The sequence below is a fragment of the Schistocerca cancellata genome, chromosome 9, assembly GCF_023864275.1.
Source record: "Schistocerca cancellata isolate TAMUIC-IGC-003103 chromosome 9, iqSchCanc2.1, whole genome shotgun sequence".
NCBI lineage: Eukaryota > Metazoa > Arthropoda > Insecta > Orthoptera > Acrididae > Schistocerca > Schistocerca cancellata.
Window position 1 is genome coordinate 254,542,039 of NC_064634.1, and position 60,948 is coordinate 254,602,986.

Sequence of the window (60,948 nt, forward strand, 5' to 3'; positions counted from 1 at the left end):
GTGGAGGGGCCCCATCTCTTATTAAAGGCCACAAACGGTAAAACTTACCTCAAACAAATGGTTAGCCTGTGCCTTGTATCAATTGGCTTTCTCCAGTTCGTTGTGCACTTCTCGGTGCTGCCTTTTTTATCAGACGATACATTTCCTCGAAACATTCTCCCGACATACGAAAATATTTGAAGAACCTATCTTCGTCAGACTCTAGATCAATAAACAGACGATGGTTTTCTCCTAAGCTTTCTCTTTTGCTACTAATGTCGTGCACCCAACATCTCCTCTTCTTGGTGCCATTTCGTATCGCTAGTGCGAGCTACTTATTTCGGCAATTTAAAAAAAATAAAAAAAAATGAACTCGCACAAAGATAACGCGTCCCGCGTGAGGATACCATATCGTCTAACGCCAAGACAATCGCGCTACGCATGCAAGCTTAATAATGGGGTTCGGCCTCTTCCACAGTGTAACACAGCTGACGCCTGTGTGGCGTCCCTAGCCGCTGACGGGTCCGGCCCACCGCTGCGCCGTCCGTCGCAGCGGCAGGCCGCATTCTGTCTGGCCAGGCCTTTAACGTATTTCAGCCAAAACCATCATCAGATTTTGTCAGGTAAACAGAACAAATGACAAGTAATATTTCTACAAAAGTTACAGTAATAGACTGTATGAAACAGAATGAAGACCTACCGCATTTAAGAAACTTGATACCCCGTATTTAGTCAGTTCTATATTCAATTTTACTACGACCAGCGTTTTTCGGTAAGGCAGCTTGTCTTCAATTACAGTTCGTGACCGTTAAACGGCCAAGTAAAAAAAAAAAACAAAAAAAAAACAATAGGTCCTGTAACTATCAACTACAAATAATGCATGCAGTCATTTTATAAAAGAAAATAACAGATACCATCTTAGTAAATATACAGTTAAGACTCACCGGCCACTTGACCATCTTCTTCTTCTGTGTGAATGCACAAACAGTGGCCGAACTCTTACGGGAATTGGCAACGCGCCGGGAGTAGTGAGTATAATGGACGGGGGCACTACGAATGTGGTGCGGGACAATACGTTGAGAATGTGGGTTTCGCGTGAGGCTTGCCAAAGGTAAATCCCTACAGTCGCGTTTTCCTTTGGGTCCTCGGTGGCTCAGATGGATAGAGTGTCTGCATGTGAGCAGTAGAGATGGGGGATCCGCTCCTGAACTAATTCATAGAGTTGAATCTTTCAAAGGAGTGAACAATCAGCGATTCAGAAAAAAAGAACGGTAGCTCCAAACGTTTCCCACAGCAAAGAGAGAGAGAGAGAGAGAGAGAGAGAGAGAGAGAGAGACACGGAGCATATCAGCGGAGCCTCCGCTGGTCAGAGCACACTGCACGCCACACAACACAGCCAGTGCCGGCCTCTGCCCTGCTTCTGCCTTGGCTGCCTGCATTGTGCAGTGCCCCATTGGATTTTGTGTTTCACATATGCCGTGCCGTCTCTGTGCTTACTCTGTCACGTACAGTGTCTGGCCACCTTAACTTAGCATCGCACTCCTTCGGCGATCGTTTCAGTCGCACGTCCTGCCCTCTGGGCAGTTGATGCGAGCAACAGGACGGAGAGCCTCCTAACGGAGAACATAAGAACTACTTGCAACAACCTGCTCGCAAGAGAACAGACGATTTGTCTCAGAGCGGGTGACTGGTGGCCGTTCACAGCTCCCCCCACCCTCAGAACTCATCCGCTCAACGCTCACCCCACCGTTCTCTATTCTAGCCAGAGCGTTGAGCAAAGCAACTCAGGTGTCACTCTGGTCTCTGCGATCTTAGCTCACGTAGTAATACAGCTCGCGCTCGACCTGCTTGACTCAGCGCCTCTGCATTGGAGTTCGTCTCTACTGGATATTGCTCTTCGTAGTAATACCGCTATGTATATTACATAATTATGTTATGTATACATCATTGGTTTTTATTTTATTTTTATTTGTTTAAACTGATCAGATTAGGTTCCTGACGACTCCTCTTACTATAGAATTTTTTATTATAGACACTCGAATTTACGCTTTAATTACGAGCGAACTGATAAACATATCGCAAAATGTGATACACCAATATTTTCCTTGTTTTATTCTGCGTAAGGCTATATGCAGCACTTTGGTCTTACAGTCAAATTTATATATTTTTTTCTTATTTTAGTACGGATTTTGCGATTTTAGGCGTCTTCGGATCGAAACGTTCACTTTAAAAATATATGGCTTGCGATGTATTTGTACGAGGTTAATGAAACTTTAATACATTATAGCCAAATATATTTTTAATGTAAATCTCAAGTTACAACATTTTCTGATCACCAAAAAAACCACGATAGTGCAAAATAAATCAATAATCAAAAACTTTATCATATCGTGGAAATTTCAATAAACAATACAAAATTCTTACTCATTATCTGTGTTACTTCAAAGTGGGATCAAATAAGATCAAAATACAGGTATAGTACTGGAATAAACCAAGTTTAAAGGGCAATGTGCCTTCCATTTATTTTCTATTGTGAATGAGTGGTGAGTCATGAAAAAGAGCTAGTTCATTTAGGGAGTTAACAGTTCTGATCCAATCTCTGAAAAGAACAGTTTTGCCCATCTCTAGTGAGCAGGAGATCCCGGGTTCGAGCCCCGGTCGGGACACATATTTTCATCTGTCCCCGTTGGCGTATGTCAACGCCTGTAAGCAGCTTAGGGTGTTCATTTCATTGTAATTTCATCCTAACAAGCTGCTTAGTAAAAATAAACTTTTTATGTGCCAGGAAATTTTTCTTTGTAAAGTTCAAGGTTTCCCTGACAAGTATGTTTACATATAGGTTTTCAGCATCATATGAAACAAGTGTTGCAGCTGCTGGAATCTCTATATCTTTGACCAAGTCCATGAATGGATAAGTGTATTTCAAATTGAATGGTCTTCCAACAATTTAAAACGTCCTGATCATTTTATTGCATTCCCTGTTAATTTTATAAGCAGGCAATGAGATATTATTAATTAATGCCTAATTCGAAAATTATCTTTGTGCAATTTGATTTGTGTCCTTGGTTCAGAAATAGCTGAATTCATCATGAACAGTTTCTTCTTGTCACCATCGTCACTGAACAAGAAATTACTCTTGGAAACTTTCTCTTTAATATCTTTCTAAAATTCAATGACTGGGTTGTTTTCGATCCGTCTGATACCATTATCATGGAAAATTTTCATCGTATTTTATATACAGACATCTGTGATTGTAGCTTTTCCAGCTTATGATTTAAATTTCTGACTGTGCCTTTGGTGTTCTTATGACTTCATTGTTTCTCTGCATATAAAGCTCTGTTAACTTCCACTGCTGTGTCTAGCTGTTGCACTTATTGAGCTTAGTCACATCATATGCACTTTTGACTTCTGTGATGGTAATTTTCATTAGATTGGAGTCTAATTTAGGTGCTATATTAAATTTAAGCTGTTTGTTTACCAATAAATTTTCTTATTTTGTCCTTAAAATATCGGTAAGATTAATTACCCTGTCCACACACTGATGTGTGACACTATGTCTACTATCCTCAACCTTCGCAAAGCATCTCTGTAAATTAAAAAAAAAAACGTATCTCTGAAACTAATAATGGCTTACAGGCCTTATTATAATTGAATATTAGTAAATAGTGGCTTTGAAATACAGATTATTTCACAAATGTACAATACAGTCTGAGACCTTTAACATTTCCATGTAACATGAATAAATCTAAGCAAAATTTCTCCATTGTGTACAGATTTGTCAATCTCACGAGCCTGTAGGACAGCCACATCTATGGTTTAATTTTATTATTCTTTGTGAGTAACAATTTGCTATGATATACAGAATCATTGTATAAGGGTCATTTAATAAGTCTATATTACACCCAAATACTTAGTTTCTGTGGTGTAACATTTCAGGATGTTAGTGTCTATACCACTTTCACTGCTCCTATGGTGAGGCCATACTCAAGTACTCTTACAGTTTATTTACATTTGGTTTAAGAATCATGATAGAAGGTTGTATACATGGAAGAACCCTGGAGATACTAAAAGATATCAGATAGATTATATAATGGTAAGACAGAGATTTGGGAACTAGGTTTTAAATTGTAAGACATTTCCTGGGGCAGATGCGGACTGTGACCACAATCTATTGGTTATTACCTGTAGATTAAAACTGAAGAAACTGCAAAAAGGTGGGAATTTAAGGAGATGGGACCTGGATAAACTAAAAGAACCAGAGGTTGTACAGAGTTTCAGGGAGAGCATAAGGGAACAATTGGCAGGAATGGGGGAAAGAAATACAGTAGAAGAAGAATGGGTAGCTTTGAGGGATGAAATAGTGAAGGCAGCAGAGGATCAAGTGGGTAAAAAGACGAGGGCTAGTAGAAATCCTTGGGTAACAGAAGAAATATTGAATTTAATTGATGAAAGGAGAAAATATAAAAATGCAGTAAATGAAGCGGGCAAAAAGGAATACAAACGTCTCAAAAATGAGATCGACAGGAAGTGCAAAATGGCTAAGCAGGGATGGCTAGAGAACAAATGTAAGGATGTAGAGGCTTATCTCACTAGGGGTAAGATAGCTACTGCCTACAGGAAAATTAAAGAGACCTTTGGAGAAAAGAGAACCACTTGTATGAACATCAAGAGCTCAGATGGAAACCCAGTTCTAAGCAAAGAAGGGAAAGCAGAAAGGTGGAAGGAATATATAGAGGGTCTATACAAAGGTGATGTACTTGAGGACAATATTATGGAAATGGAAGAGGATGTAGATGAAGATGAAATGGGAGATACGATACTGCGTGAAGAGTTTGACAGAGCACTGAAAGACCTGAGACGAAACAAGGCCCCGGGAGTAGACAACATTCCATTGGAACTACTGACGGTCTTGGGAGAGCCAGTCCTGACAAAACTCTACCATCTGGTGAGCAAGATGTATGAAACAGGCGAAATACCCTCAGACTTCAAGAAGAATATAATAATTCCAATCCCAAAGAAAGCTGGTGTCGACAGATGTGAAAATTACAGAACAATCAGTTTAATAAGCCACAGCTGCAAAATACTAACACGAATTCTTTACAGACGAATGGAAAAACTAGTAGAAGCCGACCTCGGGGAAGATCAGTTTGGATTCCGTAGAAATACTGGAACACGTGAGGCAATACTGACCTTACGACTTACCTTAGAAGAAAGATTAAGTAAAGGCAAACCTACGTTTCTAGCATTTGTAGACTTAGAGAAAGCTTTTGACGATGTTGACTGGAATACTCTCTTTCAAATTCTAAAGGTGGCAGGGGTAAAATACAGGGAGCGGAAGGCTATTTACAATTTGTACAGGAACCAGATGGCAGTTATAAGAGACGAGGAACATGAAAGGGAAGCAGTGGTTGGGAAGGGAGTAAGACACGGTTGTAGCCTCTCCCCGATGTTATTCAATCTGTATATTGAGCAAGCAGTAAAGGAAACAAAAGAAAAATTCGGAGTAGGTATTAAAATCCATGGAGAAGAAATAAAAACTTTGAGGTTCGCCGATGACATTGTCATTCTGTCAGAGACACCAAAGGACTTGGAAGAGCAGTTGAACGGAATGGATGGTGTCTTGAAGGGAGGATATAAGATGAACATCAACAAAAGCAAAACGAGGATAATGGAATGTAGTCGACTTAAGTCGGGTGATGCTGAGGGAATTAGATTAGGAAATGAGACACTTAAAGTAGTAAAGGAGTTTTGCTATTTGGGGAGCAAAATAACTGATGATGGTCGAAGTAGAGAGGATATAAAATGTAGACTGGCAATGACAAGGAAAGCGTTTCTTAAGAAGAGAAATTTGTTAACATCGAGTATAGATTTAAGTGCCAGGAAGTCATTTCTGAAAGTATTTGTGTGGAGTGTAGCCATGTATGGAAGTGAAACATGGACCGTAAATAGTTTGGACAAGAAGAGAATAGAAGCTTTCGAAATGTGGTGCTACAGAAGAATGCTGAAGATTAGATGGGTAGATCACATAACTAATGATGAAGTATTGAATAGGATTGGGGAGAAGAGAAGTTTGTGGCACAACTTGACCAGAAGAAGGGATCGGTTGGTAGGACATGTTCTGAGGCATCAAGGGATTATCAATTTAGTATTGGAGGGCAGCGTGGAGGGTAAAAATCGTAGGGGGAGACCAAGAGATGAAAACACTAAGCAGATTCAGAAGGATGTAGGTTGCAGTAGGTACTGGGAGATAAAGAAGCTTGCCCAGGATAGAGTAGCATGGAGAGCTGCATCAAACCAGTCTCAGGACTGAAGACCACAACTACAACATCCATTTATATAAGTAATGAGGTCTTTGTGTTTATTGCAATCACTGAAGCTAGAAAACAATCATAGCTATATTTAGTTTTCCATTTCAAGCATATTGTGTAGCATTTCGCGTGAACGTTAATACAACTGACAAACTGTAGGGACCCTATGAACATGTGTCCAGAAATGGGCGGTGTGCATGCAAGGCAACAAATCGTCTTGGAACACACTATAGAGGTGCATCAAACCCACATCAAAAAGATGTTCAAAGTGACCTCTCAGGGTTGTAGGTGATAGGGGTAGCAGCGCATGCCACGCAGGATCCACATAATCGTAATTTGGCTTACATTACGCTGGCGGGCCACTTGCCAGAAACTTGCACCAGAGTTCCTCTCTATATCCTGTAGAACCCGGTCCTCCAAATCCGGTGTATGCGCAGTCTGCCGCCTTCCTGCTTGCTCGCCAATCCAAAGATCTGTGATCACGTAAATGTCCAAAAAGGGCTTGAGTGTTGTGTGATGTGGTTGATGTGTGTGAGGGTACTTCGCTGTGCTGCCACTCGACGATTTCCATTTTCTTGATCGTATACAACCACCATTTTGGTTTGTTGTCGACATGAACACTGGACCATTTCTACTAGTTACAGTAGGTACAGTACGCTGTGTCAATCATACAGTCGTCAACGCACAGGGAACACATCGCACACCGTCAGAGGGACTCTCATTTGTCATCGCCATCTACTGAGGCAACGATGCATTTCTAGACACAGGTTCATAGGAACTATTTTGCCCCACTTCTACTCAGGAATCCTTTCCGAAGTTTGTCGGTTTTATTAATGTTCACCCAGTATGAGGATGTTTGTATCCAGTTGCACCATCATTGAGTCCATAGTGAGGACATATTCAAGTAACTTTCTGTACTTGTCCACTTAGCTAACATTAGAGTAACTATTCTTCACAAACTTACAAAGATTTAACGGACATTGGGGTCACATTTTGCTGACACCGTTAATTTGACTAACGTCTAGCTAATCTATGTGTAAAAAATTGTCATTTAGACCACATTTAAACAGTCAAATCTTACAAAATAAATAATTACGATATTCTGTACTTAGTCGTGTAATTTTGATTAATCGTATGAATATGCACTCACTCTTTACCAAAGGGAAATCACATTTCTAGGATTAATTATTCGTAAGGACACTTTCCCACCTGAATATTTTCATTTTGTGAACTAGAGAAAATATAAACTCATTTAAGTAGCTACTTAGGTACCATACATGTTGTAATCTTAAGCTGATGTTAGCTAGTAATCACATCATTGTGAACCTGTTCTTGTTTCTGTAAGATTTTGTCAGACTAACGTATTGATTCATTGTCAGACTACAAATAATACAGGTTTTGTTATGTTTGTGAATGAGAATGGTGTTCATTTATACGATCAGCTTGGAATATGTTCTTCTGTTCACTCTACAGAAAACGTTCCAAGTCTCCCCTCTGATTAAAGAGAGTCTGACGAAATGTACCTGTAATATTTGTCAAAATGAATATTTCTCCCATTTCCCACTTCTGCTAACTCGCAAGCAATTTGGCATGATAATCTTAGCCTTTTAGTCGGCACCTGTGCTAAAGGCAGTCCTTCCCCAGTTGTTGCGTGTACTCTTAATGACATTCCTTTATGAGCGGTATGGATCGTCCAATAGTAAATCAATGTGACGTGTATGGGGCAGCATCTCTATTTTTCAGTGGAGAACAAAAAATCTGTTCTACACTTTTCTGTTGTGTGTTGGGTGTAAGGTGGAGAGATGGTCTGATGAGTGTACAGAAAGAGAAAGAGAGAGAGGGTGGGAGGGAGGGAGGGAGAGAGAGAGAGAGTGTGTGTGAGAGAGAGAGAGAGAGATAGACTGATGATTGCAATGTAGGTTTGTATGTGAAAACTGTTAATAAGGTAACGTACTGAAACATAGTGCTTGACGTGCCGTACTGATGCAAAGTATTCACGTCCATAGTGAGCCATTGGTTCAGTACTATTTGATATGGCTTGTACGTGGACCAGATTGTTCCCTCGATGCTATGCCTTTGAATCATAGATGAGCTATATAAATCAATTTTTCATTCATCTCACAATTCTTGGTATGTCTGTGAGGTTTCTTGAGTTCTCTGTGAGTGAAGTCTTAGTTACGCCTTGGAACAGATGCGACAACCTTCATATAATTTCAGCTATGTTCTTCCAACCAAATTTAAGTTTTGTTTTTGCATTGAAATAATCAAAAATTGATACACAATCTTTTACATGTATTCACGCTCCTTCCCATTATCACACTGTGTGTTATTCTCTTCATCAAGCCATGTGGTCATGCGCTTATAAATTATACAGTATTGGGGAGCCTATCACGAAAATTTTCCTTTAGCAAAGGTGTTAAGTAAGAAGTCCAGTTGCATTACAATAATACTTTCTTGAGTCAACATTCATAGATATGAGGGCATTTTAATAAGGGTGGTTTCTGTAGTCGTTATTATATGTACTTAGAGTTTAAATACAACACAGACAGGTTATACGTCAGTTTCATATAAACCACTACGTCAAATGCCGTTTTGGAATACTAGTCTGTTGCAGGATATTAACCCATTAGTGCTCAGCATTAAATTAATGGTACATGGGTTGGGAATGGAGTAATGTTGATTTTTTTCGTCAAAATTAACTTCTGTAATCTTGTTACGCTTATTTAATGATCAATGAACATATGTTCTTTAAGACTTGTATCAGTAATTCTGAGAAGCAGTCCACTACTTGGAACAATCTTAGGTCCGCTATTGTTCCTCAGATATAAAACCAACTGCCATCTAACATACAACGAGCAGTACTAGTTCTTTTTGCAAATATCATAAGTACTGCAATCAATCCAAGCATACACGCAGCAGTTGAAGAAGTGGTAAACAATGGTCCCTTAAAGTACGAATGACTGGTTTTCTGCGAATGGTGTCAAGTTCGGTTTTAAAAAGACCCTAATTTATTCATTTCCGTACCTCTAGGTACAGAACAAGATGAGCCAACTTGAAATTTCTTTGGTGGTAGAACCGATGAGAATTTAAAATGGAGAAAGCATATTTTGGAAATTGTATAACAAGTTGGTTCAGCCACATTTACATCTAGAATCACTGCACATCTTGGGGGGAGAAAATCTGTAACATGATATATTTTGCATACTTTCATTCAATAATGTCATACGGAATAATGTTCTGGGTTAACTTATCTTTGAGAAAGAACGTCTTCATTGGACATAAACGTGCTGTAAGAAATATGTAGTGCTCACCAATGATCATCCTGCAGACATCTCTCTAAGGAGTTGGACGTTCTGATTACTGCTTCGCATTATACTCGTATGTATTTACTCATGAAGTCTGTTGTAAATAATCCACTACAGTTCGTTAGGAACAATGACGTATATAGCTACAATACTACAAGAATGAAAGTACATTCGCTGCGCCATGTTAAGGTAGTCCTCAGCACAAAAAGGGGTTATAATGTTGAAACCAAAATATTTGTCACTTACCCCATGATATAACCTTATAGAGATATGACCTTTCCGCTATCCTCTCACGGACCGAATGGAAGCGTTCTTTGGGTGCAGGAGACAAAAGATAACGTCGGCTGATCCTGAGAGGATATAAAACGACGAACCCTAATTACAACGTACTTTTGGACTGAACTCACCGATACAGTAGACGCCAGTTTACACGACTCGTGGCACTGCGTTAGAACAGACCTACCCATCATTACTGAGTCCTTACTGGCTAGCCGCACTGCTCCAACCTGTGAAACTCACCTGCCTTACCTCTCGTGCAGTTATCCAACGCAGCGCTTGTGTGGCATGTGGTGTTACTGTGCATGTTGTGTTGTACAATTTCAGCATGATTACAATAAAATTAGTTACTTATTATTAATGTAACATAAGGTTTTATTTAATCACTGCTTACCCGGATAATGAACATTGTTTTGTTAAAGAAATCTGCACTTGGTAACATGTACCAATGTTGCAATTCACGCACTGTGAATGTCACAAAGATCATTTACAAAAGTAATCATTTATAAGCAACAAACAAGCTTTAAAGAAATCTCCACCTGGTAACATGTAGCAATGTTGCAAGTCATGCACTGTAAATGTCACAAAGATCATTTACAAAAGTAATCATTTATAAGCAACAAACAAGCTAATGTATGATAAGTAATCTGAATTAAAGAAGAGTAATGATTTTAGTAAGTTCAGTGTTGTTGTTTAAAAGACTCTTTGCTAGTTTCACATCGTTTATCAAAATTAACGTTACTATTACCTCGAGGTGGCAACACTTTTCTTTTAGGAAAAATGAATAGTTTTGTCACACAATACCACACGTACATTACACTAATGTATTTTCCTGTCGAAATATTTCATAAAACGAGTTACGAAATTACCAGGCTTCATAACTCAGCTGATAAGAATTAATATCACGTAAGATGCATTCATAGATGTTCGGTATGTTCACAATCTAACTGGAATTGACTAGCTCAAATTTGGTGCTCGGCCACTACTATACAATTATTATTGCAATTATAGCCAACAACATTTAAGCCTGTATAGAAAACCAATTTAAAAGTGCCGCTGCAATATTTCAGTAAAATGGTGGATAAGATAAGACAATCACTTATCGATTCTGCTTCAGGCTGTATTTTACTCGTAATAAATAACATATATTATATCTTTTCTCACCTTCTGCTTAAGACTGTATTTTAGTCGTAATAAATAATATATATTAAATCTTTTCACACTCCCACTGTATCCATTAACATTCGAAAATGTTTCTCAATTTTTCGTGACACATTAATATTTACTATTAACCAAGAAAATGAGCTGTAGATCAATAGCGCTAATGGTTGCCCTCTTTGGTAGCTGAGTGGAAAACTTAAGATTTATATAAGATGTGAATTACAAAGAAATAAAACCCCAAACAAAGAAGATTCATTTCAATAACACATAATCTGCATTTTCAAATATCAGTTACAGCTTTTTATTGACCTCAGTGTTATGAGACATCAATCACATCCTATAAGTACAACAGTTCGAACAAGAAGGATTTTTCTACAAAAATTTTAGATAACAAGAGATAGAGATTGTCATTATCTTTTTACATGGGTCTTGTCTAAGATATAATTTTTTACAAAATATGAAATTATGTTGTTGACAATAATTATTTATTATTTTATTAACGATGAAGTCCATTTTATACGTGTCTCGAGAATATGATCAAATTTCAGCCACATTCCACATACAATGCTGTCGTGAATATTATTTGAATAAAATATAGGCATGGATATGACACACTCCAACATGTGAACCCTAATGAGTCTTTTACGTGTAAGATGGGAATCGGTTAGCTTCGGTGCCCACAAGTTACAGACAGGCGTGGGCCTGTTGACAATAAGTTACGCTACCAGTGGTTGTGAAGTAGAATGGAGGCCACTGGGCCGTAGACCCGCTGAAAAGAGTAAAAGCAGTGGTTTGCATGGCACAAGTGACAGGCAGAAGAAAAAAAATGGCTCCGAGCACTATGGGACTCAACATCTTAGGTCATAAGTCCCCTAGAACTTAGAACTACTTAAACCTAACTAACCTAAGGACATCACACACACACATGCCCGAGGCAGGATTCGAACCTGTGACCGTAGGAGTCCCGCGGTTCCGGACTGCAGCGCCAGAACCGCACGGCCACCGCGGCCACAGGCAGAAGAGGCCCACTGGAAAAACCCAGGTGTGTGTGTGTGTGTGTGTGAAATCTTATGGGACTTAACTGTTAATCTTACACACTACTTAACCTAAATTATCGTAAGGACAAACACACACACACACCCATGCCCGAGGGAGGACTCGAACTTCCGCCGGGATCAGCCGCTCAGTCCATGACTGTAGCGCCCCAGACCGCTCGGCTAATCCCGCGTGGCGCAACCCAGGTGTTGTGAGTACATGACTTGGAGTGACGCGTTAGCAGAACAGAGGCGCAGAGCCTTTTATAAATAGCCACTGGTTCACTAACAAGGCATTCTCCTGGATTGCGGAGTGTGTCACACCACCGGGTGCATGTAGCAGCAGAAGGGGCGCCAGTGTTCCAGTCCACGGCAGGTCGCCGTGGGCCAATGTGGGGTCCGCAGCCAGCCAGCTGCAGGCCATGCCGTGGCTCGCTACGGTGGGCAGTCTTGTTGGCTCCCAACACACGCTAAGGCATCCCAAGGCGAGGGCTGTAGATTTGGCTGTCAGATCGCTGCTTGTTGTTGCTGCAATCCTAATCACGAGAGAGAAGCACACAGCTGGCCACCCTGTCGCTCCCCATCGGGAGGCGCTGAGGCAACTGGGGATGGAGACCACTAAGTTAGCTGCCAGCGCATCCTGATGACGTCACACCTCCGCGGCCGTACACGGTTGACACATAGCAGTGTGCTACATGGATCGCTGAGGCAGATAGTCCGCGCCAAGCAATAATGCAGACAGCAAAGTGGTGTCCTCAGCATTGTGGGACGCGGTGACGCAGACCAAGAGGAATGGGGGCACTGTAGCTGGAAATAATAAATCACTTGGAAACTCGGATGAGTCTTATTACAGTGCGTCCTGACAGTTTCGATCCAGGTCCAGCATCCATCTACACTCTAAAGCAGGCTCTGGAATTCTGATTACAGCACGCAATACAAACTAATTCTGGTAGAACTGAACTATGCTGTGGAGACACAGTGTCTCATATTAAGAGGCTCTGCGTTCATAATTACATTGAAATATATACAACGATAACGACAATCAGAACCCATAGAGCATGCTTAAATGCGAGGGTTTTGTTACCAGTGGTACAAAGGCCACACATGAAACTTCACTCACGTAAGAATTTATCTTTCATAAATAGTGTAACAAAGATAAACAAGGGCGCCCATACCCAGGGGAAGGGGGTGGCACCCCATCTCCAGCTTCCCTAGCTCCCAGGGAAAAGAAAAGATTTAGTGCAGTCAAGTATTACCCAGAAGTTTAACAGGTTCAGAACTGGACCTTTTTAATGGGTACTAGCAATTCGCCATTTGTCTCCCAAAATATTGAAAGTATTCCATGCCCATAGGCCTTGCCACCCCATATGGGCGCCTTTGCAGATAATCTATGTTGAGAAGATGTAAGTAACGCTCTTTGGCACACAGAGCTTCTCACACCTTACCGTTAGTTAGGGAAGCAGTAAATGTCTAATCTGATATTCTCCAAGTCAGTAAACTTCACAAATTGCAAATCATGACCTTAGGGTCATCAACCACAACCATACAACACTTGAGTAGAGAGCATCTCGCCAGTATGCCTCTCTAACCGATCCTCACACGTATCGCATATGACATAAGCTTTGTTCATGAACTGTTCACATCTAAGTCTCTGCAGCAGGCCACCAGCTCGAGCCCCAGCCTGCAGGTAGTATCACTACGCCAGAACCTGATTGGCTGCAGACAGCTATTTAGGGGCTAGAACCAGCCCCGAAGCTCAGTTCATTCCGGATGCCGACCTCGTGTACTTCGGCGACTGAAAATTACTTCTTCGTCTCAGAATTGGACTTTTACTAGTGTTTATGTGTTACCACGAACCTCTGTGGAAATTTAGAAGTGAACTTTTGTTTGCCCCAATCAGAAGACTTTTACTGGCATCGTTATTGTTACTTTGTTACCTTTCGTTTACTGTTCAGTCATCAACCTTGTGAACTTACATCAATAAAAGTTTGTTTGTGGAAAATTGCGAACTGTCAGTCACAAAAGAGAGTATTTCAGTCAATATTGTCAAAAGCTTTCTCTAAGTCTACAAATGCTATAAACGTAGGTTTGCCTTTCCTTAACCTGTCTTCTATGAGAAGTCGTATGTTTAGTATTACCTTGCATATACTTACATTCCTCCAGAATCCAAACTGATCTCCGAAGTCAGCTTCTACCCGTTTTTCCATACATTTATAAGGAATTCGTGTTAGCACTTCGCAATCGTGACTTATTAAATTGATTGTTCGGTAATTTTCACAACTGTCAGCACCTGCTTTTTTTGGAATGGGAACTATTATAGTCTTCTTGAAGTCTGAGGGTATTTGGCCTGTCTCATACATCCTGCTCACCGCATGGAAGAGTTTTGTCTTGGCTGGCTCTCCCTTGTTTATATGGTACCACTGAATACTAAACAGCTGAATAGTCGGCCCCCGTCTGTGCCCTCTTTTTTTGACTTCAGAAAAGAAAGTTAAGTGTTCTATAAATTTCTTTCTGCTTTTTTGATGTTACATTACAAGCAGCTACACTGAGGAACTCTTGTGTTAAGATTTTTAGGTTCTAATAAAGTGTTTCACTACAAGTTTAGCCTTATTTGAGGTTTGGTCTTTGTACCACATCTACTATGTATGATCTAATCCAGTCATTAGCTTTACCTGTTATTCCTAATGATTCCACCTTATTTAGCAAAATACGATGGTCAAAGTATCAGCAGCCTTTGAAAGATCTAGTAATGTGCCTCTTACACACTCGTTCTCCTCAAGAGCATCATGTACCATCTTTCGATACTCTGCTACCTTTGACTGATTCTAATATTTCATTTTTCTACTATATTCGGCTAAAAATCGTTTTACAATCAATTTAGATCTGTAATGATAATTTTCTGATCAGTCTGCCTTCACGCAATGTATTAAAGCATCAAAGACTTTCTGCCAAGAATAGCAGCACCAGAAAGTAAAGAACGAATAACCTGGCTCACCATATGGGTATTACACAATGTTTGTCAATCAGCTTTATAATGTATTTTAATTTCCTTAATATAAAAACATAGTGATAAGAGTTGGTGATGAAATGAAATTTCAAAACGTTATATGTCAACTTCAGCGATGCAACAACTCGCCATCGATGGGTCCAGAGATGCTGCCTGAGCGACGCGCAGCAGCCGGCCGCATCAACGAATAATTAATTAACTGTCAAAAGTTGGCGTGGCGCTGCGTGTCTGTTTGTGTAAATGGTTCCTATTGTATGACGTAAGAAGGTGGTTAGTTCCAGAGTGATATATCGGGGTACGTCTCGGTCGGATAGGACACTGATCCACTGCGTGGTGAACTGAGGCACCGCAGTTGGTATTTAAGGCTTGGGAGAGGGAAAGAAGTTTTTCTGGTAAAACCAGTAAGCTATTTAGGTGCAGTTCACGGAGGCAGTGTGGATTCTTTGTGTTTTAAGCCCCTGTTCATATACGTGGCTGTGATGGTAGTTTCCTCCCAAAGCTGAGCTACGGAATGTATTTGGCCTCTGTGTGATTTTATAGATAGTCGCGGATGAGACACTGCTTTTGACGAATTTATGTACTAGGGTTATCTATTTATCGTCGTCCTGTGAACAGTTCGGTAGTGAGGAATAGTATGCTGTGATAGATACAGCGTGAGCCGTGTTAGAGAGAGATTTGCAGTTGATGCGTTTTTGGGAATCGTTGGAACCGATATCCTGTCCGTGGTGTACGATTAGTGCTCGCGGATCGCCCAGAGGTAATTGGGTTGTTAGCTGTTTTGATAGAGTGGTTCGGTAGCGACTGGTGTGTGTCGAGAAGGGAAAGGATCGAACACATTTTTGTTGTTGTTGTTCAAATACCACGTTCATACAGCGGACCTAGAACCGGCTCGTACAGATTCGAACTGTTTCACTGTAATATGAGAGATCGCACAAGTAGTTGAGTTGATAAGTGACGAGGATAAAAGTAACTACTTACAAGCAACACGCAACTAAAGGAAAACTTTCTTAGTCAACGTGACGAGTAGCCTATTTCAATTTAGGTAACTTAGCGGGTCGCGTTTTGCTAACGCCTGAAGAGGCTCAGAATTGTGTTAAATTGTTACTTAAGGTTAGGGTTAACGAGGCTGCGGCACCTAGGATTTTTGTTTATTTATTTATTTATTTTGATGATTTAATTTCCGTTTTTGTGGGATGTGTTAGTCTTTGCTGGCACTCGCTCACTTACGTGAATCAAATTGTATTGAGATACCTAGCCCCAACAAATAGCAGTTTTCTTGGTTTTAAAGAAACCTTTAGGTGTGGTCAATTATTAGCTGCTGTGTAGCTATATTTTGTGAGAAAAGAAAAGGTTTAGTTTCAGAGATATTAATAACGCTTTGCATGACACAATTTTACGATGTTATTTGTAGGTTTTGCATGATCAAAAAGTTCATTAATTGAGTTGATCCACGCTAAATATAAAGAGGGTAGATATTATAAACAGTTAAAACGATTTCATTGTTAGAAAGAGTGTCCTAAGTAACTTCAATTAGAAGTTCTCGAAAGTTATCACGGACAAGTCATCGATTATACTAATAACAAAGATTGGTAAATCTGTGGAATATGTTACGTCGTATTATTCCCATAGCAACGCTAGACTAAAGAGAAAGACATTTAATGGCAGAAGCAATTGTCTTAATCCTTATAGATATCGGTGAGAGTAACTTAAAGTAAATTAGTCGTAACACGACGGAATATTGGATATAAATATTGTAAGTAATTAAAAGATTAGGAGACTTTTCCAGAGATAGTGTGCTGCGTTGTGAGAATTTTGTTGTGTGTGAGAACAACTGCAAGCTTGAGGTAACGTTTACCTTGACATAATATAAACAGTTATTGTATTTAAAGTGGTTTGGTGTTTTATTTTGTTCGATAGTACGATAACGGGAGTTGTTATCGAAATCTGCCTGTCTCGTAATTGCTGCTCGATACTGTTTGTCGGTGTCATTGGAATGTTTTAGCGTGTTTATTCGTGGTGTAATAGTGTCACTGTACGATTACGACATTGTGTATAGTAAAGGTGCTGTTTATTATTATTCGACATTTGAGTCAGCCGCCTCGTCAATGTTTATGATTGCTGCAGTAGAAATTATCCGAGGGTTGATCAGTCTTCAATTTGTCTTTTAAGAGTGCAACTACGGTACGAGCTAGACTTCGCGTGTTTGCCAGGCGCTCCGCTACGACTAGAATCTTCTGAAAACTAATAGCGATCCACAGTCATAACATCGACTGTAAAATAAAAACTGTACCAAATTCATGCTGTAGTGATCGAGTGGTTCGTTCAAGCAATTTTGCGCGGCAGGAAGCCATACATCAGCGGTATAGTGACGTTGGTAGAGTACGTTCCGTTGTCGTTGTGAGTTCGATCCTGAGTACCGCCAGTTGGCTCGTTACAGCAGTTTTCATCAATTCTGTGATCAGTGTTATCACGTTCTTGTAACAGAGCACAGCCGCCTACACAATATCTGACAGTATTGCTTGGTTAGAACGCCCTTTAGTTTTCTTTTGTGAAAACTATTACATATCTAAAATATCATATTTTTCTGGAAATATCATTTCACAGCAACGCTTTATTTCTATTTTATTTGTGTTGTTTTATTTGCTATTAGATCTGGTTTGCAGTCCCATTCTCAGGTACTCCCTGTATGACACTCTTTCATGATCTTGCCCATTACTTAGAAGGATAATTTTTATGTGTGGGTCCATAGTTACTGAAATTTTTATTTCTAAAAGTAGCAGTTCCGCAGTAACACTTTATATCTTATTTATATTTCTTTGCAAAGAAGCAAATATAGATAAAAATGTACAATGAAACTGCTGCCTCAGAAAATTTCTTTGTCTTCTACTGACACGCTGCATTCTGTTAGCTACAAAATTCTTTGATCAGCACACTGTTGGATTTAGAATTCAAGTAACTTGTCTTGTAATAACATAATGGCAAATTGTAAACCTGTTATATTTTTATTTCGAAAATATAGTGTGTTCAATTCACAAAACAAATGTCTCATATTTTCAGTTGTTTATATATTTTCAACAGCAAAATAACGTAACATTGAGAATGTAACATTTGATACAAAAATATAAAGTTAATGAAGTTGTTAATGCGTTACTCAATTTGAAATATCACTCCACATGATATTGTTTCAATTTGAACTTCGCGTAAGGTAATGATGACAGAGCCACTGCTGAAAGAGTAAGAAACATGAAAAATGTAACAGAAGAAAGAACTCCAACTTTATCTTTCCCCAGAACTTTATCAGATGTATAGGATCCTCACAAAATATTTGTATTTATTTCTAAACACACTTCGTTCTCCACCTTAAGCATAAGGAAATGTGGCTGGTACACACAGAAATATTTCAAAATAAAAGGAATAAAAAAGTGTTAATGACTCATAAATTACCTTTATAATAGATATGGATAAAACTAAGTGTATGCGACTGCTGTGCTACAACAATTCTAATTTTTGAGAACATTTTTTTATTTTAATAACGTAAGAAAACTATTTTGTCACTGTATTTTTTTCTAAACATGATAGTTCTGCAAAGTGGCCTCCTAAAACTCGTATCAACGCTACGACTAGTAGATATGGATGTCAATACCCACTGGACTTCAGCTTGCAGACCGCTTGTTCATCTGACCCAGCAATGCGTAGTATGAGTAGGAAGCATTCACAAGCTGCAAGGGATGAGGCGAAGAATAAGAACATTTTCAAAGAAAACCCATAACAATAACAAATATTTATCCTAGTTCAAATCTCTGATTTCTTCCAAAATTAGAGAACTGAAAACAATTTCTACACACACACACACACACACACACATATATATATATATATATATTCCTGGAAATGGAAAAAAGAACACATTGACACCGGTGTGTCAGACCCACCATACTTGCTCCGGACACTGCGAGAGGGCTGTACAAGCAATGATCACACGCACGGCACAGCGGACACACCAGGAACCGCGGTGTTGGCCGTCGAATGGCGCTAGGTGCGCGGCATTTGTGCACCGCCGCCGTCAGTGTCAGCCGGTTTGCCGTGGCATACGGAGCTCCATCTCAGTCTTTAACACTGGTAGCATGCCGCGACAGCGTGGACGTGAACCGTATGTGCAGTTGACGGACTTTGAGCGAGGGCGTATAGTGGGCATGCGGGAGGCCGGGTGGACGTACCGCCGAATTGCTCAACACGTGGGGCGTGAGGTCTCCACAGTACATCGATGTTGTCGCCAGTGGTCGGCGGAAGGTGCACGTGCCCGTCGACCTGGGACCGGACCGCAGCGACGCACGGATGCACGCCAAGACCGTAGGATCCTACGCAGTGCCGTAGGGGACCGCACCGCCACTTCCCAGCAAATTAGGGACACTGTTGCTCCTGGGGTATCGGCGAGGACCATTCGCAACCGTCTCCATGAAGCTGGGCTACGGTCCCGCACACCGTTAGGCCGTCTTCCGCTCACGCCCCAACATCGTCCAGCCCGCCTCCAGTGGTGTCGCGACAGGCGTGAATGGAGGAACGAATGGAGACGTGTCGTCTTCAGCGATGAGAGTCGCTTCTGCCTTGGTGCCAATGATGGTCGTATGCGTGTTTGGCGCCGTGCAGGTGAGCGCCACAATCAGGCCTGCATACGACCGAGGCACACAGGGCCAACACCCGGCATCATGGTGTGGAGAGCGATCTCCTACACTGGCCGTACACCACTGGTGATCGTCGAGGGGACACTGAATAGTGCACGGTACATCCAAACCGTCATCGAACCCATCGTTCTACCATTCCTAGACCGGCAAGGGAACTTGCTGTTCCAACAGGACAATGCACGTCCGCATGTATCCCGTGCCAGCCAACGTGCTCTAGAAGGTGTAAGTCAACTACCCTGGCCAGCAAGATCTCCGGATCTGTCCCCCATTGAGCATGTTTGGGACTGGATGAAGCGTCGTCTCACGCGGTCTGCACGTCCAGCACGAACGCTGGTCCAACTGAGGCGCCAGGTGGAAATGGCATGGCAAGCCGTTCCACAGGACTACATCCAGCATCTGTACGATCGTCTCCATGGGAGAATAGCAGCCTGCATTGCTGCGAAAGGTGGATATACACTGTACTAGTGCCGACATTGTGCATGCTCTGTTGCCTGTGTCTATGTGCCTGTGGTTCTGTCAGTGTGATCATGTGATGTATCTGACCCCAGGAATGTGTCAATAAAGTTTCCCCTTCCTGGGACAATGAATTCACGGTGTTCTTATTTCAATTTCCAGGAGTGTATATATATATATATATATATGTGGGTGGCCCATTGATCGTGACTGGGCCAAATATCTCACGAAATAAGCATCAAACGAAAAATCTACAAAGAACGAAACTTGTCTAGCTTGAAGGGGGAAGCCAGATGGCGCTATGGTTGGCCCGCTACATGGCGCTGCCATAGGTCAAACGGATATAAACTGCGTTTTTAAATAGGAACACCCATTTTTTATTACATATTCGTGTAGTACGTAAAGAAATTTAAACGTTTTAGTAGGACGACTTTTTTCACATTGTGATAGATGGCGCTGTAATAGTCACAAACATATGGCTCACAGTTTCAGACGAACAGTTGGTAACTGTGAGATGTAGCTCTGTATACCGATCCTGCCTTGAAGGCGGTTAAGTGGGTGATGTGTCTCAGAGCTGGATAGTGACAGGTGGTGACGCGAGACTGGACGCGCGCGTAGTTTATGTATCAGCCGATAGAGGACAGTATTGGATAGGGGACTGTGATTTAGTTTCGATTGTGCCCACTAGAGTGCACTAAAGTAATAGAATGTTTTTCGTCAACTGTTCTAGTATTTTCATAAGGTGTTATTATGTCTTTTTGTGTATGTAAAATGTTATAATGGTATTTTAGCAGTATGAATGATGTTTGAGTGTGCTTTAAGGTTAATATGAAGATAATTGTTTAACGAGTTATGTAGTGGGATTTAGTGTGGGAACGTCTCGAAGAAGTATGGATGTGGACAAAGGGGATTTTTGTAGAATAGATTTGTAAAGTAAGTTTATGGTAAAGGGAAAGTTAATTCAGGTATAAATAACAGTAGTAAATAAATTAATGCATAAATAAAACTTCAGCATATTAGATAATTACGTCGGTAAAAAGTGCAGTCGTTAGGTTTACTATTTTGATGAAAAGCGCGGACTGACGCGGGAGAATTGGCTGTTGAGTAAACTGGCCAATGGTAAAGCAGTAATCTTCGCGCGCTTGTCTCTGCTGGTAGAGAAGACTTCAAGTATTCTAGAGAGGAGTCGGAGCCTAGCCATGAAACAGTTCGGACGTGTGTAGTAGTAGTTCTGATGGGAATGATAAGTTGCCGGATCTAGCAGTGTTTTACGTAGGAAGTCAGCATACATTGCACCATTTAGATTGCCATCGATAAAAGGGGGGGGGGCAATCATCCTTCCTCCCATAATGCCGCACCATACATTAACCCGCCAAGGTTGCTGATTTCCACCTGTCGCAGCCATCGTCGATTTTCCGTTGCCCAATAGTGCATATTATGCCGGTTTACGTTACCGCTGTTGGTGAATGACGCTTCGTCGCTAAATAGAACGCGTGCAAAAAATCTGTCATCGTCCCGTAATTTCTCTTGTGCCCAGTGGCAGAACTGTACACGACGTTCAAAGTCGTCACCATGCAATTCCTGGTGCATAGATATACGGTACGGGTGCAATCGATGATGATGTATCATTCTCAACACCGACGTTTTTGAGATTCAAGATTGTCGCGCAATTTGTCTGCTACTGATGTGCGGATTAGCCACGACAGCAGCTAAAACACCTACTTGGGCATCATTATTTGTTGCAGGGCACGGTTGACGTTTCACATGTGGCTGAACACTTCCTGTTTCCTTAAATAACGTAACGATGCTGCGAACGGTCCGAACACTTCGATGATGTCATCCAGCATACCGAGCAGCATACACAGCACACGTCCGTTGGACAGTTTGATCACAATAGCCATACATCAACACGATATCGACCTTTTACGCACTTGGTAAACGGTCCATTTTACAACGGGTAATGTATCACGAAACAAATACCGTCCGCTCTGGCGGAATGTTACGTGGTACCACGTACTTATACGTTTGTGACTATTACAGCGCTATCTATCACAAAGTGAAAAAAGTGGTCCAAATAAAACATTCATATTTCTTTACGTACTACACGAATATGTAATAAAAATGGGGTTCCTATTTAAAAAAGACGCAGTTGATATCCGATTAACGTATGGCAGAGCCATCTAGCGGGTCAACCATTGCGCTATCTGGTTTTCCCCCTTCAAGCTAGACGAGTTTCGTTCCTTGTAGTTTTCTCGTTTGATGCTTATTTCGTGAGATATTTGGCCTGGTCACTATCAGTGGACCACTCTATATATATATAAATATATACCGGTTTACTGGAGGACTTGAGTGAAATAAAATAGCTCTCGCGGGCCAAACACACCCACTGCGGTTAACAACCGTAGTTGTAAATCGGAGCTTGCTCCAACTAAGGTTGACAACCTTCGAAAGTCAAAAATGGAAAGGTCTTCTAGGAAAAAGATTCCACACACAACCTTATATCTAAATCAACATACTTTAAGAGGAAGCCAAGTAAACTTAAAACATGGAAACATCCAAGAAGGGGGAGTGGCAGCTAGACCATGTCTGTATGGACAAAAATTTTCTTAAGGAGATCGACAATGTTAAAGTACTGAGAGGAGTAGACACAGGCTCAGACCATTATATGGTTAAAATTAAAATAAAATTCACTCTGTTAAAGAAGAGGACAGGAAAAACTAATAAAATAAAAAGGAGGTTTGACCCACATCAGCTAACTGAAATAATAAGTACCAACAAATAACACAAACCATCAAATTAACAGATGAATTAGAACAACTAGTGCCTAATCTTAAAAGAGAAGCAGAGAATCTAGCTCCCTTGAACCCAAGAAGGAAACATGCGTGGTGGACATCAGAATGTGACAAATTCCATGAAGATAGACACCAAGCATGGTTAAAGTTTCAAACAACCTAAAACTGAAGAAAATGCCATCAACCTAAAAAATGAAAGAAAAAAATTCACACAAAATATTAGAAGAATCAAGAGAGGATTTCATAAAGATATTATAGACTCTATAGAAGGTAATTATCATAAAACCAACTCCAGGAACTACTATAAAATCTTTGGGAAACAACTGCAGCAATACGAGGCCCCTACACTAATACTGAAAGATGAAGATGGAAGAATGACACACAGTAACAAGGAAAATGCAGAAATCATGGGAAAAGCATTTAACAAACTTCTGAATTGCGAGGAACCCAAAGAACCGTTACAAATCAACATAAATACCCCAATAAAAACCAAACCAAACAAACTAGACCCTCCAACTTTCCAAGAAGTAGAAAAAATTCTTAAAGAACAAAAAAATTATAAGGCATGTGGAGAAGATCAGGTTTTGGTTGAAATGTGCAAAGATGCAAGTGACACAGTCAAGACCTCCTTACACATGGCTCTAACAAAATTTGGGTAACAGAACGATATCCCGAACATTGGACCACAGCTATCATCCACCCACTACACAAAAAGGGAGATAAGAGCAACCCAGACAACTACAGAGGAATCTCTCTCCTAGATTGCACATACAAATTTCTATCCAAGATCCTATATGAAAGAATCAAGGAGCAATTAGAACAGGAGTTAGGGGAATGTCAGGGAGGTTTCAGACCATGGAGAAGCTGTGCAGAGCAGATAATTAGTTTAAAGTTGATTATGGCATACTACATGAAACGGAACAAACCTCTGGCAATAACATTTGTAGATTTTAAGAAGGCATATGACTGTTTCCACAGACCTTCAGTATTAAAAATTTTAAGAAATCTAGGACTCCATCCAAAACTAATTAAAATAATACAACTCACTCTAACCAACACCAAATGAAAAGCGAAGTTTAGAGGAGAAATTTCGGAACGATTCCTCATAAAAACAGGTTTAAGACAAGGTGACTGCCTATCACCATTACTGTTCAACTGTGCACTGGAATACATAATGAGAGAATGGTACAAGCACAATCCAAAGATGATAAGAATTGGAAGTGCAAAGGATGATATTAGATTAAACTGCTTGGGATTCCCTGATGATCTTGCTCTCCTAGCCAACGCCGTTCAAGAAGCCAGGCAACAAGTGAAATCAGTACGAGAAATAGCAGAGAAAGTAGGCCTTAGAATATCATTTGAAAAACGGAGATTATGCTGAGTCACCACTTGCAAAGAAAATTACAATAGGAGAACAGGAAATCAAAATTGTTGATAAATTTAAATATTTAGGCGAAATAATAACATACAATCTAAATGAGAAGCCATCATGGCAGAATAGAATAAAAAAACTGAACTACACAAATTACATTACCAAAACTACATATAACAAAAAAAGCATATCTATAGATGCAAAATTAAAACAGTTACACAACCAGAAATAACGCATGCAGCTGAAACTATCTTCAAAACAACTAATACAGCAGAAATTGACAGAATACTAAAAATAGAAAGAAGAATAATTAGGACATGTATAAATAAACAGTATAAAATAAATGGACATTGGAGAGTAGCATCAAATGAAACAGTATATAAGAAAATAGAACCAGTCATGAGCACAATCAGGAAGAAACGCAATCCCATTCGTTGGACATCTGATGAGAACTAAAAAAAAATAATACAACAATTGTGGAACAGCAAGAGCGACATTAAATGGATCAGAGAAATTAAGGAAGATATAAAAGAACTTCAAATTACAGTAGATGACCTAAAAAACAAGACAGAGAAAACCGGAATACTGCAAGATCCGCAAACCAGACTACAAATGAAAATCAATAAAAGGAGTACAGGAAGAGTGGTCTCAGATGAAGAAAGAAAGAAAATATCAGAAAGAATGAAGAAATATTGGGCAGACAGAAGAGCAAAATACCTATATATCATATTAAGTTATTGTTGAACCAAATTGTATCCCTGTGTAACAATTTGTTTACAACTTTGTATTTTTGACTAGAGTGGTCCAATGAAGGCCATAAAATAAATAATAATAATAATAATAAATATACTGGGTGTAAATTTTTAAGTTGACAAACCAGAATAACTCGAAAAATAAGCCTCACACGAAAAAATTTGTAGAATCCAAGGTTGATTATTTTCGAAGGGGACATCTGATGGTGGTAAAATTAGCCCGTCACCCGAGCCCCCTGGGGATGGGGCGGGAGGCAACTTTAAAATTTCAAATGGGATCCCCTTTTTTTATTGCAGAATCAGATTCTACATAAAAAACGACGTACATTTTCTCTTAAACATTAGCTTTGATTCTTGGTACTAGGCGCTGTAATTCAAGAAAATCCATGTTCTTGTATTTGCGTGGAAAATGGTTACGGATAAATAAATAATACTTATTTACTTGATAAATTTTGATTCGCTAAAACTAAAACTCTTCGTCTCTCCCCATAGGGTGGAGTCTGAGAAAGAGAAATTAGAGTTTTACAAATGTTGACCCAAATATTAATTTTTTCCGCAGATTCGGAAAAAACGGCTTCTCTAACCTGTGGAATGCTGTAGCTGGAGGGTAAGGCTACAGAATTAGGTTTACTTAAGAAAATAAAGCGAAAAGCGATGCTGTGCATGAAAATTAAAAAGGGAGGAATCTCAATGGAGAATTTCATAAATATCATCAACTACAAAGATCACCAGACAAGTTCTTCGAATTCACGTGAATGATCAGACGAGCATTCGACTATCTCATCAACAAATTAAATACAAATGTTTTTTTACATGACCAAGAACTTTTAACAGCCAACATTTTGAGGAATGGCTATTACATGACTAACTACGATAAATACAAACATTAGTACACAGATTGATACCACCAGAAATCAAATTGTTTCAACGAATAGTTTCCTTAAAATCGGATGTTAAGTAATTCATAGCTGCCGTCGCGTCCGCTCCACTCCTTTGCCGAGAAGACGCGTGGCTGTCGCTCTCTGTCGCACGTGCTGCAGCGACAAGATTGAGACACGTTTGAATTCAAACGTCGCCAGTTGCAGCGGGAGACAGTCAGCGAAACAGATGTCGTTCACATACGATGCTTCCGTAACTACACCTGCGGTTGTGTTTTATAGCCTGAAGCACGCACTGTTGCTCTCTTCTGTCGCTCACGTAGTACACGACCTTACGAGGCCGTTTGCGACAGCTTTTTGTCGAACATCGTCACAGGCGATGAAACACGGATTCATCACTCCGAACCAGAAAGAAAACAGCCACCCTTGCAGTGGCGCCTCATTAATAATAATGAATTTTTTACATGTAATATGTAGAAACTGGTAATTGTCTACAAGATTGTGTGCATCGCAGGTACATTATTTACTACAGTGCAAGGACAGAACGTGTGCGTGCGAATTACTTACTCTCGCTGTATTTTGTTTAAGAATAGACTGCAAGAACGCCGCAGCAAATCCGTGCCTTCCCGGACTAAAATAAGTTCACGAACATGGCTTAATGACACAGAGCACTTTTGAATTATATAAAAAATCGCCTCACATTCATAACATACATGTTGCTTAAAATTGTGCTTATCAGCTTGTGATTGATAAACGCTCATTTTTTGGACCAGCTGGATGAAGAAGGCCAGAGAAACGGTTTTGAAGAAAATGGAAGAAACATATCTTTCATCAAGAGGAGACACCTCTTCACAATGGATATTTTTACGATAGACAACTAAGGGAATTTAAGAACGGTGTAGTGATTTATCAACGTATTTATCAGATTTACGATCCAACCACTGACTTCCATGTGTATCCAAATATGTGACTGGTTAACTTTCTCATGGAATATGTTATAATGGATATTCTACAAAAGCACGGTGAGGATGAATCGCGCATACTGGTAAAACGACTGGCAAAATCCGTTATTGTAGAAAGGGATGCTGTTAAAAAATAAAAGTGTAATATTGGAATAAAATTGTGCTCATTCCCTAGCAGTCCGAAACATCTTCAGTTTGTCCTCGTTTCTGGACGTTATAAATCATACACAAAAGAAAACTGTGACAATGGTTATTAGAATTCTGAAACTAAAACTATGATTAATTTTCTGGTGGAATAACCAACAAACAAGTTATGTTTTTCATAAATACTTTAACAAGTGGTCCACAGTTTGTACAGAATTGTGAAGTTACATAAATTTTCGTTTTTTGTCTGGATTGTCAGCCCAATGACTATGCGTCTCACACAAACTACATAGTGGTAACTGACGAGAACTTCACAGTCCATGATCGCTAAAACAGCATTTTATTAGATTACCAGTTTCAGCAAGGCTATGATGACATCATCGGATCTGCAAGAAGGCCGGCCGGAGTGCGCGTGCGGTTCTAGGCGCTACAGTCTGGAACCGAGCGACCGCTACGGTCACAGGTTCGAATCCTGCCTCGGGCATGGATGTGTGTGATGTCCTTAGGTTAGTTAGGTTTAATTAGTTCTAAGTTCTAGGCGACTGATGACCTCAGAAGTCAAGTCGCATAGTGCTCAGAGCCATTTGAACCATCTGCAAGAGGATGAACAGAAACTGATAGTAAAATATTTTTTGGTCACGATAACTCGATAAAGTGTCATGTAACACAACCTATAGAATTATAACATACCTTATACTATAAAATATTACAACATATTATCCGTCAGCATTGCAAGTCGTTTCACAATGCATATACTCTTCCCACTGTCATGAAGATCACTACAAATCTCTATGTGAAATGTAAAATTACTTCGACAAACATAAACAGAACTGTACAAGTGTTCGTGTTTACCACCAGCTGGCGACTGGCAGAGAAGTGGTATATACACAACGACCACTATGTACGTTCACTAGGTCGCAATGTGGCAGTGGACTGCATTTCCATCTTGTATACGTTACAAAACATAGATACATAACATAAAACTGTTGATATATCATTAAGTACCATTTTATTTACATTTACATACTATCCAAATCAAACAAAAATACTATGTGATCAAAAGTGTCTGGACACCTGGCTGAACATGACTTACAAGTTCGTGGCGCAGTCCATCGGAAATGCTGGAATTCAATATGGTGTTGGCCCACCCATAGCCTTGATGAGAGCTTCCACCGTGGCAGGCATACGTTCAGTCAAGTGCTGGAAGGCTTCTTGGGGAATGGCAGCCCGTCATTCACGGAGTGCTGCACTGTGGAGAGGTATCTATGTCGGTCGATGAGGCCTAGTACGAAGTCGACGTTCCAAAACATCCCAAAGGTGTTCGGTAGGATTCAGGTCAGGATTCTTTGTAGGCCAGTCCATTACAGGGATGTTATTGTCGTGTAACCACTCCGCCACAGGCCGTGCATTATGAGCAGGTGCTCGATCGTGTCAAAAGAAAGATGCAATCACCATCCCCTAATTTCTCTTCAACAGTGGGAAGGAAGAAGGTGGTTAAAACATCAATGTAGGCCTGTGGTGTGATAGTGCCACGCAAAACAACAAGGGCTGCAAGCCCCCTCCATGAATAACACGACCATACCATAACACCATCGCCTCCGAATTTTACTGTTGGCAAACCCACACTGTGTCATCGGATCACCACGTTGTGTACTGTGATTTGTCGCTCCACACACACAACGTTTTTACACTGTTCAATCGCCCAATGCTTACACTCCTTACACCAAACGAGGCGTCGTTTGGCATTTACCAGTATGACGTGTGGAGTATGAGCAGCCGCTCGACCATGAGGTCCAAGTTTTTCAACCACCCACCTAACTGTCATAGTGCTTGCAGTGGATCCTGACGCAGTTTGGAACTCCTGTGGGATGGTCTGGATAGATGTCTACCTACTACACATTACGACCCTCTTCAACTGTCGGCGGTCTCTGTCAGTCAACAGGCAAGGTCGGCCTGTACGCTTTTGTGCTGTGCGTGTCCCTTCATGTTTGTACTTCACTATCATATCGGAAATAGTGGACCTAGGTATGTTTCGGTGTGTGGAAAACTCGCATACAGCCGTATGACACAAGTGACACCCAATCAATTGACCACGTTTGAAGACCGTGAGTTCCACGGAGCGCCCAATTCTACTCACCCACTACTGAGGTCGCTGATATGGAGTAGGTGGCAGTAGGTGGCAGCAAAATGCACCTAATATGAAAAACATGTGTTTTTGGGGGTGTACAGATTTTTTGATCACATAGTGTATTCAAACATGACGAGAAAATTATTTTAGATTGGTAAACACAAGTGGTGTTGATACATCATTAAAACTTTACTTTGTAACATCTACATCTACATCTACATCTATACTCCGCGAGCCACCTTACGGTGTGTGGCGGAGGGTACTTATTGTACCACTATCTGATCCCCCCTTCCCTGTTCCATTCACGAATTGTGCGTGGGAAGAACGACTGCTTGTAAGTCTCCGTATTTGCTCTAATTTCTCGGATCTTTTCGTTGTGATCATTACGCGAGATATATGTGGGCGGTAGTAATATGTTGCCCATCTCTTCCCGGAATGTGCTCTCTCGTAATTTCGATAATAAACCTCTCCGTATTGCGTAACGCCTTTCTTGAAGTGTCCGCCACTGGAGCTTGTTCAGCATCTCCGTAACGCTCTCGCGCTGACTAAATGTCCCCATGACGAATCGCGCTGCTTTTCGCTGGATCATGTCTATCTCTTCTATTAATCCAACCTGGTAAGGGTCCCATACTGATGAGCAATACTCAAGAATCGGACGAACAAGCGTTTTGTAGGCTACTTCTTTCGTCGATGAGTCACATTTTCTTAGAATTCTTCCTATGAATCTCAACCTGGCACCTGCTTTTCCCACTATTTGTTTTATGTGATCATTCCACCTCAGATCGCTCCGGATAGTAACTCCTAATTATTTTACGGTCGTTACCGCTTCCAATGATTTACCACCTATGGCATAATCGTACTGGAATGGATTTCTGCCCCTATGTATGCGCATTATACTACATTTATCTACGTTTAGGGAAAGCTGCCAGCTGTCGCACCATGCATTAATCCTCTGCAGGTCTTCCTGGAGTACGTACGAGTCTTCTGATGTTGCTACTTTCTTGTAGACAACCGTGTCATCTGCAAATAGCCTCACGGAGCTACCGATGTTGTGAACTAAGTCATTTATGTATATTGTAAACAATAAGGGTCCTATCACGCTTCCTTGTGGTACTCCCGAAATTACCTCTACATCTGCAGATTTTGAACCGTTAAGAATGACATGTTGTGTTCTTTCTTCTAGGAAATCCTGAATCCAATCACAAACCTGGTCCGATATTCCGTAAGCTCGTATTTTTTTCACTAAACGTAAGTGCGGAACCGTATCAAATGCCTTCCTGAAGTCCAGGAATACGGCATCAATCTGCTCGCCAGTGTCTACGGCACTGTGAATTTCTTGGGCAAATAGGGCGAGCTGAGTTTCACATGATCTCTGTTTGCGGAATCCATGTTGGTTATGATGAAGGAGATTTGTATTATCTAAGAACGTCATAATACGAGAACACAAAACATGTTCCATTATTCTACAACAGATTGACGTAAGCGAAATAGGCCTATAATTATTCGCATCTGATTTATGACCCTTCTTGAAAATGGGAACGACCTGCGCTTTCTTCCAGTCGCTAGGTACTTTACGTTCTTCCAGCGATCTACGATAAATTGCTGATAGAAAGGGGGCAAGTTCTTTAGCATAATCACTGTAGAATCTTAAGGGTATCTCGTCTGGTCCGGATGCTTTTCCGCTACTAAGTGATAGCAGTTGTTTTTCAATTCCGATATCGTTTATTTCAATATTTTCCATTTTGGCGTCCGTGCGACGGCTGAAGTCAGGGACCGTGTTACGATTTTCCGCAGTGAAACAGTTTCGGAACACTGAATTCAGTATTTCTGCCTTTCTTCGGTCGTCCTCTGTTTCGGTGCCATCGTGGTCAACGAGTGACTGAATAGGGGATTAAGATCCGCTTACCGATTTTACATATGACCAAAACTTTTTAGGGTTCTTGTTTAGATTGTTTGCCAATGTTTTATGTTCGAATTCGTTGAATGCTTCTCTCATTGCTCTCTTTACGCTCTTTTTCGCTTCGTTCAGCTTTTCCTTATCAGCTATGATTCGACTACTCTTAAACCTATGATGAAGCTTTCTTTGTTTCCGTAGTACCTTTCGTACATGATTGTTATACCACGGTGGATCTTTCCCCTCGCTTTGGACCTTAGTCGGTACGAACTTATCTAAGGCGTACTGGACGATGTTTCTGAATTTTTTCCATTTTTGTTCCACATCCTCTTCCTCAGAAATGAACGTTTGATGGTGGTCACTCAGATATTCTGCGATTTGTGCCCTATCACTCTTGTTAAGCAAATATATTTTCCTTCCTTTCTTGGCATTTCTTATTACACTTGTAGTCATTGATGCAACCACTGACTTATGATCACTGATACCCTCTTCTACATTCACGGAGTCGAAAAGTTCCGGTCTATTTGTTGCTATGAGGTCTAAAACGTTAGCTTCACGAGTTGGTTCTCTAACTATCTGCTCGAAGTAATTCTCGGACAAGGCAGTCAGGATAATGTCACAAGAGTCTCTGTCCCTGGCTCCAGTTCTGATTGTGTGACTATCCCATTCTATACCTGGTAGATTGAAGTCTCCCCCTATTACAATAGTATGATCACGAAACTTCTTCACGACGTTCTGCAGGTTCTCTCTGAGGCGCTCAACTACTACGGTTGCTGATGCAGGTGGTCTATAGAAGCATCCGACTATCATATCTGACCCACCTTTGATACTTAGCTTAACCCAGATTATTTCACATTCGCATTCGCTAATAACTTCACTGGATATGATTGAATTCTTTACTGCTATAAATACTCCTCCACCATTGGCGTTTATCCTATCCTTGCGGTATATATTCCATTCTGTGTCTAGGATTTCGTTACTGTTCACTTCCGGTTTTAACCAACTTTCCGTTCCTAATACTATATGCGCACTATTTCCTTCAATAAGAGATACTAATTCAGGAACCTTGCCCTGGATACTCCTGCAGTTTACCAATATTACGTTAACTTTTCCTGTTTTTGGTCTCTGAGGACGGACGTTCTTTATCAACGATGATAATGTCCTCTCTGGTAAGCCGTCAGATATTTTATCGTTTCGCCCAAGGGGGGGTCCCTCTAACCTAAAATCCCCCGTGTGCACGCCACACGTACTCTGCTACCCTAGTAGCTGCTTCCGGTGTGTAGTGAACGCCTGACCTGTCTAGGGGGGCCCTACAGTTCTCCACCCAATAACGGAGGTCGATGATGATTTACTTTGTAGATAAGATGTAAATGAAGGTAGTGGTCATATGTACCTCTCGATTTAAATTATGTCGTTGAACGACATGACCACTTATACTGACCCTACGATTTTTGAAAAAAAAACATAAATTATTGATTTGGATATTTAAGTGTATTACAGAGACTTAGAAATTCTGTAATAAAAGACTGTGTACTCTTTTATAAGCATACATTATTCTTAAAATTTGTTCCATTTTTCGATGTACTGCGTATATTTATGTTACTTCGTATACAAATTCCAAATACAAGTCGAAATAATTTTAATTTTTATAGTTTTATGAAACAGATTATGATGATTGTCGTTCTAGACACATTCACACCAAGTAACTTAAACAATGAGTGAAAAATGTGATGCAGATGAGCTTCGTAATACTATTGTTAAAATTATATAAGTTTTGTTACTGTTTCTTAATGTTGAGCTGTTTATAATATTGTGTGCAAGGCATGACTTTTTGAAAAATATAAGGAAACATATATTGTCCAGCTATTATGATGAGAAAATCGAAATGTACTACAGGCATTCAGATGAACATTACAAGCACGACACAAATTACCCCACAACACTGATATACGACCTTGACCTTTCTTTTTAAGCACTTATTTACATGTAACATACTGAGAGCCTAATAATGTCTTTGTTCTCTTCTATATGTCAAAAGTATTTTTATCCTACTTAATTTATCAATGTTATTACTTCAAATGTATATCACATTTCGGTATTTTCTTATTTAGATTGTATATTAATGAAAATAAAAATGGTCCTTAATAATGTATTAAACAACTATATCTAACTATAGATCGATGTTTCGTGCTATACACAAGATGGCAATCCCCTCAAATTTTACAGTGCCACCTGATGAATGCACGATGTGGTCATAATTTTTACACCATTCCTCTGTCAGTCATCAGCTGGTGGTGAATATGATCACTCCCATTTGGAGCGATACAATATATGTTTGTGTATAGTAATTTTACATTTGACATGCCGATTTGTACAGTTTGTACAGAAACCAGATGGCAGTTATAAGAGTCGAGGGGCACGAAAGGGAAGCAGTGGTTGGGAAGGGAGTGAGACAGGGTTGTAGCCTCTCCCCGATGTTATTCAATCTTTATATTAAGCAAGCAGTGAAGGAATCAAAACAAAAATTTGGAGTAGGAATTAAAATCCATGGAGAAGAAATGAAAACTTTGAGGTTCGCCGATGACATTGTCATTCTGCCAGAGACAGCAAAGGACTTGGAAGAGCAGTTGAACGGAATGGACAATGTCTTGAAAGAAGAATATAAAATGAACATCAAGAAAAGCAAAACGAGGATAATGGAATGTAGTCGAATTAAGTTGGGTGATGCTGAGGGAATTAGATTAGGAAATGAGACACTTAAAGTAGTAAAGGAGTTCTGCTATTTGGGGAGCAAAATAACTCATGATGGTCGAAGTAGAGAGGATATAAAATGTAAACTAGCAATGGCAAGGAAAGCGTTTCTGAAGAATAGAAATTTGTTAACATCGAGTATAAATGTGTCAGGAAGTCGTTTCTGAAAGTATTTGTATGGAGTGTAGCCATGTATGGAAGTGAAACATGGACGATAAATAGTCTGGACAAGAAGAGAATAGAAGCTTTCGAAATGTGGTGCTACAGATGAATACTGAAGATTAGATGGGTAGACCACTTAACTAATGAGGAGGTATTGAATAGAATTGGGGAGAAGAGGAGTTTGTGGCACAACTTGACAAGAAGAAGGGACCAGTTGGTAGGACAAATTCTGAGGCATCTAGGGATCACCAATTTAGTATTGGAGGGCAGCGTGGAGGGTAAAAATCGTAGAGGGAGACCAAGAGGTGAATACACTAAGCAGATTCGGAAGGATGTAGGTTGCAGTAAGTGCTGGGAGATGAAGAAGCTGGCACGGGATAGAGTAGCATGGAGAGCTGCATGAAACCAGTCTCAGGACTGAAGACCACAACAACAACAACATGAAAATGGGAAGTATATATACAATGTGAAACGCCTTGCAACACTGATGAACAATTTGTTGTAATATTTTAACCCATAACATATGTTACAATTCCATAGATTGTGTTACACGACAATTATCAAGATATGATATCATGACTGAAAAACATTTTTTGGAGAATTTCCGTTAATCCTCTAGCGAATCCGATGAAGCAGTATAGCTCCATCGTTAGCAGTCTTCCAATAAAATACGTCTTTAGTGATATTGGATTGCAATGTTTTCTTTCGTTTCCATACATTGTAGCTCGTCCCCATATTCACAATGACAAGGATATACAGCCTTGCTAAGTACGAATCGTACCAGCTGTGTTGCGAAATTGGCTTAACTGTGATCAGTGCATTCCCTACTCAATCATTCTATACAGATGTTGGTGATACAGTATTATCAAGTATCCATATTCACTAAGAAGGGAATTACATAAATGTATTTGCAGCAGATGCATTCGCATACGCATCCAGACGTAATTTGGAGTTTACATGCAATTTTCAGGGATATCGATAACTGGAAATTGGCGTTAAGTTAAAGGTCCGGTAGTTGTAATAGATTTACGAACATTTATCCAATAATCTCAGCCACATAAAGGGAAACTTACGCTAATAAATTACGCTGATGAAAGACACAAGTGTGCAAAGCAACAATAGTGCCTATGCATACTAACCGAAAGAAAGGCTCCCCTGTTGATCGGGTAGATATATCCAGCAGTTAGAAGGAGTGGTTTCTGGGCGCGGCTGATGAGGATCCTCATGGATCGCTTGAATCGTGGATCTGCATCCACCCAAGAACAGCAGTACGCTGCAGTCGAAACAGCATCTGCCTGTTGACATGTGAAAACTGATTCTGTATATCCTGTAACCCCAGTTGTAGAGATTGCTTTTCTTCCTTATAGATGGCTATCGAAATACCCAATACATTCTGCTGAGAAAAGTATTCCTACAGCTGCAAACTCTACGATCACAGAAGAAAGGGAATGTGAATAGGAAATACTTGCTGGATAGCTGCAGACTTAGTCATTAATAAATCGCGTTCCTCGGACTATAGACGGCACATAGTGGTGAACGTAGTCAGCTCTGGAGGTAAGCAGTGTTATTCCCTTCTGGGTAAAGTAGTCTCAGTTGTCATACATTTATCTTTGATTAGGGATTGCTCCATTTGCATCTGCACTTGCTAGAACAATAGGTTTGTTTGGTGGTTCTACTTTGAGGCATACGTGTTTCTTCTTTACTGCTCTGCACCCACATACATTTTTTGTGATATCATATCATCATCAAAGGATTTCATCTAACTATATTGTCAAATGATAGGTAAATGTTGAGCACGTAAATGCATGCTCATCGACTTTTTGTGCATTTTACTCTGTTACTGAATGTTTATCAAACGAAAAAAAACGATATTTTGCATCTTGATGTGGGGAAAACTCTATATGACAAACAATGCCAGTTAATAATACTGTATCTGGAGACTATCAGTGCAGTTGGACTGAATCAAATATATCTAAACCAGGAAGTAGAGGTATTTATTTATGTCTTATAGTAGTTGCTACATTTATAAATACACAAATTTTCTAAATAATTGATGCAGGGGAGCATCAGCAGAGTTTCAGTAGGCAGAACTATCCATAGATCTTTTGCACAATAAATCATGATAGTGTCATTTTACATTCACATTGGTAATGAATTTCTAAATGTGGTTTTATACCATTGAGTAAGTGACGAAAAACCTTTGTTACAGTACTATGCATCTATTTTCGTGCTAATGACGATCTTAATGTGTTGCAATGAATGTCTTTTCTTCTCCTGAGGTTTTAATTATTACGTCATTGTTTCTTTATAACAGAAGTTGGTTATTTTCAAAGAGCCTATGCCATGTGACATTACTGAATGAAGTGTGGAAAATGTGGAATACGGAATATGCAAAGTATGTCACCTTACTAATTTGTCTCTCTCCAAGATCTGCAATGCTTCTAAGTGCAAATGTGACCGAACTTAATAGTTTAAAAACTTCTAAAACATTCTTTTATCGGATTAAAGTCTCATTAATAAGTACACCAAAAATTTTTAAATTTTGTATGCTATTTATTATTTCCTCAGCATATGTTACACTTATCATTCTTGAAATTCCGCTAGGTGTGTAGAATGAGTGTATTGTGTCTTTTTAAATTTGAGCATTGGCCATTCACATATAATCACTCAGTTATACTTTTAAGAACTCTGCTTATCATTTCTTCTGTTTCTGTATGTATACTTCGACAGATTACAATACTAGTGTCATTTGCACAGAAAGCTCTTTCTACTTTTTGAAGATGGAAGATCGTTTATATGTATGCGGAACAATAACAGACCTAAGACTGAATCTGGGGGAACCTTGTACGTGATTGCTCCCCAGTCAGAATTAAGTCCCAGACTACATTGGTTGAATTATGAAGAACAACTTCCACCCTTCTTTTGGTTAGATGTGATGTTATCCATGGTTGGCTATATACCATGAATCTCACAAAACTCCAATTTATATAGGAGAATACTGCGATTCACACAGTAAAATGCCTTAGACAGATCGCAGAAAATACAAACCCTGCGCTAGTTTATTATTTACTGCTAGCAGAATCTGGCACATTTTCAGTAGAGCAACCCTTGTGAAACCCAAACTGTGATTTTCTGGGGATATTATTCTAGCTAATGTGAGATATTATTCTAGGATACATCACCTTCTCAAACACTTTGGGAAATGATGTAGCAGTGAAATTGATCGCTTGTTATTTACATATAGCTTTTAAATGTCTGTAAAAAATGTCTTGACTTAGTGATACACTAAATATTTCAGAGAAGACAAGGCTTATTTATTTGGAACCAAATTTTAACAGTCTGTAGGAAACACTATCAAATCCATATGACCTTTCAGTTTTGAGGGAATATATCTTTTTTTTTTTAATTTCTGACGAATAAGTTGGTGCTATATTTATGTAACTGAATTTTATAAGAGTTGTTTCAGTGTAGTGCTGTGCTTTCTCTCTTGAACGGTTTCTCGCTACATTTTCCACTATATTTAAAAAATGATTATTAAATATTAGGAAATGCTACCTGTAGCAAATGCTACCAGTGAATCGTCATTTACATGGCTTCCATGGCTATGTTATCCTGTTCTTTGGCTGGCTGCCCTACCTCTCGTTCCACAACATTCCTAGTAGCCTTGAATCAGCTTAATCATACTACTCACACTATGCTTTTCTTATACGCATACTTCTTGTGCCAGTAATTGGGTTATGAGATTTCTGCATTTTGTCATATGCAGAATTTAACAATTGTAGTTCAAACAACACACGTTACCTTCAAACCATTCACTATCATTCGGTGCATCTAACGTATACGCTTTCGATATGAAGACCTGGAAAGCAAATATTCAGGTCTTGCCTTAGTGAAAAACGATGTCACTCACATTTCTAAATGTCAGGGTTCTGTGTAATATTCATGTTATAATCATCACCATTTTTATTGAAGAGATAAAGAAATATTTATACACACTGAAAATGGGAAGTATGGGAAAGACAATAAGAAAAAAAATCGAAAATAAAAGTACAAGAAAAGGTTTAGTGCAATATATTTCTTACCTGATCTATTATGAGGTGAGCAGCCCAACAATAAAGATAAACCTGGCCTCCTGGAATGGGAAGAAAAGAGATGCATTTGATAACTGTAGTGATGTCAGTGCTCTGGAAAAGAAAACACAGGAATCACACATCAGGAAAAAAACTTCCTTCATATTACCCGATACTATATATTACACTCAACTATGTACACACTCGTGGGACGTAAGGCAGTTTGAGTACATTAATAAGAAAGATCAATCTGTCAGAAAAAGCAAATTTGAGGGTGCCAAGATTTAGCACTATAATTACTGTAGTCCTATTAGAGATGTTCATCATGCAGTAGGTCCCACTTAAGGTGAATACCCTTAACGTGTCGTGTCTGTTTCAAAATATAAAAAAGAAATACCCTGTTAAGTGGTTGTATACAAATAAATAATAATTTTCTGTGTAGTTACCAATCATAACTTTTCTTCTCCACTATGTGGATATGGAACCATTCTTCGAGTTTAACGACGTAGCTCGTGAAAAGGAGAAGAAAGTGAACTAGAGTCTGGAGAAGGTATTATCGCTTAAATAATTTTGTGATGTGCAACAAGTGAATGGCGGTGGTGCCAGTACAGTGGAGCTGTAGCCTCATTACGTCATGCTTATTTGGTGGTGGTGTAGCCCGACGCTATGCTTTTTTTCTCTGGTAAATAGTGCAAAATTGTCGCAGCAACTTCAGAAAATAAACCACTCTGTCAAAAAAATCAGGTTTGTTATCACCATAACAAAATACGTATCCCGTACTATCACTATTCGAACATATTGTTTCGAAATCTTGAGTTTATGGATTGAGACGTGTGTTTATGGCTCGTATGCGCAGAACAGTCTGAAAGGAGTGGTCAATCATCCTTACATATTATAAAAATGGGTGTTATGTATGTGTGTGCTTCCCAGTTTTTCTCCTAAACAACTGGACAGATTTCAACCAAAGTTTGTACACAAATCCCTTACTGTCAGGTAACTGTCAGGCAACTGTTGTGTTAAGAACCAGTTACCAGTCATAGTTTAGGAGACATGATGCCATAAATAACGAGATGCGTGAAAAATTACTGCTTCATGCATGACGTTCTTAGCACTAAGTCTTCACTACTAAAACACTTCTACAGTCGAACTAGTTTAAGGAACCAGTTTAAGGAAATCACTGACACCTGGCAGCGCTTTTGACATCTTCAGTTGCGAAGAACAAACGGCTGTGGGCGAAACCGATAGCGTTTTGTGGAGCCACGAAGTGGCTCTGACATAGAGATGTTTACAAAATGTCGTTGCAGATGCGAGAAGTAGCTGCACCCAGCCTACAGAAACTGATCGTGATCTTTGTACGACTGTTTAATAATTTCAGAGATGTTTTCACGAATACATGGAAATGAAATTTTTTCGATATTGTACTACAATCTCAGTTCATTTCTTGTTTACGTTTCTATTAGAAAATTGGCAAATTCAGTGCCTAGTTTTGGTCAGCTATTACTTGGAATGAACATTACATGCACAGCAGCAGAATAGTCAGTTTCCATACGTATCCCGTGCCTAGGAATTAAAATCCATGAAGAAGAAATAAAAACTTTAAGGTTCGCCGATGTCATTGTTATTCTGTCAGAGACTACAAAGTATCTTGAAGAGCAGTTGAACGGAATGGACACTGTCTTAAAAGGAGGATATAAGATGAACATCAACAAAAGCAAAACGAAGATAATGGAATGTAGTCGAATGGGAATGTAGGTGATGCTGAGGGAATTAGATTAGGAAATGAGACGCTTAAAGTAGTAAAGGAGTTTTGCTATTTGGGGAGCAAAATAGCTGATGATGATCGAAGCAGAGAGGATACAAAATGTAGACGGGCAATTACAAGGAAAGCATTTCTGAAGAAGAGGAGTCTGTTAAGATCGAGTATAGATTTAAGTGTCAGGATGCCGTTTCTGAAAGTATTTCTATGGAGTATAGTCATGTATGGAAGTGAAACGTGGATGATGCATAGTTTGGACAAGAAGAGAATAGAAGCTTTCAAAATGTGCTGCTACAGAAGAATGCTGAAGATTAGATGGGTAGACCACATAACTAATGAGGAGGTATTGAACAGAATTGGGGAGAGAGAGAAATTTGTGGCACAACTTGAGTTTAAGAAGGGATCGTTTGATAGGACTTATTCTGTGGCATCAAGGGATTACCTATTTAGTATTAGAGGGCAGCGGGGAGGGTAAAAATCGTAGAGGGAGACCAAGAGATGAATACGCTAAGCAGATTTAGAACGATGTACGTTGAAGTCAAACGAGTCTCTGGACTGAAGACCACAACAACAACAGAATGCTTTCGCAGAATGGTTCAACAAACACCTTAAACGAAATTGCATAAGAGTCCATAAGTAGAAATATTACTTGACGATATTATTGTTATATGTCTCTTAACTACCACTCTCTCGACTGTTGGTTTCATCAAAAGATGAAACGGTTAAGATAGTGTTCAATAGTGTAACCTTGCTTTCAGCATTGAACTGCACATTATTCACTTCAGTTGTTACGAAAAACTTTAGAAAGGTGCAGTAAATATTAGTTATTCAGCTATTGTAATTGATTACACCTTGTCTGTGTCAGGAGAGTTACACAGTTAAGCAATACTCTTGGAGTATTTGTTTACCTAAAATTACTGTTGTACATTCTCTTCCATACATTAAGGGAAGGTGATCTATGTGCTTCCTCACTTCTGTGTACATAGAGAGTGATTTTTACCACGACGTACAAACTCTAGGGATTGATCAATGAGAGGATACAGAACAAAAAATAGCTAATGAACTTATGCCCGAAAATGTATGGTTTACATGCTTGAGACCATTTATTCAGTCACAATTTGTTACAGAGACTGCGGTCTAATAATTGCCGTTCCATGCAGCCACAGTTATAGTATGTGTGGTTTCCTCCCAGAGGGTCCTACTGTTCCCCAGACGTCGTGCCTTAGCGTCCTCTCCTGCCAAAGTAATTGCTAATGTTGTGTACTACTCTCGCTGACTCACCTTGTACTGGATGTGATACAGCGTTGTACACGGTTCCGTATTCGAATCGAGAGCTTGCCGACATCATGTTTACTTACAGAAAGGCAATGGTCGGCGGGCAGCAAGGTTGTCTAGGAGACCCTTCCCTACCGACAAGAACCACAGCATTCAGTGTATCCGACAGTGTTCCAGGAAACAGGAAATCGTGAAGAACGTACCCGAAATGTTCGGGCACCAGACTTGCAGGAAAATGTGATTAACGATGTGGAAGGCGACGGTCGTGTCAGTACCAGGCAGTTGGCGCGCCAATACGGGGTAAGCCAGATGACCATGTCGAACGTTCTCCAGGACAATAGCTACTATCCTTAGCACTTGCAGGGCTTACAAGCGACAGACTCTCCGCGTCAGAACCTGTTCTGTCACTGGCTTCGTCGCCAGGTAACCACGATTCCGGGATTTGTGTCATCCATCCTATTCACAGATGAGGCCACTTCCATGTGGCTTGGCATCTTCAACTTTCATAAAACTCGTCTGTGGGATAGTATGCAGAACCCCCATTTTATTATTGCCCTAAACTGTTCTCAGCTATGTACAAAACAAAAAAAAAAAACCCCAAAACAATTATTTCTTTTGTGAGATAAGTTATACTTATTATTATCATTATTATTATTATTACTATTGTTACTATTATTCGCAGTGGATGTAGTTGTATAAAATTGTTGATAAGCATAACTGTTATACTGCAGACGCTATTATTTTCACTCTTTCAAGTTTATCTTAATCTAAAAATTTAAAAAAATAGTTCAAATGGCTCTAATCACTATGGGACTTAACATCTGAGGTCATCAGTCCCCTAGACTTATAACTACTTAAACCTAACTAACCTAAGGACAGCACACTCAGCCATATCCGAGTCAGGATTCGAATCTGTGACCGCAGCACCAGCGCGGTTCCTGACTGAAGCGCCTAGAACCGCTCGGTCTCAGAGGCCGGCTCAAAAAATTTGTGAACATCCAGGATGCATACTCACGAGCCGCCACTCTTTCCACAATCACTTTAAATGAAATTCCATAGACGTCCATAAGCAGAACTATTACTTCACGGTATTATTAATATCATGTCTGTTAAGGACCACTCACTCGACTCTTGTTTTCATCAAAAGATGAAACGGTAAAGGCAGTGTTCATTAGTGTAACCTTGCTTTCAGCATTCAGCGAATCACCAGGATCGGTGCAATCGGAATGTGTAGGCCAGGGTAATTGGCGACTGTATTTTGGAACCAGTCTTCCTTCCACATCGCCTAAGAGACCGGAACTATCGGCGTTTCTTGTGAGTGACTTTGCCTCCCCTGCTGTAAGAAGTGCCATTGGTGATTCAAAGGGTTATTTGTCTGCCGGATGACGATACTCCAGCCCACTTCGCCATTAATGTACAGTCCCGTCTTCCCTGCTCGATGGGTCAGATGAGGGGGAATGGCCTGCTCAGTCACTGGATTTTGTGTGATTTCTGGTTATTGGGCATCTCAAAGGTATTGTGTATATAGAGCGTATTCCAGATGTGGTGACAGTGGAGCGGCGTATTCTGATGTCTTTGACAATGTTCGGTTGCAGCCCTCCCAATGCGAACATGTCAGATAGAACATGCTATGGCGCATACACGCATGTACCTGGGCACATGGAAAACAATGTCAACACACATTGAAACTGTGGCTGCGTGCTGCAGTGCATATTAGACCACAGTCTCTGCAGCAATGTATGTTTGGATAAACGATTTCTAGCAAGGAAACGATGTATTTCCAGGCATAAGTTCATTATAGCTTTTTTGTTCCACATCCCCTCATCGATCAATCGCTACAGTTTTTACACAGTGGAAAGAATCACCCTGTATGCCCAAAGGCAGCAGACATAGAGAGGGCTTATCTGTTACTCACTTACACTGTCTCACAACTTAACTATTTTGGTATCAGTGATTTAGTTGAGGCAAAAGACAGTTTCTGCTTATGTATATTCTCTGAATTACATATTAAAAAGTATGAAATATACATTCATTATACACAATATTTGCATGAGTACAGGTCATATTAACGACTTTAGTTTTGCTCATATTCTTTGACTTTTACATAGATGATGTAAATAGGTTTTTCTTTTATTGCCATTAAGTGTCTAACTTCTGTATATATCAGAAATTTTATGTATCTGGACAAACTTGTATGTGTATAGAACCTACAGCTACTGTACTATTTCTTTAGAGGTCTTAGTGAGGGTACAGTCCTTTAATTTTGATTGAGTCAGGGAAGACAAGTAGCCCACATAGTAAGATATTCTATTTTAAAATGACCTGGATACATCAGCAGCCATTTGCCGTTTTTATTCCCCAAAGGGATTTTGGGTGTGTTTTCAAACTATTTATCTCCACATGAAATTATTGATCATGTTTTAACCTTTTATAATAATATGCTTTTTTTAGTTGAGCATTTTCCGTTAATATAATCAGTATTTGTATTACATGTCTTTTCCAAGAAGCTTCCTCCCCAAGGATTTGGGGAAGTGGATCTATCCACTCATACCTTTCTGATAGTCTAAGTATTAATTCAGCTGGAATGTAATGGATAGTGTGTGTGGCAAGCTGTTGGCTATTTGTTCAAAAGGCCAAAGATGTTCAGACCATTGTGTTTGCTGATTGTCAGCATAAGTATGAATGAATCGATTAAATTCTCTGAACATCCTAGCTACAGGGTTTACCTCTGGATGAAATGTTGAAATTAAAATGTACCTAATTAGTTGTTTTTATAGGAATGCTTGCCGCTGTGGGCTAGTAAAGTTAGAAGTATTGTCTGATGGTTATGCATCAGGCTTACCAATCCTAGGTATGTAGCAATTCGTTATCCTTTTAATAAGAGATACTGCTGTGCTAGTTTTTGCTGCATACAGCCTATTTAAAGCTGCTATAGCAAAGTGCAACTAAGAAAGAAACAATATACTGCTATAAGATAAACAACAGAGAAGCCTTTTGGGAGAAAGTGTTGAAAATGGAAGGAATGCGAGATAGGCTAGCTACAAATACTGGTTCAAAATGGTATGAAGACAGAAAGAACAAACATAGTTAAAAGATGGAAGGCATGCTAACAGAAAAGAGCAAAGAATTGAAGTTGGAACGTCGTCAGATGGCCCATTCACAGTAAAAAAAAGTGCAACTGTTTTATCCCACTCTGGGCTTGAGATAAGGGGGATGTCAGCTGACATGTAGTTTAGAGGTTTAGTTGGCATTACTGAACTTAGATCTGCTTGACAGCATTTGTTAAGTAGGCTGGTTTCAGGTAGATCATGAAGGGCAAAAAGGTGTTGCACTCATCAATGAGTGTTTGGAATGCAGCAATAAAATACTAATTTTCTTTAAACATTTGCAGCACCATAGTGCCCCCATCCATAATGAGTGCACCACATTAGACTAGCTTGGAAAGCTGTGGGACTACATATGCACACCAAGAATGAGAGTGTGCATATGTCCATAGAATATTATGGATTCATGGAATATTATGGACACTGCAGTTATCTGACACTTTATCAGTGGGATTCTGTAGTGGTACCTGTTTAATACTTTCTCTACCTATGGTCAGCATCCTAGAGAGTTTCCAAACTCCTGCAAACGTCTGTATAGTGTTGCCTGTAAGTGTCATCTTTCTTATGCACGATCCCGTAGGCTAATGTTCGCTCGACTAATTATGAAAATTCAGGAAATCCTTGGGGAAGGTGGAGTAAGGCATCTGTCACACCGTTCATTACTGTGACCACTAACATGGATTATTTGAAAGTCATGTCCTTGAAAAAATGGAGACCTACACACACTAGCCATGTAAGACTTTGTAGCTTAAAAGAAAACACAAAGCCTGATAATCACAAAAACTTCTGACATGATCACCATAAAAAGAATAACAGAATTTTTTAAAACTGCATACAACAGCTTAAGTCTCTAATTCAGTGGCATACTATGTTCTTTCATTCTCAAAGAGAATACAGCTAGCAAATTTCCTGACAAAAACCTAAGGGTTTGCCACCACATACATTTTTTGGAATGAAGAAGCTCCCAAGTCACATCAGGAAGCATTTGTTCTAAGACAGAAGTCATTAGACATATCAAGATGGTGCAATAGTTGAAAATCCATTAAGGCTTCTTTAAAGAATCAAAAGCTATTTGACAATCTTTCAAACAAACATATTAATATTTTTGCTCAGTAAATTCAGGAGCCCATTAATACTGAATGATGGATTAGGTACGAAAAGCCTGAAAAACGAGGCTAATCCTAGGAATGTCTAAAGTTGTTTCTTTATGCTAGGTGAAGGAAACATTTTGATTGCACTCATTTTGTCAGCATATGGTACTGTCCCTGTAGGAGAAATTATATGGGCAGGAAATGTGACTTTATACTTGCCTAATCATGATATATGGAAGTTTGCAGTAGCCTCTGCTCCTAAAAATTTCTGTAACCCTCATTTTATCTAACTAAGCTGTTCCTACTGTCTACTGCTATAATAAAGACAATGGAACGACATTTAAACCATAGGGCAGAACACGAAATTGGCATCTTCTACCTGCAGTCATATATGCAATATATTTGAGAGATTCCTCTGTTAGTAGGACCTGCCAATAGGAGGAACTCAGATCAATGCCTGAAAAAACTTTTACATCTTGAATTTTTGTTGTTGTTCATCCTAATTCTCAGGCCTAGTACATAAAGGAACAATAACTTAATTAATGTGCCTGTCATGAAGCTCAAGGTGAATGTCATCACCAGGTTTAGTTATCGCTAATAACATGCAACAACATGGTGATAATGAAGGCTCACTTATTTTCCAGGATAACATTTTATGTATTTCTTTGGTATCAGCCTGGACCAGTGGATGGAGTAGGATGTATGACAATAGTTTCTATGAGGAATTACCTCAATATGGTATTTATAACCTTGAATGATGTGTGTTTTCTTTTTTTTGCCAAATAAAGCTGCATGGTTTAGTAACAAAATAAGTAGTTCAGTTCATGGCTGTGAGTTAAGATACTTGGACTGTGATACTTTGTCACTAATATGATCTTCACTAGAGTTCATGTTCATGGAATATGATAGCTGACTGTTGATAAGCAGCACTTCTGTTCTAAAAATTTTGATCTTAGCACTGTGACATTAGGGGAACTTGGGGCAGAATGGGATAGCAGGGTACAATGAGTTTGTGCTGTTTTATAAACTGGAGAGTGCTGCAACCCATTACAGGTTATGTAAACTGTCTCTGAATAGGCAGGAAGCTACACAGCAATTTTGACTTGGTCTGGAGTGTGAGTTATAAGTGAATGCCTGTCCCTTAAATTTTCAACAGTAGTTTTGTAACTTTTGTTGAATTTCAATGGCAGATAAGCCACTAATTATTAATTGTACGCTCTTAAATTACATGTAACCTTAAAGTGCATTTCATTTACTTTGCCCTAATTATATAACACTTCTGTATGCATCAGTTATTATTCTCTATGAAAGTTGCTAACTACAAAGCGTTCTCAAGCCAGAACCAGACAGGATAGAAGTAGATTTCAAACTACTTCTTTCTTTTTCTTTTTTTTTTTTACTTGCTTTTGCAGATGCTGTGTACTTACATTAGGTAAAGTGACAGACAGTAATGAGGTATTAAGTCAACGTAAACCACACTTTTAAGCCGTTTTATGTTCTAAAGTTGGACTCTTAGCAGCACCTAAGGAATTTAACACAACCAAATCAATGTTGAAAAGATACATTCTTAATGTTAAGAACAATAGCAACTACAGACATGACAAATCAGATGGAAAATTTGAAAAATGCTTTCACTGCAGAAAAAAGTATGAGCTGGCAGCATACCAGTGATCAATGGAGAGCAGACTTTTTAATCCAACTATGAAACATATCATTGGCAGATCATTAGTGTATGCAATAATTTCATAAAAAATTGCCTTATCCCATTCTGCCTCATGGATGGGACAGAAGAAGAAATATGCAAGAATTTCTTTGAAAGACATAAAAAGTAAATAGCAAACCGTTGTAAGTGATTTTCATGTAAGATGCATTAGATCATACTACAAGCTGATTTCTTATAACTTTAAGAAGTGTTTTTTGTGTTCCTTTACTTTACAAAAACTGTTTAACATTGAATATCCCATTCCACCCCTAGCTCCCCTATTTGCGGTGTTTGACTTTTGTTTTAAATAAAACTACACTAATATTCTTCCCATGAGTACACAGATAGTATTTACCATTAGAGCCATCTAATTTGGCACCCTCGCTCTTAGAAATTAAATACCAAGAAATCAATTTACACTTAAACTTTCTACTATTAGGAAAATTCATGTAATGACTCCATTTCCCAGAATTATAGGCACTTGAGTTGAAACATTGAGATTGTTCAACCTACAACCCATTGCGCTAATAATCTTACAATTTTGAACTGGCAAGGTAGGCAGATTTCTAATCTCACTCATTCCACTGGAAAGGTCAGTGGACATTACATTTTCAATAGCTCCAGTATCTAGTACAGTCGCAGTTGAACATTCACCTCGACAGTGTTAACAGCAGCCTGGATTAGATTTATGTGTTGTTCATTACATATGTTAAGGTCAGTACATAACTGGTATCTAATATGTGTTCCACCATGGTATTGCAACAGGTTCATGTAACTGGAATCATTTCCTTCACCCCCATCCAGCAACCGACATTGGATGACATAATGAGGCTGCCTTTCGTTTTTTTAATTTGCCGCAAGGGGGTGGCCATTTTCCACCACTTGAACCACAATAACTGTTGGATTCTGAGTGTGCCAAGTCAGCAGTACTGTTTTGCAGTTGATCATTTATATGATCCTCCATACGTGGATAACTTCCAATGTTAACACTTGATCCGCATTACCTAGGTTTATACTTCACTATCTCTATATAGTTGCCAAGGTGCGATTTTGCATTTTAAAGACAATAGAGCATTCCTCACATCGGGACAATGAGGCTACCTAGCAGCCAGCCAGTGTGGACCTGTAGTCATCCAATTGTTTTAATGTTTAGCAATTTCCGTAATTCAACAAATACACTATTGCTATGAATTGGAACTGGCTGAGGACTAGCTGCTTTCGAGTATGAAGCGCCGGCCGCGATGGCCGTGCGGTTCTAGGCGCTACAGTCCGGAAACGCGGGACTGCTACGGTCACAGGGTCGAATCCTGCCTCGGGCATGGATGTGTGTGATGCCCTTAGGTTAGTTAGGTTTAAGTAGTTCTAAGTTCTAGGGGACTTGTGACCTAAGATGTTAAGTCCCATAGTGCTCATAGCCATTTGAACCATTATTTTAGTATGAAGCATATACATATATAGCAGTACTGTCGTTCTGCATTAATAAAATTCCGCAATAATCGCTGGGTGTATGACTATGCCTTCCACAGAAACATGGCATAGGGAATATTATCCACTGTGCACTACCTGCCTCTTGTTTAACTAGGCGATTGCAATGTTATTGCATCTGAGAGTGATGGCACTTTGGTTGGTGTATCATGAGTTTTTATAATGATATTCCATGACGCCACTCTGAACCACTTGGCAGTATATTCACAAATGTCTCGAATTCATTCACAATGTGTTGAGATTTCCTTACTCACCAGTGTATTTATTTACCGCAACACCACAACATGTATTCAGTAATGGCCATGGGAAGCCAAATGCAATATATCGTGGCTGGGTAATAGTTACTTAAATGTAAACTATGTAGTCTGCTGCTGCTGTTGTTGTTGTTATTGATTTTCCCACTTCTTTCGTTGATGATGAACTCTCCCTGTAAGATTACTGCAAATGAATCTGCACCATGCATTCGTATTTGTTCGATCCAGATGCTTACTCATATCCTTTCACGATAGTTAATGCTTGCAGTCATAGTACAGAACATCAGTACTCGTTATTTACCATCATTTTTTAAGCAGGATAACTTTGCTGTTTACTCTGACTATTGAATTTCGAGCAGGAATGAATAGGTTCTGATAATGTAATGGGATGTTGGGGAGTGTGGGGAGCCAAACACTTCCTGGCACAGGGAGTTTTCCGCCTTTTTAACACAAACAGAGCATTGTCTTTGGCCTCAGCACCTATCGTCTACCTGCGGCCATTTTATCGTGGTCGGAGTGCAAGTGTGGGCAGGAGGTACTCTCTATATCACGACAGCAGTGTCATTCCACCGTCAACTGGTGGGGACTCACGTATAGTGTACCAGTTCAGCGTTCTGAGTTGGCAGTTCCCTCAATATGCAAACACAAGGCAACTGGCAGCGTGTTCTTCAGTGAAATTATGGCAAATAGCAGTGGGAGGTAGGAGTGCATAAAGTAAATGTCATAGCCGCAATACTTTAATTTAGTCACAGATTATATTCTCGTAAAGCATTAAATTAATTTTATGTCACAGTTTCCCTTCACTGCTTCGGCCTGAAAAGGAACGATAATAATGGAAAGAAAGAGGGAAGAGAGGCGTATGTTGATTCCTATTGGCCCAGGGCTTGACGTATGTCTTTATCTGTCTCAGAACTCTCACAATTGTGTGCTGAGCTTCATTCGTAAAGAGAAAGAAGAGGCAGCAGAATCAGCAGACTTTGATTTGCTATTTTCTAAGAGGCGCCAATGGTGGCACTTCACATGCAATTGTCCAAAATGTGTAATGTGGAGGTTCCCGGAAGAGGAAGACTTATAAGGATCTCTCCAAATCACGTCCGTTTGAGTCGCACCCCATTAATTCCACTGCATATCTGTAACTTCAAAATCGCTTCCCTTTAAATCATGCCCAGTTAGATCTAGAACCTGCACTATTATACTGGGTACTTCAGAGGTGTGGAGTTTGGGTTTTATTGGGGAGCATGTTTGTTGGAGGAAGTTGGGAATGGAGAGATTTCACAAAGCAAGGACTAGGATGTGGATAGAGGTGAGTGGTGAAGGCAGGAGACCTGAAAATGGAATGAACATGGGACCAGCAAGATTTGGTTGGGTGGGGGGGGGGGGGGGATATATATCTCGACAGATTTCATGATCGAGTAAGGGGAGGTCATCAATGTTTCGTTGCGAGAGGATGTGGAGAGTGTGCAGCTGTAGTGCTGGGGTAATGTGTTGTTATAGGTGTTTCTCTCCCCTTCTCTCAGTGATCATATTTGAATTGTTGTTGGCACAGAGAATCAGAATGGACACTAAAATTTACTAAGGAGGTTATAAGTCAATGCTCACATATATTGCTTACTGGCAAAACAGTTTCTACATTTACGTCATTCTGTACAGCCCAACCCTTGTTACCTCTTAGACGATGGCTGCATCAGTATGAAGTAGGAGCGTACATCTCAAGCTTTATAGGATTGATCCTACTAAACGCCAACGCAACCGTCGCCTAAGAAGTAATATCGAGTACTTAGAATGATGTGAGTGTAGAAACTGGTTTATCCAGTAAACTTGCTGTGGTATATCTCCGTGAATAGTGGATAGCGGTTGGGCGGTAGTGGTTCGGGGTGACTCTCTGAATTCATCCTCACATGGTACGTGTTTTTCATTACGAAGCACGACAGACATGCTCTCCGTCGGGGTTGCTGCACGCTGTGTAACGACCTGATACATCTCACAGAACGTGCTTGTCACTATCGTTTGGGACCAAAGCGCTCTCCAGCAGTCGTTGGTAGTTGGCTAATCACTCAGATTATTTACGAAGAAGGACGCGCATAAAATAGTCCGTTAGCATTTGTCAAAGCATAGCGGAGAAAATCGTGGAAAAGCCTCTGGTCTCATCGATGGATTGAACAGCAAACTGCTGGTAGAGGAATCCTACATAATGTTGTACAACGATCTGAGATACGCGTACATACTGGTGGAAATTCTTTGTTCAGTCTATTTAAAGTTCATCTCGTTTTCGGTTTTAAATAGAATATAATTAAAATATACTGTCTAATGTCAGCTTGTGCGTGCATAATGTCTATATTCTCTATATTGCACTGACTACCGTCACTCTGATGTAATATATAATTTTCTTGGGCGGTGATTTTTATTCTTTTAAATTTTTATTAAGCTTGCTATTATATGTTTTGGGTTCGTCACATAAACTTCAAGACTGTGATTCGTTTCGTAATTTCATTTCAATGGAAGAGATTTTTCTAAGCTTCTCACTATCACTGAAGACGATATTTACCAGTAAGATGCAAACATGACACAATTAATAAAAGCAAGAGATATGTGTGTGTATATTTTACTCAGACTGTCATAATTTCTAAAAAAAATTACAGTGTGTAACTTGTATTTACTTTATGACATAGACAAGCAGCATTTATAATAAAAAACCTTGTCTGTATCAGATACCACTTTTATTCAATTAATAAGAAAGATCCAGAAACTTTTATAGAAAGTGCAGCAGCCGTCATCAGTGAGAAACCGGGCGCTACTCGCAACTAAATTTATCTACGTCAGCTGTTCATTACTGTAGCTGTAGATAATACTGAAGATTATGGAAGACCTTACGTATGTTGCCTGGAAGAGCACCAAGCAGCCGACGAGAACACTGAAGACAAACTGCGTCATAGCTATTGGGCTCATCACACCATTTAGGTACCTGACGAACCTGTAACAGGAGAAGCAATTTAGTAAATCAGTTAATTTAAAGGCTCTTATCGTCAACAGACATCGTCCTTCAGATGAAAAACTTTAGCACTTAAACTCAGAGACTCTCTTAATCTAATCAAAATAGCGATTTGCACAATGTAAACAACTTTTGATTCTAGTACAGAAATGCAATTTTTAAATTTACTTTCATTACAACTTCACCTAATAAACATTATTCCAAAAATATGTTACAAAAAGGAACTGGCCAAACTTTTTATGTCAAAGTCCGTCATACTTTTTTCTGGTAGCAGATAACGCCAAGTTAAATTTCAACTGTCGACACACACTTGAAATCCGATTTTTTTGTCACCTGTAGCTACGAAAAAGGTACCTATAGATGTTGCTAGGTATTGTCATGGCACTTCCTGCGCATGGTCGAGGAAATATGGTCGGCTTATATCGGCGCAGTGCTGTTTGAAAGGAAATCCCGATTCAAGGGTTTGTCAAAAACAGGAGCTAATATTCGGTTTTCTGTGGTACTTAATTTAACTTTTCAGTGGATGTTCGAAATTACTCAGTTATAACCATACTTTATAATTAATAGAATGTTAAGTAGGAATAATGTCGCTATGCAGGTGATTGGAACCCTGTGAATACTTCGTCGTTTGCTCTGGAGGCATACCATGCGAGTCACGTGACGTGATCAACCACGAACTCAGGAATTTATGTCTTATAATTAAAATGATTCAAATGACTCTGAGCACTATGGGACTTAACATCTGAGATCATCAGTGCCCTAGAACTTAGAACTACTCAAACCGAACTAACCTAAGGACATCACACACATCCACGCCCGAGGAAGGATTGGAACCTGCGACCGTAGCGGTCGCTCGGTTCCGGCCTGATGCGCCTAGAACCGCTCGGCCACACCGGCCGGGATGTCTTGTGGGAATGAATTGTTACACAATTATATTGTGACTGACAATACGCAATTTTTCTCAAACACAACTTTTATTGAGATAAGTTCACAAGTTTGATGACTGAACAACAAACGAAAAGGTAAAAATAACGATGAAAGTAAAAGTCTTCTAACTGAGGCAAACAAAAGTTAACTTCCAATTTTCCACAAAGGCATGTGGTAACACACACACACACACACACACACGCACACACACACACACACACACACACACACACACTAGTAAGAGTCAAATTCAGAGACGAAGACGTAATCTTTTGCAGTAGAAGTACACGAGGTCGGCATCCAGAGTGAACTGAACTACAGGTATGGTTCTAGCTCCTAAATAGCTGTCTCCAGAAAATCAGGTTTTGGAGTAGTGATACTTCCTGCAGGCCGTGGCTCGAGCTCCCCCTGCAAGATATAGTGCTCTGAATGTCTGTTTCCATTATCTTGTATGTTAATAGCTGGTGTTTATCATGGTGCTTTTGGTACGTCTTGTACATAGATAACCTCATCCTCTGTGCTGTAATATGGGTTGCCGGCCCTCAGGGGGTACCGTGGCTCCGGCGTAATACCTTAGATGACCTTATATTATGTAGACACACGGTTAGCAACGACTGAAGCGCTCAATATAATAGACTGCAAATCCACTAGCGGCGAAGAAACTACACTATGCGATCAAAAGTATCCGTACATCCCCAAAAGCATACTTTTTCATATTAGGTGCTTTGTGCCGGGTACTCCATATTAGCGATCTCAGCAGTCATTAGACATCGTGAGACAGCAGAAAGGGGTGTTCCGCGGAACTCACGGACTTCTAACGTGGTCATGAGATTGGGTGTCACTTGTGTCATACGTCTGTACACGAAATTTCCAAACTCCTAAACATCCCTAGGTCCACGGTTTCCGATGTGATAATGAAGTGGAAACGTGAAGTGACACGTGCAGCACAAAAGCGTACAGGCCGATCTCGACTTTTGACTGACAGAGACCGCCGACAGCTGAAGAGGCTCGTAATGTGTAATAGGCAGACACCTACCCAGACCATCACACAGGAACTCCAAACTGCATCAGGATCCACTGTAAGTACTATGACAGTTAGGTGGGAGGTGAAAAAACTTGGATTTAATGATAGAGCGTTTGCTCATAAGCCACACATCACGCCAGTAAATGCCAAACGACGCCTCGATTGTTGTAAGGGGCGTAAACATGGGACGATTGAACAGTGGAAAAACGTTGTGTGGAGTGACGAATCACGGTACACAATGTGGCGATCCGATGGCACAGTGTGGGTATGGCGAATGCCAAGTGAACGTCATCTCCCAGGGCGTGTAGTTCCAACAGTAAAATTCGGTGGCGGTGGTGTTACGGTGTGGTCGCGTTTTTCATGGAGGAGGCTTGCAGCCCTTGTTGTTTTGCGTGGCACTGTCACAGTACAGGCCCACATTGATGTTTGAAGCACCTACTTGCTTCCCACTGTTGAAGAGAAATTCGGGGATGGCAATTGTATCTTTCTTTTGACACTATCGAGCACCTGTTCATAATGCACGGCCTGTGGCGGAGTGGTTACACGACAATAACATCCCTGTAATGGAATGGCTTGCACTCAATCCTGACCTGAATCCTTTAGAACACCTTAGGGATGTTTCGGAACGCCGACTTCGTGCCAGGCCTCACCGACCGACATCGATACCACTCCTCAGGGCAGCACTCCGTGAAGAATGGGCTGGCATTCCCCAAGAAACGTTCGAGCACCTGACTGAACGTATCCCTGCAAGAGTGGAAGCTGTCATCAAGGGTGAGCCAACAGCACACTGAATTCCAGCATTACCAATGGATGGTGCCACAAACTTGTAAGTCATTTTCATCCAAGTGTCCGGTTACTTTTGATCACATAGTGTAAAACACATGCAATAATACCTACAATAAAACAAAAGAGAAAAAGAAAAGTAGCAAATAGTATTGACTAGTGTCTATGGTGGGATCAACAATTTCAAAAACTTTACTAAAATTGCTTTTATTTTTGAAGAATGCGATTATTTTCAATAGTTTGTCACAAAAGAGAAAAAAATTACTGTTGAAATTACGTGAAAAGCTTTGAAGCTTTATAAAGGTAGAGCGGTTGGCGTTGCATCTTATCTGTGTTAGGTTCATCTACATCTACATCTACATCCATACTCCGAAAGCCACCTGACGGTGTGTGACGGAGGGTACCTTGAGTCCCTCTATCGGTTCTTCCTTCTATTCCAGTCTCGTATTGCTCGTGGAAAGAAAGATTGTCGGTATGCCTCTGTGTGGGCTCTAATCTCTCTGATTTTATCCTCATGGTCTCTTCGCGAGATATACGTAGGAGTATTCTGCTTGACCCCTCGGTGAAGGTATGTTCTCGAAACTTCAACAAAAGCCCTTACTGAGCTACTGAGCGTCTCTCATGCAGAGTCTTCCACTGGAGTTTATCTATCGTCTCCGTAACGCTTTCGCGATTACTAAATGATCCTGTAACGAAGCGCGCTGCTCTCCGTTGGATCTTTTCTATCTCTTCTGTCAACCCTGTCTGGTACGGATCCCACACCGGTGAGCAGTATTCACGCAGTGGGCGAACAAGTGCACTGTAACCTACTTCCTTTGTTTTCGGACAGCATTTCCTTAGGATTCTTCCAATGGTCTCAGTCTGGCATCTGCTTTACCGACGATTAATTTTATATGATCATTCCATTTTAAATCACGCCTAATGCCTACTCCCAGATAATATATGGAATTAACTGCTTCCAGTTGCTGACCTGCTATATTGTAGCTAAATAATATGGGATATTTCTTTCTATGTAGTCGCAGCACATTACACTTGACTACATTGTGATTCAATTGCCATTCCCTGCACCATGCGTCAATTCGTTGTAGATCCTCCTGCATTTCGGTACAATTTTCCATTGTTACAACCTCTCGATATACTACAGCATCACCCGCAAAAAGCCTCAGTGAACTTCCGATGTTATCCACAAGGTCATTTATGTATATTGTGATAGCAACTGTCCTACGACACTCCCCTACGCCACACCTGAAATCACTCTTACTTCGGAAGACTTCTCTCCATTGAGAATGACATTCTGCGTTCTGTTATCTAGGAACTCTTCAATCCAATCACACAATTGGTCTGATAGTCCATATGCTCTTACTTGGTTCATTAAACGACTGTGAGGAACTGCATCAAACGCCTTGCGGAAGTCAAGAAACACGGCATCTACCTGGGAACCCGTGTCTATGGCCCTCTGAGTCTCGTGGACGAATAGCGTGAGCTGGGTTTCACACAATCGTCTTTTTCGAAACCTATACTGATTCCTACGGAGTAGATTTCTATTCTCCAGAAAAGTCGCGGTCCTCTGGTTTTGAGCCGGGTGGAAGGCTTAAACCAGGTTGTTGTGTTGTGATGTCGATAACAGGTCGTTGATGCTGGCCCCTGAGTTATTGTAGCTACGCCAGTGATGAATTAGCCATGGATCTGTCCTGATTGGAATATGGTTTTCCGGGTAGTACTGTTATCTTTCGTATCACAGGCCGAGTACACGAAATTCATATGTGAGCAAAGACGACGTTTCTTACACACAAAATTCTGTCATCAATGTTCCGTAAATAATTTTAAAATAGTTTCAAATTCACTTTCATCCGCCGATCGCGGAACTACATCCCATCGGCTTTTAGCAATCAAAATCGTGAATTCACAGTCCTGAATAAAACGGTGCCACACATAATAATCAACCTGAAAATCTCCAACGCGACAGTTATTGTTTTAACACATGCAGCAGCTCTTTAAGCTGCAAACAAGTTAGCAAATTCAAAGAATCCCTTAAAAGGAAGTATATACCTTACAGACATGCATGCACTTTTATTTTGTGCGTACTGAATATTCTATGAGGTTGTGGGATTGTAGCCGGATCATGCTGAGTTCTTGATCCGACTGCAATCGTGGAACCTCCTAGAATAGTTTCAAAAGTAAAACTTTTGTTTCTGGTGAGAGGAGTTAGATGCAGCTAATTTTCGTATCTGTTAGACATTCATTTACGTAACAAGGCCTAGCATTTTTTAAATATATTACTCAGGTGGTAAAAATGGAGTAGGTTCCATCTACGTCACGAAAAAGAAGACAAATAGAAGTATTGAGAGGGGCTGATCCAAACTGTAAACACAAATATGCTGGGATACAGGAAGAAGTAGATGGGCAGGAAATAGATATAGATGTTTATTTTCTGACTTTTACGATCGTGATCCTCTATTTTCTTCTGAAAAAGCTCCCTTTAGGTCTCCCCTCTGATGAACAAGACTGTTTCAGGTGCTGACTTTTCCTGCACGTATGACCAAGAAAATAACGATATTTTACTTCCTTTTGTTCACAAAGGAAAAGTGGATTTTATGTGGAATCAAAATAACCAACTAAAACTAGACGTGTATACCATGATAACATAATATGGGGAATACCGGATATAAAAAGGGCGGTTAAAAGTTTAGGTGATAAGTGCACAGTTTGTCCTTACCAGAATAACATTAGCACTGCATATAAGTGTGTGAGCTGCGATATAAATGTATGCCTGAAATATTCCAGAAACATATGTATTAAGGATTTAATAGATTAATTAACTAAAAGTATTTGTAAATTTTAAGCTTATCACTAGCATTAACTTTTTATTTACACAACTCATGCACTTTTATGGAATTCTATTATGCAAGTGTTCATGAAACAGTACATATTAGAATACTATCATGAGGATGTTAAGTGAATTATTTTTCAGGTTGTTCATTTTACTAATGTATTACTTACCTGCCTTTTTGCCATAGAGGCAAAATTCATTCTGTTTCTTTTTTTTTTTTTTTTTTTGTTACCGATTTTGTGAGACACATATTTCCTGTTAAGTAGTAAAAATCATTCTTCCTGTCAAGGGTATTTCAGTTTGTGAAATCCAGTTAGATTTAAACAGTATGGTTCTAACGACGAAAATCTTTACTAACAGTCGTATGGGATCTAAAACTAGCACCTCTAAGCAGTTGCGAACGGTTCGCGAGCATCTAGCAACATTGGTCTATTCATGAGCTGGATGCCGCTTAAAAAGGGATGTTCCATACATGGTGTCAAATGACACGTTGTCTAGCTGAGGCGTCGACACTTTTCTAAGACCGGCCCTCGAAGCCTGCCAGTTATGTTAGTATATGTGCATATTCATTTCTTGAAGATAATTTAAGAAAATTTTGTACTATAGAAACTTTAATTATTATAATACTCTCAGACGTTACAGCTTTCACGGTAAAAATATCTGAGTATTCCTTGTAAATAATGTTTTTATTATACATTCATGACAATACTACACATGTTTTGTATATGTAATAGGAACATGAAGCTGTGATTAGCATCACAAACCGATTACAAACTACTGATATTCTTTTTGTAAATGAAACTAGTGCTTATTCACATTATATAACGTTTCACCGAGTTGATTTGAAGGACACTTACACTGAGTTGTGATGATGTTATAATATATGCTTTGAGAAATACTTTTATGTGTTTTGACAGAATATGGCTTAATGAATAAATAAGATCAGGCAAAAAACTACACGAGTTTTGTTTTTGCAAATTTCGTTTATTGTGAATATGATGTGATTATCTTTACGTAAAACTTAAACTATTATTTTTAAGTTGAAAATGGAATATATTTTGGTAACCTAAGTAAATTACTTCTCTAATATGATGTAATAGTACTGAGGTAATGCTGTAACGGAATTTTAGGGAAATGTGGTAACGTTTGTCAGAGACTAAATATAAAAGACGCCTCAGTAAATTAACTGCTCTGTTATATGGTAATAATCAGAGGCGAAGTTAATTCTAGAAATCCAAGTTCAGTTAAATCAAAGCTAACTTAAATACCATTTTTCTAGTAAACCAACATAATAAGTCAAGCTTCAAATTATCCCCCTCTTTGCTTAACGCTAATTATCAGAGTGGTATTTTGTGTTGGCTTGACTCGTATTACGGCATATGAGATATGTTGAAGGTCATTGGTTAGCTATTCATGTCAGTGATTTCCAAATTAATTACAGTACTTCAACGTGCTTAGCTTGCAAATTCCAGAAACTTCGTTCTTGTAGTTAAACATTACTGCGAGGTTACGTAATTATTATGATAGTAAAAGTTGCCTCCAAATTCATCTTTCAGTTACGAGAGTTTATTATTATTCTAGATTACTGCGTTTGGATTTTATTAACCATCACAACTGCTTACATTTCCCATTATTACTTTGTATCGGCCGGCCAGAGTGGCCGAGCGGTTCTAAGGCGCTTCAGTCTGAAACCACACGAACGCTACGGTCGCAGGTTCGAATCCTGCCTCCGGCATGGATGTGTGTGTCCTTAGGTTGGTTAGGTTTAAGTAGTTCTAAGTTCCAGGGGACTGATGACCTCAGACGTTTAGTCCCATAATGCTCACAGCCATTTGAACTTCGTATCGTGTTATACCGGTGGAAACGTGTGTGCGAATCTTTGGTAGCCATACGCGCAGTTAAACTGATACAGGATCAGTGGTGTTCTCATTATCTTTTTGCTATTGAACAGAGATTACCCAATTGGGCTGGCGACCTTGTTGATTATTTGTAAAATGTTTCGTTTGAGATTGTTGCTGATATTTGAGTTACGTGGGTCTCCTGTTGTTTCGCGCTTTATATGTGAGACTGCATTGTTTTATGTATATTAATGAAAACAAAATAAGCTGAGAGTAGAGGAAGTGGAATAAGTTGTTCGTAGGGATAACTTGTTACATGTCTCCCCAATAACGGGTAACCATTCTTCAGTAACGATTATCTAGTCAAAATTTATTTTTTGTATTAGGCGCACACGATCATGGTCATGATTTCGCGTTAACCGATTAATAACGGGGAGGGGGATTACAGAATGATTTTAGAGTCTTATGTGAATGTAGAGAAACAGCTGCACATTTTTCGTTTTTCCTATCTTTGCAGTGTGACTTACAATGTTGTTAAATTTAAACAAAGTTTCGTTTTTATTTAGCTATTTTCCACTTTAGTTTGTAACGCAGTTTGACACAACGCACAGTAGTAAAGGCTATAAAATCCCCCACGTAACATACATAACGAATTCAGCTGAATGTAACCTACCTGAGTATTTCCTGATGGCTTTTGATACAACTACACAGGTCTCTGTACATTTTGTCGTGAGCCACGGAAGATTCGCGACCTTCGCCTGTTCCACTCTCGTCTACCCTCAGCTTCCCGACCCTCAGAGCGAGGACCTCCAGCTGTGCCGCTACCAGTATCATGATCGTCGCGAAAAGGCAGTCCATGCCGACACTGATCTGGGCCATCCACAAGCCTACCACGCACTGGACGGTGTAAGACAGCTCGTAGTAGGCGGTGTTGTTGTCCCAGAGGTGCTGCGCAAACGGCAGGCGCCGCTCGCCTGGGTGGCCGATAAGCGGCATGGGGAACCACACCAGGCCTTGCGATGCCATGAAGATCAGCATGCCCTGCGTGAGGCGAGCAGTTCGCCTGCGGGATGTCTGGACGATCTTCTCCAGCGCAGGATCGCTGGAGCAGCTCTCGCTTTGAAGTGATATCAGCGAGTCGACGCGCCGGGCCATAGAGTTGTACCGCCGTCGGTCCCGAGTAAAGAAGAGCATTTTGACATTTCCGCAGCCCATGGTGAACATGTTGGCCGCCACCAGTGTTGTGGCCTCGAGGTCTCGCCAGCTGTAGGAGACACACAGCGAACCTTCGACGAAGTTCCAGACGCCCATAGCGAAAACGATGATGACGTAGACTTCGTAAAGACGGAAAGTACTCAAAGGCCACACTCCGACGAGCGACAGGTGACGCATGTTCACTCTGAGGACCGCGCCTCTGCTGGAGTACCAGGAGTAGGGCGTTTCCATACCCGCTCGCCGTCCACTGTGCACAGAATTAATTTTACGAGCCAACTGCACAGAACCCAACTCCTGCCTCTTCCGCTTGCTTATTTCGATGCCAGCCTTGGTGTAAGTGAACACTGATTGAACCGCGACCTTACCGCTGCGGGACGGACGAGTGGGAGTGCGAAATGCAGTTGAAAACTTCAGATCACTCACTGCCCTAATCCAACCGAGTTGAAAGAAGCCTGCGTATATATATTCATAGCAGGCGAGAGACACAAGTTACTGATTTAGAGATGAGATGTAAATTATCCAGCAGCACACTAGCGTTTAGTATATGACTTATTTAATTTCTTCG

At 40.0% G+C, this 60,948-nt stretch overlaps 1 protein-coding gene across 1 annotated transcript; it reads right to left on the bottom strand.

Moving 5' to 3' along the window:
• Positions 1–18,666: 18,666 nt before the first annotated feature.
• LOC126101322 (odorant receptor Or2-like) lies at positions 18,667–60,614 on the bottom strand. The gene is made up of 5 exons (XM_049911996.1): positions 59,842–60,614; positions 51,649–51,748; positions 38,123–38,224; positions 35,180–35,335; positions 18,667–18,789 (listed from the first exon to the last, which is right to left on the bottom strand). Exons 1-5 carry the CDS (start codon positions 60,612–60,614, stop codon positions 18,724–18,726), a joined length of 1,197 nt encoding a protein of 398 aa, XP_049767953.1. The 3' UTR covers positions 18,667–18,723.
• Between the last annotated feature and the right edge of the window lie 334 nt (positions 60,615–60,948).

What these genes read in the sequence shown, in the direction of transcription:
- LOC126101322 (XM_049911996.1), bottom strand. Translation starts at nt 60,614, where the DNA reads ATGGAAACGCCCTACTCCTGGTACTCCAGCAGAGGCGCGGTCCTCAGA. An exon ending in AGCCATCAGGAAATACTCAG is followed by an intron (nt 51,749 to 59,841) that starts GTAGGTTACATT and finishes CTCCTGTTACAG; the next exon opens with GTTCGTCAGGTACCTAAATG. An exon ending in CTCACCTCATAATAGATCAG is followed by an intron (nt 35,336 to 38,122) that starts GTAAGAAATATA and finishes ACATGTCAACAG; the next exon opens with GCAGATGCTGTTTCGACTGC.